Source organism: Symphodus melops, assembly GCF_947650265.1.
Source record: "Symphodus melops genome assembly, chromosome: 19".
Taxonomy (NCBI): Eukaryota; Metazoa; Chordata; class Actinopteri; order Labriformes; family Labridae; genus Symphodus; species Symphodus melops.
In genome coordinates this window covers 14,083,290-14,151,874 of record NC_136709.1, presented here as the reverse complement: position 1 = coordinate 14,151,874, position 68,585 = coordinate 14,083,290, and the positions used below count along the sequence as shown (strand labels likewise).

At 40.1% G+C, this 68,585-nt stretch overlaps 8 protein-coding genes and 1 long non-coding RNA gene across 16 annotated transcripts in view; 3 read left to right on the top strand and 6 right to left on the bottom strand.

The window, feature by feature from the left end:
* The window catches only part of LOC306840178 (phospholipid phosphatase 2-like), a 15,167-nt gene extending 7,537 nt beyond the window's left edge, over positions 1-7,630 (bottom strand). Inside the window, exon 1 of the mRNA XM_079369274.1 lies at positions 7,339-7,630. Within this exon, the coding sequence (XP_079225400.1) occupies positions 7,339-7,399 (61 nt within the window). The 5' untranslated portion in view covers positions 7,400-7,630. The remainder of the gene's footprint in view (positions 1-7,338) is intronic.
* Positions 7,631-9,028: 1,398 nt separating this feature from the next.
* LOC306840177 (interleukin-6 receptor subunit beta-like) lies at positions 9,029-20,640 on the bottom strand. The gene is made up of 14 exons (XM_079369273.1): positions 20,592-20,640; positions 19,247-19,350; positions 18,285-18,444; positions 15,713-15,900; positions 15,475-15,638; positions 15,062-15,227; positions 14,275-14,357; positions 13,693-13,924; positions 12,311-12,472; positions 11,040-11,210; positions 10,791-10,922; positions 10,552-10,648; positions 10,318-10,399; positions 9,029-9,925 (listed from the first exon to the last, which is right to left on the bottom strand). The coding sequence occupies exons 2-14, from the start codon at positions 19,311-19,313 to the stop codon at positions 9,308-9,310; spliced, it is 2,322 nt and encodes a 773-aa protein (XP_079225399.1). The 5' UTR covers positions 19,314-19,350; positions 20,592-20,640; the 3' UTR covers positions 9,029-9,307.
* A 5,127-nt stretch (positions 20,641-25,767) lies between these two features.
* Positions 25,768-32,253, bottom strand: LOC306840620 (SH2 domain-containing adapter protein F-like). Of its 4 annotated transcripts, none has more exons than XM_079370035.1 (8): positions 32,001-32,253; positions 31,066-31,315; positions 30,751-30,852; positions 30,464-30,626; positions 29,364-29,621; positions 29,093-29,267; positions 27,670-27,789; positions 25,768-26,915 (listed from the first exon to the last, which is right to left on the bottom strand). In XM_079370035.1, exons 2-8 carry the CDS (start codon positions 31,309-31,311, stop codon positions 26,729-26,731), a joined length of 1,251 nt encoding a protein of 416 aa, XP_079226161.1. In that variant the 5' UTR covers positions 31,312-31,315; positions 32,001-32,253; the 3' UTR covers positions 25,768-26,728. The 4 variants fall into 4 exon arrangements, with proteins under 4 accessions (XP_079226161.1, XP_079226162.1, XP_079226160.1 ...); XM_079370036.1 differs by having other exon boundaries at positions 32,007-32,253; XM_079370034.1 differs by lacking the exon at positions 32,001-32,253 and adding an exon at positions 31,839-31,978.
* On the bottom strand, positions 27,956-29,086 carry LOC306840621. The gene is made up of 2 exons (XR_013781354.1): positions 28,795-29,086; positions 27,956-28,474 (listed from the first exon to the last, which is right to left on the bottom strand). It is a non-coding gene; the product is annotated as an uncharacterized lncRNA (long non-coding RNA).
* A 747-nt stretch (positions 32,254-33,000) lies between the features above and the next one.
* On the bottom strand, positions 33,001-35,856 carry yju2 (YJU2 splicing factor homolog). The gene is made up of 8 exons (XM_079370605.1): positions 35,685-35,856; positions 35,307-35,407; positions 34,680-34,824; positions 34,388-34,522; positions 34,116-34,297; positions 33,749-33,896; positions 33,483-33,654; positions 33,001-33,363 (listed from the first exon to the last, which is right to left on the bottom strand). Exons 1-8 carry the CDS (start codon positions 35,706-35,708, stop codon positions 33,242-33,244), a joined length of 1,029 nt encoding a protein of 342 aa, XP_079226731.1. The 5' UTR covers positions 35,709-35,856; the 3' UTR covers positions 33,001-33,241.
* Positions 35,116-37,992, top strand: LOC306840569 (cocaine- and amphetamine-regulated transcript protein-like). Of its 2 annotated transcripts, XM_079369942.1 has the most exons (4): positions 35,116-35,256; positions 36,955-37,093; positions 37,198-37,278; positions 37,499-37,992. In XM_079369942.1, exons 2-4 carry the CDS (start codon positions 36,959-36,961, stop codon positions 37,604-37,606), a joined length of 324 nt encoding a protein of 107 aa, XP_079226068.1. In that variant the 5' UTR covers positions 35,116-35,256; positions 36,955-36,958; the 3' UTR covers positions 37,607-37,992. The 2 variants fall into 2 exon arrangements, with proteins under 2 accessions (XP_079226068.1, XP_079226067.1); XM_079369941.1 differs by lacking the exon at positions 35,116-35,256 and having other exon boundaries at positions 36,900-37,093.
* Positions 37,993-38,438: 446 nt separating this feature from the next.
* Positions 38,439-51,277, top strand: LOC306840335 (microtubule-associated protein 1S-like). Its single transcript, XM_079369555.1, has 10 exons — positions 38,439-38,617; positions 39,529-39,624; positions 42,150-42,232; positions 42,787-42,924; positions 43,309-43,810; positions 44,186-44,272; positions 44,761-47,219; positions 48,220-48,355; positions 48,489-48,706; positions 48,868-51,277. The coding sequence occupies exons 1-10, from the start codon at positions 38,455-38,457 to the stop codon at positions 49,021-49,023; spliced, it is 4,038 nt and encodes a 1,345-aa protein (XP_079225681.1). The 5' UTR covers positions 38,439-38,454; the 3' UTR covers positions 49,024-51,277.
* A 1,134-nt stretch (positions 51,278-52,411) lies between these two features.
* On the top strand, positions 52,412-54,833 carry gadd45bb (growth arrest and DNA-damage-inducible, beta b). Its single transcript, XM_079370080.1, has 4 exons — positions 52,412-52,591; positions 53,178-53,279; positions 53,403-53,619; positions 53,840-54,833. Exons 1-4 carry the CDS (start codon positions 52,560-52,562, stop codon positions 53,942-53,944), a joined length of 456 nt encoding a protein of 151 aa, XP_079226206.1. The 5' UTR covers positions 52,412-52,559; the 3' UTR covers positions 53,945-54,833.
* A 4,699-nt stretch (positions 54,834-59,532) lies between these two features.
* Positions 59,533-66,382, bottom strand: gng7 (guanine nucleotide binding protein (G protein), gamma 7). Of its 4 annotated transcripts, none has more exons than XM_079369730.1 (5): positions 65,943-66,371; positions 64,935-65,138; positions 61,992-62,164; positions 61,280-61,395; positions 59,533-61,146 (listed from the first exon to the last, which is right to left on the bottom strand). In XM_079369730.1, the coding sequence occupies exons 4-5, from the start codon at positions 61,358-61,360 to the stop codon at positions 61,021-61,023; spliced, it is 207 nt and encodes a 68-aa protein (XP_079225856.1). In that variant the 5' UTR covers positions 61,361-61,395; positions 61,992-62,164; positions 64,935-65,138; positions 65,943-66,371; the 3' UTR covers positions 59,533-61,020. The 4 variants fall into 4 exon arrangements, with proteins under 4 accessions (XP_079225856.1, XP_079225858.1, XP_079225857.1 ...); XM_079369732.1 differs by lacking the exons at positions 64,935-65,138; positions 65,943-66,371 and adding exons at positions 62,671-62,798; positions 64,915-64,930; XM_079369731.1 differs by lacking the exons at positions 64,935-65,138; positions 65,943-66,371 and adding exons at positions 62,671-62,798; positions 64,159-64,925.
* Between the last annotated feature and the right edge of the window lie 2,203 nt (positions 66,383-68,585).

Here is a 68,585-nt window from a genome sequence, read left to right as displayed (position 1 = left end):
GTAGAAGATTACTTTTTGTGTTTTTATTTTTTTTTTCATAAACATTCGTGTGCATTACGACTACATAAAGCATTATTATCTATTTATCACTTGTTCATACACTTTGTTGAAATATTTTCCAATTACAGGACTATTAAGAAGAAAACTACTGAATTAACTTGTTAGAAAGTCCTTGAAGTCTTATTATAATATATGTATGGGAAGACTTTCATTATTAAAACAAGACAAAGTTGATTGTCTAACTTTGTTTGCTGGGTCATTTCCCCTATACTATATAGCCGAAAAGCTAAAGGACTCAGAGCTCTTAGCTTAGCATAAATTAAAAAGACTGGTAGCAGAGGAAGCAGTTTGCCTGTTTTCCCTATCTGCAAACAAAACCTCTATAACCCACCAATTTACATGTAATGTCTTGTGTGTTTTATGTTGTTTTTAATGAACAACAGACAAAATTACTAAGTCATGTTGTCACAGTGATGTTGACAGAAAACGAGCACAGACACTAATCTTAAAACAGTAAATGTAGCATAGCTTCGTTTGAAACGTCAATTGAATGTTTAAACTCTCTGGATTTGTAGACAGGAAACAAACAAGGCAGGTAGGTTAAAGAGAACTGAAGCTGGTTCCCATGAGTTTTTAATACAATACTCAAGCTAAGTTTGGCTACAAACCTTCCAGCACTAGCTAACTTCAAGTTAGTTACCTAGCTACAGGTTGCTTTAAAGGTTAGAATTTTTCATTTAAGATATTTAAAAGTTAAAATGCTGGAACTTTAAAATGCTTATTTCTCAGAAATAAAATGTAGGATGTCTGTACAAAATTCTTGCAGTAGCCTAGCTATGAAAATATGTATTATAAAGTTTTACAATTTAAAAAAAATATTTTTAGCTTGTGCAGATTTTTTTTGTCCACATTTATTATTCGTAGGCTACATTCCTCTTCAGATCCTTAATTTTTTTCTTGCAAATACGTGAAGATAAAACCTCCATCTTGATCATCCTCCATACTTTCACTTAAATTTAATTTCAATAACAGATATAGGCTGAAGATGAAACTTTCACTTTTATTTGAGGTAAAAAAATTAATTTAAAAAAAGAAACTTAAGTTTTCTGTTCGTGCTTCTTTTGAGTAGCAAGATGTACCATCCTACTCCCACATTTTACATGTTGCTGTTGAGTCATTTCCCTTTTATCACTTTCTTTACAAAAAACCTTTACTGCTTTGAGAAGCTAAAACTAGTTTCTACATTGTTTATTCAAAAGAGATGCACACAAAGGTTTTTGCTGAGATTTTGTTTCATTAATGTCCACAGGAGAGATTAAAAAAAAAAAAAAAGTGAAGAAGTGAAAGTATTGTTTTACGCTTTCACAATCTCTTCTGGCAAGCGCAAACCCCTGAATCCTCTTTGAGAAAATAAACATGATGGAATTTGGGATCAGACAACTTCCCCTTGACCTGTGACCCAGCTGGAAGTGGGAAGTGTTCCTGTTATTCAGCCCCTGAAGATGAGTGGTCAAGGCCCTGAATAACCAAGAGTCAGTTAGGAAAAAGAAACAGGTAACCATGTTTTATGTTAACATTTGTTTGAGTTCTGTATGTCAAATCTTAACAGGGGACTGTGAGAATTGCGGTTTCACTTTGCAGCTGTGCCGTTTGTAGGTTAACAGGTATTTGTAGCTGGTGTTTCTTCATCACACTAAGGTGCTCAGAAGACCAATATTTATTTTCTAAAGATGATAACGTTTGGTTATTTTGGCTCTATCTAGGGTGCTCCACCCTTATAGCTGTGGGATTTCAACCCAGGCTCAACTGTTTTTTTTGTAAAACCTTGATGTCTACTGTATATTCATGCTCATTGTTCATCGTGATTTTCTTCTGAATTCAGGAAAACTGTTGTTGAAGAGAGATCCTTTCCTGTGAGTCTGGGGATTTTTCCTGGGGAAGCCCGAGTGGTCCGGATGTTGAAAAAATAAAAAAAATAGAGCTTCTTTAGAGTAGCAAAAAAATGTGTTGCATTAAATTGGTGACCGTCACTACTTAACCCCTTCAGACCTAAACTATTACCAGTTGTTCCCATAAAAACTACCATGTGGCATTATCATTCTCGATATCCAAGGTTACGTAACACAATTAAACTATAAGAAATTCCCCATAACCGCCTATATAGACTGACTAATATGCAATACATTCTGGAAAGTTTTACCAGGTATCAAAGGCACTGTTTTCTACATGCACTTTGCCATTCTTAGGATCCAGACATCTTGTGACCCAAACTAATGTCAAAAAATAACAAGCAGCCAAAAAAGCACAGTAGGCTTTATCTGGTGAAGCTGTTTGGACGGAAGAGGAATGTGACCATCATTTCGGGTAAAACTCGGGCTTTCGATCAAAGAGGTTTCATATTCTAAAGCTAATATTTGCTAGCTGGCTAATGCATACTATTTGCTAGATAGCTAAATGTGATGAAAAGACAGCCTCCTTTTTGAGGTTGTGTTAAAATTAGCATGTTCCAGAAGTACTTACAATATTTTAAACAATGTTAAAGCTCTTTGGAAAGACTACCATTGGCTATCTTAAAATCAAATGAATTACTTCAAATCTGAGTTGATTTTTTTGTTTCTCAAAAACTAGAATTGACTTGAATAATAAATATGGCACATGACGTTCAAGCAGGCTACCATTAAAAAAAATGAATTCTGTGTCTGAGGCGCATCTCATTCTGCTTTCACATGAAACTATGATTAGTAGGCACGTTCTGAAACCAATGGTAACGATACATAAACTGAAAACAGAGTCTGCACACAGGAACACTTCCTACAATTCGGTGTTTACAAGAAGCAAGACCACTAAAACACAGACAGACACACCACACACTGTTTCTCTTCAGCTTCTTTCTTTCACTTTCACACAGGAATGTCAGGGAGCAGAAGTCAATACTTCCCACTTGACTTTGACACTTATTTGGCAGAATGAGACTATGTGTGTGTGTGTGTGTGTGTGTGTGTGTCAATTAAATATTTGTTGGAGGATCTGAAACATGTCAGCAAAATGTTAAAATGGCACAATATTCTGCAGAGACCAACAACAACAGCTGTTGTCTGTCTCCTCCGCACCACACAATCTTTATTTCAAAACTCTTTTCTAAAACACCTCAGTTAACTCCTACAGCTTGTGTTGACCTGAGAAACGTCAGCTTTGTTTAGAATGACACAGACAAACGTATTTCCTCATTGCTGGTCTTCACCTAAATATCAAATTAATATTGAGTCCTCACTAACCCTGGACATGTCAGTTTCTACTTACAGAGGTAGGTACATATGGCCTAGGTCGCATGTACACAGCTTGGGTTCAAGCCCAGTATGTAGCTCTTTTCCAGCATGTCATTCCCAGCTCTCTCTCCCTGGTTCCTTACTCTATACACTGTCCCATAAAATATACAAAAACATGTATTCCACAGTCATAAAAAGTAATGAAACGTTAATCGTGAACTATACTATCCCAGTGACCTCTTTAGTTCAACATACTAACAGCTGAGCTCTATCATACTAATAGGCACTCGGAAGACGTCAGCTCTTCTGTGTCTTATTATATACAAACAGCTTCAACATAGAGACAGACAGCGTTTAAACATTGTCAAGGCTCAGAGAAATTGGAGCGTTTATTCAATAAAATTGTTTAGCTCTTTAAGGTAAACACAGAGGAAGAGAGGGTCTTACTGTACCTATATTGTTCAGCCTAAATGTGCTTATATTTGCTTTCTTTCCTGTAGAATTTGAATCCCTGTCACATAAATGAAACTCAGGAAAGGTTTGCTAAGTTTAGCTCTGAGAGCTTAAGGGAAACAATAAGCCTGGCTTTGTCAAAAGGGAGCAAAATCTTCTTATCAGCGTCATTAAAGCTCACTAAGCAACATCTAATATCTACATTCTGTGGGGTTTCATTGTGCGTTTCTTATTGGCTGCAAACTCTGCTTTGGTTGAGAAATAGTCTAGCTTATAACCCTGTAAAAATATGAATATGTAGTTCTTGTACTTTGATTCTTTGCTCAGTATTTAATAAAATAAAATGTAGCTTAACTACAGCTTCAGGGTCTTTAACTTAAAAATTGCTGACAGTGACATTTACCCATATACATGATGGACTAAAAGCATGGCACACATGCCTAAAAAGGAGCTTCATTTTTAGTTAGGAGAGACTTTTAATCAGAGTGGAGTAATTAACAGGGGCCCCAAAACAGACAGAACAGGTGCTTAAGAAGTGTACGAGACCTGAATAAAGTAGTTTCATGTAAAACATCAGTTGAGCTGCTGCAAGCTTCTGGTTGAATGATGGTGATGATGAATTATTTTCCTGTGATGGCCTTAACTTATGGAAGACAAATTATCTGCATTTGACAGACAAAATCTATGACTCATGTGGGTTAATCTTAAATGACAAGATAAGTGTCACAAAACTTGATTTCAACCACTCAAGCAGGTTGATGTTGCCTTTGAAAGAGTCTGATATGAACACATGCTGCAGAGAGTTTGAACCAAGTAAAGAAGAACAACGGGGAAAAAAAGATCAAGAAAGCACAGTGTTCTCATTTAAGTACATTTTTAATATCTTGATAAATCCACTGAGATGCTCAATATAACCTCAATCTAAATGTCAGGACAGTGTAACAACAGGGGCGCTGTTCTGGGTGGCATCTGACTGTCAAAGCAAGATAAGGATGTGCAGCTTGTGCCTGTGTGTGCGTTTGTGTGTGCACGTGTGTACAGTGGCAAGTTGTGTTGTATCTGATATGTGCACATGTAGCAAAGGATGGCAGGATGGAGGTTTGACTGCAGAGGGGAAAAGAGAAATAAAACACTGAGCAGAATCACAGATCAGTTACAATTTGGGCAGTCAGCACATTCCGGCCAATTCACACATACACACAAGCGCGAGCGCGTCTGTCTGCCTGCCCACACACACACACACACACACAGCATTTTCAAATGAGGGAGATCAAACTTGATCGTAGTTTACCCTCCACACACAGATTACAGTTATCGAGATAAAAACAAACAATATGCAACCAGAGAGAAGAAAAATAGAGACGCAGTGATAAAAGTGGGAAATTAAAAACCAGAAATGGAGCAGACTTTTGTTAACAGATAGGAGCGATAGGACTGTTGTCATAAACTGGTAATGTGAACTTGACACAGATGCAGAGAAAGCAGCTCTTATAATTTTTCAGTTTCAGATTTGGGCTGGAAATGACACTGGAGCTGGGGAAATACAAACATAGCGTAATATAACCTTCTTAGACTTTTTAAACAAAATTGATTAGCCTAATATTAGTTAATCATTTTAATCATTCCTCAAGTAAACTACAGGATGAGCTCAATATCACCAATAAACTTAAAAGTCCTCACATTGAGGATTGTGACGGTTTGAGTTTTCAAATGTCTCTCTCTATCTTACTCATATTTGGATATTTTCGTTATGCCAACATTCAGTCCGCATTCCTAAACAGCCACCTTACGCTCTGGTTTCAGTCGTTTCGTAATATTTTTTGTTGGGTTTTTTTTTTTTTTCTAATTCAGAGCACTAATCTTTGACCCACTGTTTTCACTTTTTAAACGCTGATGACTAACCCACAGATTACACATGTCCTGTGAACGTTCACACCAGATGATAAATACATTCACTTCTTCTTAGTCAGCTGAAGATATGATCTAATAAGCCTTTAATCATCTCATCCTTGATGTCATAACTATGTTTTTTTATGTTAGACAGACTTGATATGAGGCGTTCTCTGAGTTACTCTCACCTTCTGGAGAAGCCTCAAGACATTGCAAGGAACTATGCTGTTCAACGAGGAAGAAATGTCTTGTTTTTATTTACTAAATCCGATGATTTTAAGCAGATAAGTGCAGAAAGCCTTAATAAAGTTATTTTACTGAAAAGACAGACAGGAAACTTGAACTAAGGTACAGTCAGCGTTTGATATACATGGAGAAAACATGTATGAAAACGGTTCTACAAATCCTTTCCATTCTTTCATAGCAAGATTTTCATCAAGATTTCCCTCTACCAAGTTCATCCCTGAAGCTTTTTCCCCTTAACTGGACTTACTTGGACAGTGGACTCCTCATAAGGAATGCGCACACATGAACATACATTTGGAGGATAGTGGGGGTTGAAGCGCAGAACGGTCATTATCATACCTGCTTGTCACTCACCAGATGGATACATGAGTGGATACACACACACACACACACACACACACGCACAAAGACAGACACACACACGCACGCAGTTCTACTTTAACCAAGCTGTTTTCAATCCCTAAAAAACTTCTAAAGTTAACAAATGCAGTGACAGATGAGCATCCTGGACACCCTCGCTTCGTTTATCATCTCAACTACAGCCTGTTGGCCTTGTGGTGAGAGAATGTGACACAAACAGCTGGAAGATGTCAATTCTCTTAATGGCTTTGTGTCTTCTCTGGAGTCCAAAGCAAGTCTGGGCAAGACAATTTGTTCCCTTTACAGTGCACACAAGAGAGCCCACTTACAACACACACATACAAACACATGCAGACACACACACATGGGTCTGTAGTTTCCAAAACAGGATTCTAACTGACACAGAGAGATTCATTAACAATGGTCTTCGCTCATACTTCCCCCCTAACCCTACGTTTAAAAAAAGAAAAGGCCAGGGGGTGCAAAAAGGAAAAGAGTAGAAAGCATGCTGTGGTCGCAGAGCATGGAAATTACTCATTTAAGACACAAAGGACACACACACACTCACTCACACACAATATGACCTACAGACTCCTGGAAGCATTGATGGATTCATACTTTTTGCCCCAGATCACCTGTGTGAAATCCAGACAGTGAGATAAGATAGGAGTAAGGTGGTAAGATGTGTCTTGCATCAACCCAAATGATTTCACCCTTCTTACTAACTATTGGGAAAGACTTTTTGGCCTGTTTGAACAAGATAGAGAGTATGTCTTGTGATGTTTCATTGCGCCTGGATGAGGTAAACGCTTCTCTAGCAGAACAATCTGTAATTAAAATGTTTTATGCAGACATCGAACATTTCAACAGGTGTCAGTAACTTATTATCATCTCTGCATGAAGAGGCGAAAGTGGATTAAAAGGCAAAGCTTTGGACCATGCGTATTAAGTATCACCATACAATTTTTTTCCTCAAAGTTGCTTGGTTTTAAAACAATCTGGAGTCATAAATCTTTTTTTTAAATCACATATTTGCGCACAACAAAGCAGCCATACGGCCTTAAACTAACATTTTTTTTAAACCACTGCAGTAGAGAAGAAGATAACAGGAGTTAGCACTCACCAACAAAAACACAGAGAACATCCACCGCGATCAGGATCAGTTTCTTCCCTTGCTCCGTCATGTTTCCTCTGCTGCCGCTTCACTTTCAAACAATTATCGCGTACAGCAAACTGGGCAGGTTTGAAAGCGCCAGGAGTAACTATGGAAAAGTAGGCTACAATATGCAGAGGTCGATCTGCTCGTTCTTCCGGCTCTGTTCCTCTGAGCACTCTACCTGTCTGTCTGACTGACTGTACTATGCGCTGTTCCAGGTGAGCAGCAGAGGACGCGTTACGCCTTCCATATGCGTGCTCTTTGTCCCGCCTTTTACGCACAGGGTGGGGGAAGCGTCTGTCCGCTCACGCATGGTACAGACACAAACACTGAAAGGATCAGGTTTTCCTGAAAAATGTCCTCCTCTTTGCGAAGGAGGAAACAATTTCGATCTTGGCCTACTTTCTATTTAATTTAATTTTGGTAAATTGACCTTTAAGCTACATTGAAGCAGCAATAAAACAAAACGTGTTTGTGGTATGATTTACAATATGCAACCAGAGAGAAGAAAAATAGAGACGCAGTGATAAAAGTGGGAAATTAAAAACCAGAAATGAAGCAGACTTTTGTTAACAGATAGGAGCGATAGGATTGTTGTCATAAACTGGTAATGTGAACTTGACACAGATGCAGAGAAAGCAGCTCTTATAATTTTTCAGTTTCAGATTTGGGCTGGAAATGACACTGGAGCTGGGGAAATAGAACCATAGCAAAGATAGTGCAAGGTAGGGTCTGGTAGGCAAATATCACCAGATAAAGAAGTCTGCAAACATGTCTGCCTGTCAACTGGACAATAAAGTCAACTGTTATGAAGCCAAAGTCATAATTTAGGCGTATATGGGCACACATTTTTGATTTATTGGTAATAAGACATAAAAAGTCAATAGAATTAATGTGAGGTTTGAAATTAGCCATACACAGCTTAAAAACTCAGAGGCAAAACCCAGGCGAAAAAAATAACACACTATAATGTACCAAAATTTTACTTAAATCTCCGAAAGTACATTTCAAGCACATGATGACTTTGTGTGTTAAAATTAAGTCAACCCCAAAAAAGTCAATTAAGTTGATCTTAATGGTGTCTCAAAATACTACACTTAAGTACACTAAGTTGTATTTTAGTCTTAAGTACAACTAATGATATATCATTAGTATACTAAAAAAATAACATACTTGAGTACACTAATAATATGTGCATGTGAAGTATACTAAGTGTACTTAAATTTAGTATGCTAGACTATACTTTTTTCGCCTAGGCTTTGAGTTGTCAGAAGACAAGAAAAGTGATATACAAGCTCAAGTCCATTAACAATACCATCACAAAACACTTCCCTTTTCTTACTTATCATATCAAATGTACGTATGTACACATTACAACATTAAACAACCCCAAAGTACAGCTTTCAGATGCACAATAAATCATGTTTAGCTCATGATTACACATTTGTGAATTAGGGTGCCAGGGAATATACACAAAGAAAACATGCTTATACAAATACCAACACTGAGTCACTATTGCAGGTCAAATGTTGAGTTATTTACATTTCTAACTTTCAAGTCAAGGCGGACACACTGTACAGCAACAATGTTTAAATATAGCACAATATAAACATCACAATAAATCTTTTTAATGGATAAAACATTGATAAAAAAAAAAAACAATATTGGTTATTATGTATAAATCTGAAACTGTAGACAAATTAGCTTAGCTTAGAGTGGAAGCAGTGGGAAAGAGCTTGTTATGTCCTGTAGAACCAGAGGTCATGTTTTTATTCTTCACTTTTCCTATTAGTTAAACAAACAAAAGAAAACAAGCTCTTTAAAGCAGGGTTTTTCACACCTTTTCATGTAAGTCTCACACTCTACAGGATACAAGGAGAAATCCACAAAAACAGACGGAGGAAATGGCAAAAATGATACAGTGTCACAAAGAGCATCAGGGTGGATGTAAGAGATCTGGCTGGAGTAATGGGAAAGAGACACAGAGGCTCTTGGACCACTTTTTTTGAGGTGACTCGACCTCAGCTGGGTAAAAAGGAAAAACAGAGGAAAGGGAGACGCTGCTGCAGTCGGAGCTTAGATTATGTCTCTGAAGGTGACAGAACTTTTTCAGTTCATCTGTTTGGGAAAGCAATGTATCAGATTGTGAGGCACTCTTGCTCTTCACACACACATTCAGACCACCATCTCCCCCTAGCTGTAGCTTAATGTCACTGATGTTGACGTTACTAAGGTGCTGTTCATTATATTCAAGATGGGAGCATGACAGAAGGTGTTCCGGGAGACTTTTGAGGTGCTGAGAGAAGATGAAGTCAGAGTAGATAGAGGGACAGAGGGACAGATCAGTATTGGAGGTTTCCTTGACTAAGCTTAAGCTATATTCTGACAGTGGGAGCTGGGAGTAAAAGTGAGAGGGATATGTTTGGAGATTACACAAGTTTTTATCGGTGAAGTCCATATCTGAGTTGGAGTTCAGGATGTCTCTTTCACCAAGCAAATAAATTGCAGAGTATTTGACTTCAGGCTCATCAGTGATTGCCCACTGCCTCGTACCCTGCAGGGGGAAAAATGAACCACATTTTTAAAATTAATTAACAGTAAATTGCCCCCCCCCAACAAAAAAGAGAGATATCATGAATCGGAATAACTACAATGTTATATTTTAATTATTTGTAACTATAAGAGTGGTTCAGATGTTTGCCTGCAGACGGGCAGCAGTCTGCTGGTGATTAAGCTTTTGCTGCCATCTAGGGGTTGTATTATAACATTGCTGACATTAAAGATAAATGGATTTTTTTCCCCCATTTGATAAAAAAAAAAAAAAGATAATCCTTATTTTTAAAATACCTCGTTGAAGTTTTATAAAACATATTTTATAGTGCCAAGTGTTTGAGGAGACAGTTGACGGCAGAGGGCCCAGTGATTTTTACCTCCAAAGAGAGTTACCTCCAAAGCAGTTTTTGGAACCCAGTGAGCCAAGCTGCTGTGAGAAGGATTTGGGACATCTTGGAAGAGCTTCTGTTTCACCCTATTAATTAAATAAATTAAATAAATAGTTTTCAGTCATGCTATTTTGCACACAGTTTTTTGAGTGTGTGTGTGTGTGTGTGTGTGTGTGTGGGGGGGGGGGGGGGGGGGGGGGGGGGGGGGGTTGTCTTGGTTGCATGAAACACATCTTACATCGTTGTCTGTACCAAAAAGACCAGCAGCACCAGCAGCAGTGAAGTCAGTATGAGGGGAAGGACGGCCCGAATCGCTGTGGAGACTTCCTCAAAGCCTTTTCAGACACACGCAAAAATACACATGTTACACATTCAAAGATTTAGGTTTAAGTTACAGCATTTAGGATTGAAAGGTTTTGTACTTTTAGAGTATCATGATACTGTGTGTGTGTGTTTGTGTCGTAGTGTCAACTCCACCTATGTGCACATTTGCGAGGGGTCCAGCTGCTCCAGATCCAGCATCAGTGTTGGCCACAATGAAGATCTCAAAGTTACCAGGTGACAAATTTCTCAGGGAATAACTTTGAGCTTGACCAGGTACACACACACCTGAATAAACAGGGACAGGAGTATTTTTGATAAATTCAAAATACAAGAAGTAAAGGATTACTATTACGATTACTACTAAAACTATTATATTTTGGTGAAAATGTAAGTCTCACTCACTTCTGTTTGGTTGGTTTGCTGTTGTGAAGTAAAGTGTGTAGTTGCGGAGGAAACCGTGTAGCTGCTCCACAGGTACAGAACTCCAGGTGAGCTCCACAGTGCTGCCTGAGATCTGCTTCACCTTCACAGCAGGACCTTCTGAAGGCACTTCACAGGTGGAGAGATAGGATGCTCAACCACAGGGCAGGATGTGAGAAGCACCTAGATCACTATCGGTATTGCGTGACTTGTGGTCATGACATACAGAGCCCGTGTGCTCTTACAGATGAGGACTGAGATTACTTTAGACAGCATTCATTGTGTTTTCTGAAAAATAACCAAGCTGCCATTTATCAGTACACCAGGGGATGTGTATTTAATTAAAAAAACAAGAGCAAATGAGCATCTATAGCAGGATTTCAGCATTTTGCTGCTCGCCTGTGTTTTCTTCATTTGTCTAATGCTTGCAGTATTATTTTAAAGAAGTCACTCATATTTTATATGTGGCAGAACATTTTTTGTAGAAACATATATTGTCATCCGGGCCGATTGTTAAAAGTCCCACCGGCGCTGAAAAACATCAAGAAAATCCAAGAAATCCACCAGGATGTATGTGACAGGATGTATTTGGGTTTACAGTCTTAATCTATTAACATGGTTTTAGACAATTGCTGAACAATAAGAAGTATATAGAGTAATTGTGTTCCTTTTAGCTTAAGCGTAACATGCAACAATCAGCCTCTGGCTAATGCCCTACTCCCTACTCACTAATATCTAGTGCACTTTATAGTGTAATTTAGCTAAATTAAAATCCATTTCAGACACTACTCGCTTTTTGCTCACAGACTCTGGGATCATGTATGTCATCATTATTGGGACAAACTGTCGTTATTTCTCTGAAAATCGTTGACTCTTTATGAAAACAGATCGTAGATTTCAGTAAAAAATGCTTCAAATATGAACTTGTTGTGTTTCTGTGTTCATGCTGGTCCCTCCTCTCGCTCGTCTGGGAGTAGTTGAGTTAAACGGCATTCTCTGCTCGCAAAAATCTTTGAACCGCAATACATGATATATATTACTAGATTAGTGTTCATGGGTTGTACACTACTTTTCACAATGCGTTGTGCGACACAATAAGTGAACTCTATAGCGTATGATCATGCTCACTCAGAATTCAAACACTACTATGGCTACATAATAGGGAGTGGTTTTCGACACGGCATTTTTGTTCGAAATAGTTTTTTGTCCTCTCTGTGGCTACTTTCACTCTTTGTAAAGGACAACAATAAGACCATGTAGTTCAGCATACTGTAGGCGGCTGCTGTTTTTCTCTCTCACAGCGAACCACTCCACTACGTAGCCACTAGCTGGCCAACCGTCAGGAGCCATCCAACGAACATCCAGCCGGCTGTCGTCCAGTGAACATGCAGTAAGATTGCTCGGGCGTGGCAGCTCTGAAGGTATATAAATGTACGTTTTTGTTAGAAATCTCTATTCACCAGTTTCTGATTGATTCTTGGTAAAAGACTGTTACAGAAGTCCCGTCATATGGAGATCAACCTTCAATAATAGTATGTGTGTTATTTAAAGTTAGAACTAATCATACTTTGGCTGTATTTCGTGGATGGTGGTATGACGGCTGGATGACTTGGTTTGTTTCTCAAAAGTTTCTGTTAAAGGTAACTGCCACGTCTCTGACATTTTGATTTACTTTAAGTGCTTGAGGACCAAGTTAGGACTGAACCACAGGGTGGGATCAATAATCTCCTTTTTCTTCAGAGTTTCATTCAATTGCTTTGCTGAGCAGCGTAATGGTATTATTTTAGCATACGTCCGTCTGATTGCCATGGCCCTTTGAGTCAGTCACAATGGAAGTGATTCAAAACATGCAACAGCTGCTGCGTCAAATTCTCCCCGTGTGAAAGCAACTGTTATTTATTTTTCTCCTTGAAGACTTTTTTTTAATTAGTTTTTTTTATTCGGAACACAATAAAGTGACAGATTGATGAAACATGTGCGTCCACACAGCTGGCACCGGAAAAGAGAATCTTAAATTTTCAGAAGTTACAAAAATACTACACTTCCCTCAGTCCAACATCCAAACAGATAGCATGAGATGATAAAATAAGCAGTTTATCTGCACTCTTACGCACTCTGATATTCTCTTCTGAAATCCCCTGGGGATTAAAGGAGAAAATACTTTTACATATAGCTCATGAGAAATATTGGAAAACTTAACCTGTTCTGGAAAAACCAGAGGAAAAGCTCAGAAAAAGACTGAAAAATCTCTGTTGATTGAGAAGGTCCCTGTCAGACTAAAGTTTCAGGTTTAAAATCTAAAGCTGATGCTGTTTGGTATCCCCCTTTCTCTCTCTCTCTCTCTCTCTCTCTCTCTCTCTCTCTCTCTCTCTCTCTCTCTCTCTCTCTCTCTCTCTCTCTCTCTCTCTCTGTCTCTCTCTCTCTCTATCTCTCTCTCTCTCTGCGTTTCCTTTGTCTCTTAAATTGTACAATCAAATAAAGGACAAAAACAACCCTGATAGAACTTTGACTTCTATCCTAGAAAACCGACTTAACAAAGTAACTAATTCTGAGAGTTTCAAGTGATGGTGCAGCATAGCATACCCAACTTCCCCTTATTGTCATCTCACATGGACAAATATAAACAAGATTGTACCTCTTTCAGAAGCTCTGGGGAGCCATATTCGGGCTTCTGGCGAGGTCCCTGCAGAGGTGGAGGCTGTCAGAGAGCATGAGCACCGTCCAGCAGGAAGGAGCAGGTTACAGGAAGTACTTGTAAAGGGCAAATCTCCACAGTTCCCATGATCATATAGAACATGAGTGCTTTCTGCGCGACAAGTTACGTTGTAGAAGAGAACTCTGCCATTGGCCAGAAAGCCAGGCAGAGGCTACAAAAAAAAAAAAAAAAAAAAAAGTCAGAGAGAAAACAAGATGCAGTGAGTCACAGTGAGCTGCTGTGAGATAATTGATGTGTAAATCAGAGCTCATAAAAACAGATTATGTCAAATTGATACTCTCTCTCTCTCCTTCTCAACGTCTAGTTGGCCTATAAGGTAATGAATAAATATTTTCATGGATTTATAAAAGACAATTACGGACAGAGGGTGATTGAAAACTAATCAGATCCTAACGTTATTACACTATAGAGCTCAGAGTGATGTAAGCACTCATGACTCAAATCCACACACATTTCAACACACACACACACACACACACACACACACACACACACACTCACCTGCCACAGCAGCGAGATGTGTCTCCATCCGTTCTTCTGCCTTCGCTTCACTTGCCTCCAGAATGCTGGTGCTGCAGAGGGGGCTGGTGGATAAACGAAGAGGAAAAAATAATCGGCAATGAAAATCAGAAACACAATCACATACTCCTTTTGAGTGTTAACGGTAAAAGTATAGTGAGTAAGCCTTAAAAAAAAAGTAACCCACAAAGACGTTTCCTTGTGTTTAACCTTACCTTTCAATCAAAAAAAAATGAAAAGGGCAAATTAAGTTTTGGACCCTTTTGTGAGGGTTCCATCAGTCAAGGGAGTATGACTACTTTGTTTACTTGTTGTTTCACTTTTCTTTGGAGGGGCTCTATGACTGTGTTCCTCAAGATGTCTTGTGCTGGTTACTGTGAGCACATTGAATAATAATCCAGATGCTGTGCTCCTCACAGTTGTTGGAATAAGTTTCCAGGCGTCTGGGATGAGAGGTATTTTATACCTACAACATCCTGAAGGAATTAAACTGTATATCCTTTCTGATCTAAGAATGCCTCAGGGTCCTGTTGGAAAGAGATATGTGGTGTAGGATCCAAACCTACTATTCAGCGTCTGAGTTGAAAACGTGATAAACAAAAAAAAAAGGCAGAGAAAAGTCAGAGTGATATTCTAAACAATCCTGTGTCTTGCTTAAGTGCATTTGGTCTGCAATGTGTATCTTGAGAATAATGGGTTTCATTGTGTTCATCACTGACATGGACTTTACATATCAAGCAGAAAACATTACACACAGGTGTTCTCTCACCATCCTCTGCTGTCCTTCCAGAGGCTGCATTGCTCCATGGGCTCCAGGGACTCTTTGCGCTCAGGTATCGGTGGCGAAGTCTGATGCTGTATGAGGTGTGTGGTCTGAAGAGACAAACCAGGAAGCTGTAGTCTCTCACTGTCTCATTATGGTCCTGAGCACCGAACTGAAAAGTAATAGGACATTGGATGGTAATCATTAGGACAAAGGAGAAAGAGAATTATAAAGACTATGGACGTTGTTTATACAGTATAAAGTGCAACTTGCTTACATTTAGAGATTTTTTGTAAGTTTTTCCATGATAACACATTCAAGGTCTTTGTTTTAACCTTGAGAAACAGCATTACTTATATAAATGAATGTGCATGCTCAATCAGATGTGTGTGTGTTTAGGCTTGAGGGTAAGTGTATACCTGTCCCTGTTCTGCAAACTGTATTTGGGATATCAGGTGTCCAGCTTTGATTTCAGGATGAGACACTGGAAATTCAGACAAGGTGCTGCTCCAGGTTACATTCAGACATTGAGGTCTCCCTTTGACTGGTTTTACACTGCTCAAATTCACTGGAGGCAACATCACTGAGGCAGACAGAGAAAAGTTAGGAAGCAGTTCGGCGAGAACAATCAGGGTGCAAGAGGGTCAACAGCCTTACCTTCAGTTCTACCCGACTGACAGCGACTTGGTGACGATATGTCTCCGCTGTGACCATGAGCTGTGATGGTTGTGCAAAAAGTGAATCTTACAGCTGAGCCATTAAGCTCTGCTGTGCAGCTGGTGCCAGAGGTGGTGCAGCTAAACGTTTTTAGAGGGCTGTTTCTTGATACGTTTGCTCTGCGACTCCTGAAATACACGAAATCATCGAAGCAATACCAGTAAACAGAAACGGACACAAAGAACGGCAAGCAAACGCAAAAAAAAAAAAACAAGCCCAAGTAGATGCATGCCCTGTCACGCAAGAGGATCCACATTTTAATGTTTCAGATACATAGACAAGATCAAGCACACTTTGCTCACGCACATAAAAAATCAGCTCTATATTTCTGTGCAAAGATCTGCAATCACATTTCCTTTCTTGCGAATGATGTTTTTGGTCGGAAAAAAAAAACACACACACAAAAAATATAACCCAATAAACCGAAGATTTCGCTGTAAAAACGTGAGACTTTATCAGTGAATCAAACCCACCATCAAAGCCTCACACGAATGTGAGATTAAAAGTGAGTCACAAAAACCAAGTACTCACACATGTCATACTTTCAATAAACAATGTTGACACACAATTTGAAACGTGTTAACATGCACAAACATGAAGCCTTTTTTTTTTTTTTTTTACTGCACAGGGACGCAGATGATCCAGTTTGACTACCGTAAATTCCGGACTATTGAGCGCACCTGGATATAAGCCGCACCGGCTAAAAATAAGTAAATAAATGTATTTGTACATATATAAGCCGCACTTGATTATAAGCCGCAGGTGTCCACGCTATAACAAGAGCTATTTACACAGACGTAGGCTACCGGTAACATCCGCAAATACTGTAGCGTCCGTACGGACGTTAAAGGACGACGAGAGCGTTCAAATAATAACTTTTAATAACCCGATCACTGTCGGCCGTGACCACGCCGTTTACAGCAGAGAGCAACACATAACTTGCCGTAACAATCCAACTCTCTCCCCCAGCGTTCTCTCATACAGCCACTCAACACGTTCTCGCTGGTGCATTCACTGACTCTCCACATAATCGGAATTATGAATACATTATCAACTACTGACTTTACAACATGAACTGTTACAATACGAAGCCTAGCCGACGGTGTCTGTAACACGGCTGATGAAAAAGATGACCGTAATATATTTCACAAGAAAAAGTCCATCCATTCACTGCCTCAGAATGACTTCATTACTCACTTCCTCAGTCTCTGTTGTCGCTGTCAGTGTCATCTTAACGTGCAGCAGCTCTGTTAGCTTCTTTGACAGCCAGGTCGGTCGCCTTTAACTTGAAAGCTGCATCATATGTATTTCTCCGTGTGTTTTCCATGATGAGGGTGCGTGCATGAAGCGCAAAATGACTGATATTAAGATCCGACGTGACGAAGTCAAATGTTTTTGCGGCAGAAGCTCATTGTCCCCCATAAAAAATCCATGCATTAGCCGCACCGGAGTAGAAGCCGCAGTGCTCGAAGTGTGAGAAAAAAGTAGCGGCTTATAGTCCGGAATTTACGGTAGATCATTCCTAAAAAATGATCAACAACACAAACAAACCGCAAACAGGGAAGTACATGTTTCACCAGCATGGAGCAGCATGTTTGAAGGAAACATTGTCAATTTGACTCACATCATCTCGATTATTCTTGAATTCGAAGACACTTTTTGTCCCACTGTATTCTAAAGGTAACAATCATTATTTCAAAGGAGAGTGATGGTAGATTTTAAAGGTCCAATCTTACAAGTGAGATAGAATGTCCATTATAGCATGAGAAGGGTAGATCTTAGAACAGATCTACTTCCTGTGTGCCAGCACAAAGTGGTGAAATGCAACTCTGCCAAGTCTGAACTTCTCTACATGTAAATTTGTCATGCAGGCTGCATAGAAACAGTTTCTGAAGTTGAATTTGAATGTTATTACAAAAGCAAACAACATGGTTTGTCTTCCTCACGTTAATAAATGTATCCTCTGTGCCATTGTATTATTTATATTTGTCTGATAAGAGACAAACTCTAACAAAATGATTGTTTGAATGAATTGTAAAGAAATGAAGAAGAAAACAGAATAATAAAAAGTTCACGGCTTATCTATCTATGAGAAATGTCACTGTTTTCCAAAAGGAAGATGGTACGGAGAGATGCAACTTTAAACGAAAAGACAAGCTGCATGGCATTTAATCTGAACATGTAGTTTCCCTCTGTGCCGTCAAGCTTTGTGACATACAACTGTGTCATCCCCACAACCAACGCTGTCCTCGTCCGCGCGCGGCGTGCTCCGAGCTCCACCTGAGGGGCGCGAAAGTGTGAACAACAGGAACGAGAGGAACACAAAGGAAAAATCTTTCCTAAATATTATCCTATATGCTCTTCAGTAAAGCATTTTGAGATTACACTTACTATGAATTGGCACTACACAAATAAAGATTGATTGATTGATTGACATACCTTTAAAGATTAACAACTTAAGTTAACACAGATGGGCCCTTGGATTTGCACATTAAAAGCATGGTATACTCACCAAGGGATCCTTTCAACTTTCAAGGTGTAGCCTTTCCACAGTGTGTCCCCAGGCTCCCAGTGGCAGGTGACATTCGCTCGATTTAGGAACACACAGCCAATCAGCCGTGGAGGTCTGGGGGCCGTCTTGGCGGTTGTAAGGGAGATGGCTGGAAGTGGGACTGAAGATAGAGAGATGCTTAAGTTACATATAATAGCATAGAGCTCTTTTTTTTTTTTTTAAATCTCTCTTAAGGCTAAAGAAAAAGAGAACGTGGTAATAGATGTAAATGGCGTTGAATTTAATCCAGAACATAGGTGATGCAATACTTTGAGAGAAAAAGTCTTTAAAAAAAAAAAGAAGATAGGAAGTGGAGGTGCCAGTGGCCTCGCGGTTAGTTTGCACATCCCTTGTGCAGAGGATGTTGTCGTTGAGACAGCAGCCTGGTTTCAAGCCCTACATGTGGCTCCGTTCCCACATATCATCCTCCATCTCTCTATCCACGGTCTGTCCTGTCTCAATAAAGGCAAAAAAGCCTAAAAATAAATCTTGATAAAAACCCAACAAGAAATATGCTGGGATGTAGATTCATATAACAAGAAAGACGAACATGGGAGAAATAAGTAATGAGGAAATAAGTGAATCTATTCTGTGGGTTGACTGTTTCCAAATGAGAGCACTTACATAATTCTTGAAGAACTTATTAAAACAGACCTTAGGAGAATGATATCTTAAACCAATCTCACCCAGTAGACAGCAAATGATCCGTCTTGTTTAACGTGTATGAAAGGCTGCAAAGGATTGTTCAGCCTCAGCGTTCAGACAGCAGCTTCGACAAAACTCAGGCAAATGCCAGACATTTTTGGGATGATGTATATACATTATATACACATATTTATATAATCATATAAGGTGTTTTATGAGTCAAAACTACCAATTAGTCTAATTCATCAAGTCTTAGTTAAAAAAGGGGGGAATCGTACCAAGGGCAAGTGCAGCCCCCAGCAGGCAGGTCCACACCAAAGACGAGCAGCTGTGCTCCATGAACATCAACAGGTCTCACTTCTCCATCACTCAGCTCGGGTACCTTCACAATTAACACAAACACTCTTACAGTTTACTGGGTACATCATTTCCTCATCTTCTCAACATGCAATATCATAGAATTACCATATTGCTTCACATTGTCTCGAACAATACAAAACAAGACAGTTTGTGCAATATGACTTCCTGAGTTGGGGGGGTGAATTGTGATGGATTCAAACATCTATCTATTTAGCATGGCGCTTCAATATGTAAATTAGATATCTTAACATTGACTTTGACCCTGCGGGCTACAACTGGAAGAATCAATTAGGTGACAAAAAGGTTTGGTGAACTTTCAATAATGTCTGAAACAGTGGAACTTACTGCAATACATCGTATTTGACATATAACATAAAAAAAACATAAATTAAGAAAATAATAACCATTTAATTGAAAATTGTGCCTTTATATATCAGATATTTTCTTGAAGAGAAAATGATACAAGAATGTATCCTAAAATCATTAAAGGTCAAAAAAATCTGTAGACAAAGCACTAAATAGACTTAATGAGCCATGAGTCATTATCACCAAAACATCGACATGTTACTGTTAAATGTTTCAGCTGGTGGAGAAGAATTTGAATATGTTATCAATATATCATGCTCTTTTTTTCCCCCTCCATGATCATATCATCAATCAGAGATTAGGTTTAGCCTATATATAAAGAAGCAAATATACTTGATATGTGATTAGAAATGTCAAGAAATTGTTTGATTGTTTTTCTCGACAAAAAGTAAAAAATAAATAAATAAATAAAAAAGTAATAGCAAAGTAAAACAGCTTTACAAATCTCAGTGATTTAGACGACAAAGCCAAAAAAAAACATTTACAGGTATTTGGTTTAAAATGATATTTATGATCAATAGTTTTTCGAAACTTGTCAGCCTATAACTTAAAAAAAAAAATAAACCACAGATAACTTTAGAAAACTCTTTGTTTCCATTACGATAAATCGATCCTTACCACCAGGATGTTTTCCCTCATGGCTTAAGGGCTTATTTATTACATGACCTATCAAAAAAAGACAAGAATTCAGTCTCATGCTGGGACGTGTCCGGACTCACATATTCCACCTTTATATATTTCTTGCCATTAATCGATGCACTTTGAAACTACACAGCCTCTTAAAAGTCAAGACTCGGCTGAATTCTCCTGCTGAAGTTCAAAAACAAGTGCACGCAATGAAACCATAAAGGCTACAGTCTATGAATTAAACGGACATGTTTGAAAGGCTTTACTTACTGAGATCTGGCAACATCAGCGATTCTCTCTGCTGTGAGTAGCCTACGAGCCCCTCAGCCTGGAGTTAACACATCTGTACCGCCCAGCTGTTTTTCAATACTCCAATGACGAACGGATCTCAATCTGTAGTCCATGACGCACAATTAGCTTTTAAGTATTCAACGTCATCGGGCTTTACTTTTGTCTCTGTAAAGAAGCGTCACAATTTGTATGTTCCGAGGACATCTACTGCTCACATGTCAGCGTTCCTCTGCAAAGCTGACTCAGGTGATTTTTGAATGAGGTGTACTGAGTCCAAATGTTGTTTTTTTTTTTTTAATGCAGGCGCACAAATTCAAAGTCCACATGAAATAAATTAAGCATTCCTGTGTTAAGTGTTCTTTATCTCTCCCCTTCTTTGGGGGAGAGAAGTATTAAGCCTAATCATATTCATTATACTATCAATAATAAATAAAAAATACTATTAATATTGCCCTAATATTTAACATTAAAATATATATTGTAAAACATTTCAAAGTCTGATGACTCATCCAGGTCATTTTTGACTTATTCAAAAGCATTGTCTAACCTTTATGCCATGTTTTATACTCAATTTCAACAATCCAATCAAATCCATTTCACAATGTAAAGGCTTCTGGAAAATGTGGTTTTACGCTCTGTTTAATGAACATACACACACACACAAAGGCCAAAATACACACTCATGCACAAACAGGATCCTATGGGCATGCATTAATGGAGAGGTCTCAGAGTAAGGCCGCTGCCCACAGCCATGGTGCATGTTTTCTTGATCCCCAACATCTGACAGAGACCCTGAATCTCGTCCGCCAGCCTTGATCTGTGTGCCGAACCTCAGGGACAACATGTACCAAAACATAACCCTCAAAAAGACAGCAAGCAATTGTGTGAGCTGTCTGATTCTGTGTGTTCTGAAGAATCACAGAATGACCGGTACTCAAGGACGGCCTGGCGACTGGCATCCGCCACACAGTCATCACCAGTTTATTTTTCCCTGCTAATCTACTGTGTCACTCTCCAGTCCTGTAGGTTGAAACAATGCGTCTTTAAATTGGTTGCCAGCCGGCAGCCGCCCATGTCCACCAGCTAATTGAAAAGAAGAAAGAGAAGAAGAAGAAGAAGTAGCAGCAAGGATGATAATTGAGTGTCTTTGGTAGTAGTAGTGAAGCACTTAAGGATGGTAGAGCCACCTGAGATCATGAGGGAGAGAGAGATGAGCTGGTGGAAGTTCCACCAGGCATATTTATCCCCTACCAAATTTGGGAGGAAGAACATTTCTTGGTAGTGGATGTTAGCAAATGTTATTCGGGTTTTCCAACGATGTCATCTGTCAAAAAAAATTCAAGAAAAAGATGTGTCAAAAATGTTCATGAAAAAAACTTTTATGAAAAAATCTTTCCAGGGACCTGACCTCATTCCTCCTGCCTTGAGCTACATTTGCGAGGCAGAGGCAGACAGAGCTGTTGTATTCGAGGTGAGGGTCTGGCAGAGCAAGCTGCCCGACTAACTCTGTACGGGTCATATCCCTCAAATAAAGCTTTCCTCTCTTTAGGACTGGAGAGCTCGAGAAGTCTTTGACTGGCGACGTGGCTTCTGGCTGCTCTGGAGACAAGCCAGCACACTGAGCGCTCACCTCTGAACTTGGGGTGGTCATGTTTCGGAGCTGCAAAGACAAAAGTAATCCTGTGAGACAAAAAATAAAACTTATTATCAGAAACATTGTTTGATGGAAAAGCGGACTAACTAGCAAGGAGCTCTATGTGTGCTGATGCTCTGTAGGGCACATGAGAGATGGGTTCAGGTTGAGAGTTGTGGCCAGAGTCCTCCAGAGCAAGCCTTCTTCTTGGTTGGGCGAGCTGGCAAATCCTTGAAGTGGCAACTGCTGTCTGTGTTGTTCTGTTCAACTGCAAACACATTTCAAGTCACGGACAAGCTTATTAAACACAAACAATCCTGCATCTTCAGGATCACAACATTTCCGATGTTCCAGCTTTGTTGCTCCAGGGATGGCAATGGTGGTAATACTTCAGTTAAACATAGTGGATGTACGTCACTATGTAGGACTCGAGAAGTAAAAAATAAGAAGCTGCCATCTTGGTAGTTTGCTAAAGGGCTCCAAAGACGAACAAATTGGTGTCCCTGTGAGGGAGTTCAAATTGTGTTACAGCGGTTCGGAAGCGTGAGGGCTAAGATGTGTAAACATACAGGTGAGAATCACATACACACATACAGACACACACTGTGCTGGTTCGCCCTGTTGACTCTGCTGTTACAAAATGACAAATGATGACATTAACCCACCATTTTGCCTCTGTGGGTTACACTTTGCAGGTGGAGCACACATAAAATTGATAATTTTGCAACGACTGAGTCCAAATGCCAAAGATATTGAATTGGTAATGTGTAAGCGACATATGATAACCTATTTATCAAACCTGAAAACATTTCATTATCTGCAAATTTGGCTAAGTTAAAAGAAGGCATGCCATGGTGTAGGCTGCTAGCTACCGCGTGATCTTCTACCTACACTTAAACACCGCAGTTTCTAACGAAGTGGTGTGAGTTACTTACAGGGGCCAACAGTGGGCGGTCCAGCTGCCAGCCAGCTGCAGGTGCCCGAGGCTGAGCCAGACCGCACAACCGATCAGACGCCACAGCCTGGAGAGCCCATTGACTCACCTCCCATGTAGGAGAAAGTCTTTGGAGGAGAAAAATAAAACATAATGGTAGGGAAGAAGGCAGGAAGGGGGCATGTGAGAGGATGAATGAGAAAAGAGATAAAAGAGAGAAAGGGGTGATTGAGACAGAGGGGAGACGAAAAGGTAAATAAACACCAGAAGAAATAGAAGAAATAAAACATGACAATAAAAGAAGGAATAGGGCAGGAAATTAGATAAACGCTAGAGACGTAGAAGGATAATTTAAAAAAAAGAGCCAGGAGATGATTTTAGAAGGATGTGAAAGGTTCCCTTTGGAGCTATTCCATCACAACCTGAGAGCCAAAAAACAAGCTAACATATTCCATTTGTGATGAAACTTTTGCAGAGGTGATTTGAGTAAACTATTCTTGCTAACTTGCAGGGGGTGTCTTTCCTGGTTACCTTTGTTCATTCTGTGTTTCTTTGCACTTTAATTCCACCTGTAGATTAGTGATAGCTTGAAACCGCATCACTTGTGTGGACACAAACAACTCTTTAATTGATGGTTGATTAAAACAATATATTCATTTGAAATTAATATTTATTAACATAAAAAATGTACTGAACATATTTAACGAACTTAAAACTATTTAAAACAGGAACAATTAACCAGACAAGTTCAGCACAAAGCATGATGGGAGATGAGGAGCTTTTTATTTTCCGAGTAACTGGAAATCCTCCAATATAAGGGCTTGCCTCTACTACTGCCCAGTCCCAAACAAAGGCCTGGAGCTCTCTGTAACTAATAAAGTAATTTATCATTTAAGGATTATGTAAATTAAACAAGTAATTTAAGAAAAAAAAAAAACAGATTCAGAGAGCTGACAAAGAAACAGACACCCAAAACAAAATCACATCTGCCACATTGCATCAGTGACAGAAGATCTTGTCATATTTACGTGACTGGAGTGTGCAACGCTTTACTCCTACACAGATCCGACCAGCGAGGGGTTAATTCTGCAGAAACACAATTATTAATTTCATGACAAAAAAAGTAAGGACCAATAAAAGACCGGTTTGTAAACGGAAGGAACAAGTCAAAGGTACCGGTTTTAGTGATGGTGCCAGTCTTGTCTGGTGGCAGATGATCCAGCCAGTAAACAGAACAACTGTAAACAAAGAAGGGGGCCTTAGAGTAAAAAAGAAAAAAACATTCAGAGAGATGGAGAGTGAGAAGGATGTTCAGAAGGACTTACCGGTCTGGATATCTCAGCTGGCTGGGTTTGGGTTGAGCAAGCTTCTTCATCCCTGTGGCCATGAAATCAGTGGAAGCTGATAGAGAGAATGCAACATAAAAAAATCCCATTATCCAACCAAAGTGACAATGCCAGAGGCCTTCAACATAATGACAGTAAATCACTTCTGAAGGCACCTCCTGTGGGACATATGAATAACAAAGACTTTATCTTGAACCTGCTGGTGAATCTCTGACATTGAAATTTAGAAGTTGCCATTTTAACAATTGGAGGACAAACATTTTTGTAAAATACATCAACTGACTTTTTTTATATGACTGATAAGAGTTTGCAAGCCCGAGTGAGTACAAGTACGGGAACTAAAGTGTTGTGTGGACAGTAAAACACAGAGAACATACTTAAAGAAAGTGGTAAGAGAAGGAAAAGTTGTGTTACTGAAAGTGTTTAACTGGATTGATATTATTGTGTGGGAAAAAGTTCATTTATGACATTGTTGATCACAGTAGGGTGTATTCATGTATTGTACAGACATTATGTTTGTTGTTTAAAGGTTTTTGTTGTCAGAATACAGTCATTGGGAGTAAAATATCTTTGCCATTTGGACTCTGTCGTTAATTATTAAAACTAAAAAAATGCTGTAAAAACCAACGCAATGTAAAACTAATATTCACACAATGATTATTTACAGACTCAATTCATTTCATGCATTTTGAAAAAAAAAACACCTTTTATTTATTGTGACTATATTTCAGCCTTGATTTGCAACAATAATGTTCTGCTTCAGTCTTAAAACACTCAACAGATCAAACTATGATCTTCACCCCTGGAGGATGTTTAATGTCTTCTACAATCTAGTTACACACTCATGCTCCCATATAATGCACATCATCCCGTGGGAGTTATATACCTATAATCTTCAAATGATTAAATACATAACTTAACTTAGAGCAGTAATGTTACTGACCTGTAACGTAGCTGTAGTTGCTGCAGCTCTCATGCTGTGACACCTATACCTGCTGGTTGTTAGGGGATCAGATAACAGTGGGGAGGGGGGTATACTACATTATACAGAATATTGTCTATTCAGGGTGAGTCAAGAGGGCACCATTTTTCTATCAGGTACAGTCCGTTTTGTACCGTGTTCTGGAAACAAAGCGATGCACCTGTTGAATTAACAGCTTGGTTTCAGCAAATGACAAGAGTGAACACATTTTTATTTGTCTTCTCATAGAGGAGAGGAAGCAGATAAAACACACAGACGACTTAAAAACAGACAACACCTTTATTTTCAACACACACTTAAAATCTTATAAAACAGCAAATAACAGTAAATCATCTACCAAACCTTTCTTTAAAACTCATGATCACAAAGTCGCACGCTTTCAAGAGAATACTTCAGTTATTAGTCTCTACACTAGTATTGCAGGAGCCTGTGTGAAACCATGTGTGTCTGATATACTGTCACTCTGTGCCGTTCAAACATGTCGTGAACTGACAAGAGAACAACGCAGGGCACGTAGCCGCCGCAGCATCGTGGAACATTCACAGGCGTCTGAAGCACACACAGGGGATAAATATGTAGTGTTTGGTTGACAGTGGAACTAACACTTACAAGGGCAGTAAACGTTTTGTTTGCAAAAACACTTGTTTTCTTTCTTCTTTTTTTTTTAACTGCATTGCCTACTTTCTGTCTAATTCAAATCCCAACGGCAAATAAACATGTTTTATTTTTTTGGGGTCACTTAAAAACAGTTCCTAGGTTTATTGGCACAAACCAAAGAAATAAATCCCTAAGCCCTAAAAGTGACCCGGCAGTACAGTTTCTCTTTTTACTGTAAAAGAGACAAATCTCCCATGCAAATTTCTTAAAAGAGTCCACCGTCCCACAACACATCGAGTTTGTCGTTGGACATTTCACCTACTCAGCTACAAATCTTTATCAATCATTGCTGACTTCCAGGAGTAATACGGGGAAGTTTCAGTGACAGTACTGGTTCACAGGTGAATGTTTATGAGGCACTGAGCTCCACTGTTTAAGCTGCCAGGGTAGTCGCTGGGGTGTTTTCTAAACGGAAAAAGACGGCACTTAAAAAGTCCAATCTCTATGAGCTGTGCAGGTAGAATTGCAGAGAAAAGGCATGAAGGAAAGGAAAGGGACAGAAAAAGGTAAATATTGAGTGTATACTGTATTCAGTAGCACCAGGAGTATGCTAGTGTCTTAGTGTCAGAGGGTCTGCACTATGACAGGGTACAGCAGGGACATGTGCTCAGCCCCTCTGATTGGTAGCTTGTGTGTGGTGTAGTAATGGATGACTTCAGGGATGGTGGAGAAGGGCGGACTGTTCTCTCCGAGCACGTAGCGCCCGTCTGCAGACCGAGTAAACTTCATATGCATGAAGCCCTTGCAGCTCCTGTCAGAGAGATAAAAGAACACTTTCAACAGTCAGTCTGACGCTGATCATCAACCACCACGCAGCAGAAAAAAACATGTTGGATATTTCGTCTGCTATTGTTGTCTTTCCGCCGTGACCGTGAAAACACTGAACCTCCAATCAAAAACACGCAACGCTTTTAGAAGGGCAGAGACCTCTCCATGTTTTAACATCGTGTTTGTTGCTTCAGAAGAGTACAGATGTGAGGTTGGGAGCATTTCTCTGCATGCAGGAGACCAGCTGCTTTCAAGATGATTATTGATACTGGCTGAAAAACACACTTGCAGAGATGCACATGAGCAGGGTGACAAAAGAGACAATGGGGACAGTGTAACATCTCGAAAAGACAACCAACAAACTATCAAATATCCAACTGGGCTCAAAAACAACAGTCAGTGCAATTCTGTCTTAAGACAGTGAAAGATGTAACATGTTGAGAGTCTGGGAGGACTTAATGCATTTCCAAACAATGCTGTTTAAAAGCAGCAACACAAGGTGCCAAATAGCTTATCGGTGAAGTCACAAATCTTAAGTACAGAGGAAATAGTCCTTGTTGAAATGGCCATGGATCAAAACTCAGAACTTCGCTGTGTGTCGTCCCCCAATCCCTCCCTCCTGTCTCTCCTTAGCTGTCCCATCCAATAAAAGGCAAAAATGTCCAAAAAATTAGCTGCCACCGTATCTGGATTAGCCCATAATGATAATGATCAGAGGGTAAAGCAGGCGTGTATACCTGAGCGACAGCGAGTAGTCCGTCTTGCTGTTCTGGCTGTTTCTCACCAAGTAAGAGTTCTCTTTGCACAGAGTGAGCAGAGCCTCGGCGTCCGAGCGGCTCAGGGTGCCATGGTACCACCTGCAGGAAACATGACCATCAAAACAGTTTGATATAAAAATCCATGCTGCTGGCAAAGACAACGGTTCATCCTGTCATCACCCTCTCTTGAACCGAAGCTAGACAGTCACTGAAGACTCCAATCCATCACCTTTTTCACTCAACCTCTGGATTTTTAAAAAAAAAGTTTTTAAAGATGACTGCTCAACAGTTTTCTGTCAGCATATTTGTATTGTTGTTTTCAGTGTTCATGCTAAAAATGACAGTTAAATGTTGTCATACCAGGAAGTGAATTAAAAAAATAACTTCTGAGTGCGCTCAGAGTAAATGAAAGTGATGAATGTTATTCGCCAGTTTATTCAGCTCAGATTTTGAAGTTAAATCTTTTTGGAGCAACAAGTAACTGGGCTCAGGAGACACATAGAACAAGAGACAAATAGAGGAAACACAACAACATGAAGCACTGAGCTCATTTTGGCTTTCCCAAAAGATACATTCAAGCTGACGTTGTGTTTTGAGGAACATATGACAGTAATATCCTTTTCGAGATCAACTGTGAAACAACATTTCGAAGTCCAAATGGGGAGGGCAGAAATGTTTTTTTACTCAGTAAAGAAAAAACAAGAAACGATCGAGAGTGTTCATTCCAACATAGTTAGATGCTTAAGTGTTTCAAGCAGAGACACTCTCCTCTACTTGCGTCTGCCTGACAAGTGACCTCAAAGATTTAGCAGAAATAAGGGAATGCAGTATAGTTCAAAGTGTCACAAAAAAAACAACAACATTCAAAACATGCTGACAATAGGGCTGGGAATGTTTGGGTGTCGCACGATATGGATTCAAAATGATTCTAGATTCATGATGCAAATATTCTATTTTTTTAAAAGAGTACATACTTCAGGATCTGCTCCCGTCGTCTGTGAGACTGACTGAATTTCTTTCAGCTCCATCTCAATCTATTTAAAATCTCTATTTTTTTCCCTCCACCTCTCGCTGAAAACTGTCTTCCTTTAATCGAAAGGCAACTGGACGGCTGAATAGTTGCCAGATTTTTTTGGATCAAGCTTGGATGACGGAGAACCCACACAGACGTATCTTCCTTTGTGTTATGACAACCAATAAGTAATGTTTTAAACTCATGAATGGAATCATTTTGGGGGGTTTACGCATGAAGAAAATCTGCATTTCAGGGAGCAAAAAAAAGATCAATTTGGAAATATAAGAGTCAGGAGTCAGGAAAGTGAAAGTTTACGTTTTCCTGCAGATGATCGCAGCAATTCAAATCACAAGCCAGCCATCCAAAACAGTTTCAGTGCCTACTTACACTTGTCTCTCCAGTGGCATACATGGATCCACCCGCTCTCCGAGGAGAGGAGGCGTGTCCCCGACCAGACGCAGTGTCGTCGTGTCAGTTAAAGAAGACGTAGTGCCCGTCTTGGTGAGCTTGGCCTGTTCTGTCTGAGCTCTCGAACGCTCCCTTTCGGCCCCTTCAAACTGAACTACAGCCGCACGGAAAGATAATACAGGTTAGCTTACAAATCACGTGAGAGACACCTTTTTAAAGTGCACATACTGTACAGGGATTTCACGTTCACCCGCTAAAGCTTTCGAGATGTTGTCCTTCTTCCACTCCCACGGCTGGTCGTATTCGTCAGCCGGCCTCTCGTCATCCTGAGGCAGCCTGCTTTCCCTGCCGTCCATCAGGGAGAGTCCACCCTCGACCCTCTGAGTGTGTTGTTGTCCTGCAGGAGCAGATCGGTGATGGTGACGAATCCTCTCCTCGTACGGGTTATCGTATAACTGACCGCCATCCCCACTGCCGTTTCTGTTAATCATCACGCTGTGCTGCAGTTCTGAAAGGTCAACGCAGAAAGTAACAACTTAGGGCGGGACTTAAAAGTCACAACCAGGTAAAACTGTGAGACAATGCTGATCAGCATCTGTTCATGAGACTACATCTAATTCAAAGAACTGATTCATTAACCCGTGAAATTTTAATCTGTTGAACAGACTGACTGACTTGACGATAAAATATTTTGTTCCATCCTGTCTGTTCTCCGCCTTCAAATCCCACCAAGGGAAGCTGTGCTTTGGCCGAGGACTGGCTGCTTGACTCACATCCTTCCAGGTTTTATTCGAGATGAAAGTGAAAGTGAACATTTCCGGTTCCTTTCCAAAAAGAATTCTGCTAGACGACATTGTGACATTCAACTACTCTTGTACATAAAAACTAAAAAGGCCAATCACAGTAAAATCACACTTACATGATTAGATTGTTGGCCACCTTTAAAAATGTGAAGGCTGCATTTACACTAAAGACTGAAGGGTCCTGGATCTCATTTCTTTTGCTCCTGTGACTCGGATCTGATCATTTTTATAGTGTGAACAGTACAAGTCATCTTTTCAAATCAGATTTGAGCCACTTTCATATGTTGACTATTTTTACTAATTTATTTAATTGATTTAACCAGAAGAACCTCAGTAAGATTAAGAATCTAATTTACAATAATGTCCAGAGTCTGATACAGGCCACATTTAAAAGGCTATGTGAAAAGATCAGAGCTGGATATTAGAGAATGCAGTGTGAACACAGCCAATGTTGCTGAGGATTTCAGAAGCCAAAAAAGATGGCAACAAGTAAGTTTACCAAATGTTAGTGTCGACCTTTTATGAAGAGAGTGATCTCATAACAAACCGGAGATGATCCGCTGGGCCTCGAATGGTTCCATATAGCTGCAGCAGTCTGTTGGCGCAGATTTGTTGTCCCAGTTTGATCGGCCTCTAGGGTCTGGACGGACATCAAACGGATCCGAGTAGTCGGTGTCGGCGTCCAAAGCTGCAGGGGCAGATGGGACCACCTAAAGTATTGAGAGATGAACAAAGAGCATTTCACAATTGAGAGACTTGAACATATACGATCGAATGTGTGAGAAAGCAAAACGAAGGCAAACGGAGCAGGGCAGAAGTTAAATCAGTTCTTACAGGTTCCTCTTGAACAGTCACAGGACTCAGCGGGACTTTACAACGACCAAACTCCTGAGAGTCCACTTTGATTAGTCTGTGCTTGGGTGACACCACTTTAACCTGGAAAATATCACATATAGATCAACTGTCAATGTTGATTTTTAAAGTAACAGCAATGCTTGATGACAAAGGTGTGTGTGTGTGTGTGTGTGTGGGGGGGGGGGGTCTTTATTATCAAAGGCTACACCATTTGTACAGTGAGGAACTCGTAACTGGTAAATACTACAAAAACACTTAATGTCCGTACATGAAGCTAAAACATGTAAATCATACCTCCACACCATTAGACAGTGCTGAACTGAATGCCGGGAAAGAGGGAAGGCTCACTGTGGCACTACAGGGGCTGAAACCACCATTCTGATGCTCCTTATCAGAGTGGTGGTATGGGTCTTCAAAATCTAGCTCCTTCTGAGCTCTGTAGGCCCTCAAAATCTCACTCTCGCTGTAGTCTGGCCTCGGGGGCTGAGGAGGGTCGCGCCTGCTGCCTAAGTTCAGGTAATCCTTCAGCCACTTTGCCATGGATCTGAGAACAAAATGGAAAACAGATAGGTAGCATACACAAAGGAATCAATACAATACTATCATAAAACATCTGCTTCACATCTGTAAGGAGGAGTTTTTTTAGTTTATTTGACTTGATTAAGTTTGTCTTCAGTCTTTACACATCAGAAACAAAAACAAGCAATGATAGAGCTATGAAGAAGAAGGAACGGTCACAGTTTTGCATCAGGACTGTAAGACACACAGTTAGAGATTAAAATTCTAATTGGTGAGGTGTAATGTTTTTCTAATTTTCCTATATCACAGACAAAACACAGTACAATGTTACACTTAATAAGTTGTCAACAGGTTTAGCACTAAGGCATTGCGAAGTAAAAACGTGGAGCTAAACATAGGGATTTTATGTAAATGTATAAGTAAAAATTATCCAACACTCGACGTCAGAAATCAATGTGACAATAGTTGATGTTAGCATCAGGAGGTAGATCATGGCTTTCAATCAATCAGTTATTTTAAACAATACATCAAGGCTAACATGTTAATACTTTTTAGGGCTATCGGCACCCAGTTCACTCATTAAAACACATCCGTTAAGCTTTTAAAGATGTCTTAATGTGAGCTGTATAAATCACGGTAACCGCTATGTCAACATTGGCAGAGCTAAGTTAGCTACGTTAGCTCGCCATTAATAAACGTTAAGCACTAACGTTTACTTCTCTTTCTTTCTCTCTCGCGCGCTGACGGCTTCCCGGTGGCCCAGTTAACGTCTTAACGGCGACCATCCAGCAAATCGTTTCAACGTTGTTTTTTATAGGCCTAAAAATAAACCATTGTTATCCGTGAAATCAGTCCAGCAGCCACTGAGCCAAGCAGGTCAGGAAGCTAATGCTAGTTGGACTGGTCCAGACTCCAGACCGTCTCCGACACAACACGGCGCGCGCGCAGCCTTAAAGGGCAGTAGTGAGCTATTTTTAGTCTGTGGACAGAAAAGCTTCAGACGTGTTCACAGATACAATCCTTTGTTTCAAGAATTCAATTTCAGTAATGTAATTTCATTTTACTAATGGCATTGTTTATATACTGTCAAAATAGTCCAAATAATATTATTTTCTTGTACCTGTGTCTTAAGGAAAAAGTTCATATTTATTTGTAACCTTAAGTGTAAGATTTACTGCATTACCAGTTTGGATATATATGTTTTTTAGTTTAAATTAAAAACTAAACCAGTGTAAATGTCTAAAAAGTATATGTTAAACAGAGTTTTTATTTTATCATGAATAATTTCATTACAATTAAAAGAAACTAAGCCTTATTCAACAAGGGAGTCAATCAGAGCAGGACAAAAAACATTTTTGTTTTACGCAAATAAATATTCATTATTTTATCTAAAATAAATCTGATTAGGAGTAGAACAGTGCAAATGATTAAAGCTCAAGAAATAAACTAAGTGGATCTTAAGTTGTGATTTTTTTTTGTCATCTGCTGGTCACAAGGTCAATGATGAACAAAGGCCAATATTAGAGTTAAAATAATAAAAGGTGACTAATTTATCAGATGTTAATACCAACATTTTTACAAAAACCAGAACATCTTGCAACTATTTATATATACATATTGTGTATCACAAGGAATGATTGACCCCAATATGTATTAAGTCACAACAAGAATTCATTGAAATACCCGTCTAAAAGATAAGAGATATGGGAGTTGGGGAAAAATATTTTTAATGAGCAAGTCATGAAGTTAAAATGATTTTAATAAACAAAATAACACATTGTATTTTATCAGGGATAGTTATATTTACTGACTTCCAAGGATAGACAACAAAACCTACTAATGACAGTCCATTATCATTAAGCTGTAAAGAAATGTCTTTATAGGAAATACACACACTGTTTTTCTCCTTTTTTCATTTCTGTGCAGAATTACAAAAAGGTCCATCTTCTTCTCATTCGCTCTCATTGCTGTCACTGTCTGAATACGCCCCCAGCAGGCTGAGAGATGAAGAGCCATTTTGAGTGTTAACAGGCTTGGGGCCATTGTTGGACTCAATTGAAGATATCTTTGAATCTGTAAAACAAAACATACAATAATTATGAGCAAACGTTTTATAAAGGATGTGAACATGGAGAAATGGAACCATCCACGTTTATCTCTCAGAAGGCTTTCATACGAGTTGTAGGCATTACTTGTTTGTGATGAAGAAGCAGAGATGGTCACCCCTGCACTGGCTTTACTGACGGCTGCTGCTGGTTTCTTTCGCACTACAAGTGAGCCTAGTGCCCCTCCTTTGCCCAGCGTCCCAACACTCCTCTCCCAGCTCTCCACCTTAGCCCTCTTCACTCCTCCAGATGAAGATCCCTGTTGAAGACACAACATGAGATTGAGTTTGAATAACTTTCATCATTTCTAGGGGTACCAGATATCTAAACAACCACACTGTGTTCACATGTACCTGTGCCTCTCTGTGGCTGTCAGTGGTGAGCACGTCTGTTGGTTTGTCTGTGATGGCTTTCTTTGGTTGCGAGCTGCTGCTCTCCTCCTTCTCTGAGTCAGAGTCAGAGTCTCTGAGTCTTTTCACAAGGGCACGATCCAACATCTCTCTGTGAAACAATTAGCACATTAGGATTTGATTGGGATTTTAATGACTGCTGCTCAGAGATCAAAACAACAATCACAAGAACAAACAGGCGGAAATTACGTTTTGTATTGAGCTTTACCATTAGTCATCGAGACTTTACCGGTAATTGGTTTTAGCAAATTATCTTTACCTCTCCCTTTATTTTAACTAATGATCTTCTGTGTAAACATCCCCCACTTACTTTGTCTCTCGTTCGTCCTCTTCTTTCTCCTTTTCCCTCTCTCTCTTCTCCAGCTCTCTGTACCGTCCAATCATTCCCTCAAAGTCAACCTGCGCCTGCCTCTGGTTCAGTTCCTTCAGCTCCTGCAGGTTCTCTAAAACTTCCATCTCCATTTTGGAATCTTTTGTGCGGTTCTCCAACACCTGGTATAGAAATGCATAGAAATTGACAATGTATTAGTCTTAGATATGAAAATATTAACATAAAATTCCATTAAAAAAAACAACACCAACCTTCATTGGGTTGTTGAGTTCCTCTTCTTCCCTCTCCTGTACGATTTTCTTCTCCTCCTCCTCGAGGAGTTTCTCTGCCTGGAAGTTTCTTGTTGCACCATGCTCCATAGCGTAGTCTGTGTTCTCTGGGTCAGTCTGTGGTCACAGCAGGAGAAATGAGCGCAAAATAAAAAGCTGTGGATAAACTTTATTTTTTTTATTTAGCTGTCATATTAAGCTGTTGTAAAAGAGTTGTTATTTAATCATTCAAACATTTGTACCTGTGATAAAACAGAGCAATAAATCGTCTCACCTTGAATGTGATTTCAGCCAGACACCGAGTACATTTGATGTAGAAACGGAAGATGGGGAGTCCCATGTACAGCTCATTCTGAACAGTCTCTTTGCGGGCGTTGAACTTCTTCCCCTTGTAGATGTACTCGCCACATGTTTTACATCTGCAAACAATCAGAGAGTAAAAACTGTGGACTCCATAGCGACAGACCCAGTGAATAAAAGCCATTCAGACACGTAAAAGTAGCCTTAGTCTAGTAGTCATTCCATAAATCTGAAGAACACTTCTTTTTACTTCTTATCAAAGTATAAAAGAACAGAACAGTTTTAAACTGACACAATACATTATAAAGTTATTAAAAGACAGTTTTAACGTATTTGTTTAAAGAATGCCAAAATGTCTCATCTATGATGGTGCCTTACAGTCTGTGGTTTGAGCATATGTGTGTGTGTGTGTGTGTGTGTGTGTGTGTGTGTGTGTGTGTGTGTGTGTGTGTGTGTAGCATGTCTTAATCGCGTGATTAACAAAGTATATCGTGTAAACACGGTAATCGAAATTTGTTGAAAAGTAAACTGGATATAAAATGAAGTGGATGGTAAAAGATAAGTGATCAGGGTTTGAGACACAAGAAAGAGACAGACAAACCTCATATTGAACGGAGCCATCAATCGGACCACATACTGACGATCTTTGGGGAGTTTAAGTTTCGGGATCTTAGATGGATCGAAATCTGGAGGGTAGTATTTCTGTGGGCGACAAAAAAACAAACATCTGTTAATAAAAAACCTAATGAAGGTGTTATAAAGCATGATGTTTAAAAGCAAGAAACATAACTCTATCTGGCATATAATACACTTAGGATGCCTAAATGGTCACAGTTTACTTAAAAGTAAGTCTTAAATTAATGTATGATTAATAAAGACTTAGCTTTGAAGCTAATGATAACCTGCTTGCTTTCCCAGCTAACGCAGAAACATTTTTAACATTGCATACAAAGCTCGTAGTTGGCATAAAGATACTCACATTCAACACTTTTCTTTCAGACATGTTTGCTTTCGCTAGTCACTTCACGTAGGGAGGAAAACGTCGGAATCAATCGATTTAGAGCTAGCAATACACTTTTAGCTAGCTGTTTGTAGGCCGTATTACACTTCCGGGTCTGTCAGAATCACTTCCCATACGTCATAGTGTTTGAAAGAGTACTGCTGCCCCCTGCGGTGAGAGGAAGTATCGAAGGGCAAATAAAATAAAGAGATAATAGTTAGTAATAGGCGAGATGAATGACGACAACAAAAGAAGATACTTTAAACGATATATCCTATTTAGTACTGGCTTGTCTGTGAAACTTTTTAGGTATTATTGCTTTACAGTAATCAAGTCATTCATCTTTAAACCAAGAGCAAAATATTGTTTAATCACATCAAAATACAGATAGAGAAACCCTTGAAAATAAAAACTATACTATTTAACATAACATAATTCTTGGCTTCACAATAACGCCTATATAACTTATAACAATGGTGTCTGGATGATCATTTTATACAACTTTTATCGAATTAAACGTATTACTTTATTTTACCATTACCATTCTTTAGCACACACGCACGCATGCACATAAGAGACAGGGGCCAGTTTAGGTTAAGTTAGTTAAGATTAGGTCCTACTAAAGGAAATTGGGTCCTGATTACAGATTGGTGTCAATGTAGGTCTACCCGAGGTCATATTTCACTTTTATTGAATATTGATGACAGAAGGGGACAATAAGAATAGATTCGTGGCAACAGGAATAAGAGAACAATGTTTGTTTTCACAAAATATCTCTTAACAACAGTTATTATAGATAATAATATTCGTTAAGACAAATCATAACCGTAAATACCATGTCTGTTATATTTCTTCTGTGATGAGCTATACTGTGGGGAGCCAGAATCATATCAAAGTGACTCATCAATAAGTCAGACATCCATTATGATGAAGGCTATCATTGACGAAAATGACTTTTCAACCCCATCAGCCACCGGTTTACTTAATGAAATGTGTTTTATGGAAGGTAAATCCACCTTTAACCCCACCGTGATTTCCCCCTGTCAGACCCCTTCCTGTGATTATCTAAAGATACAAAGGTGCTGGATAGTGTCACCAGTGTCACAATGTGCCATTAATATTTCAGAGATTTGCTGATGTCAGCAAAGCGTATAAATAGGAGGGCATCTTAGTACCAGAGACTTCCATACGTCCAGAGCGTTTTGACTGACTCCCCACTGAAGATAAGGACTCCTCCTTTGTGTTTAAGCACCATGGTCAGCGCACAAGCTCTCCTCCTCGCGGCCACCTGTTGCTGCGCCTTCCTGTGGCTCTCTCGAGCAGAGGACACCTCTCTGGAGACTCGATCGTTGGATTTCTCCCTAAAGACTCAGCAGGAGAGAGACCTGGTGAGAGAATTTGTGAAGGAAATGAATAACTATTGTATATGTTCAGGAAAGAAGCTTGCGAAATAATTTTATTGCTTGTTTAATTTCAACTCTTGTCAATATAGATTGATGCCTTGCAAGAAGTTTTGGAGAAGCTGAGGAGCAAAGAGATGCCGTTAGAGAAAAAGCTTGGCTGGCTTCCTTCGGTATGTACATCACATTTTGGGATTCTAGCTCACCAATTCAGGCATTTGTGATGGATATGCTATGTGTACATATGATAAGGTAACTTGGTTTGAATTTATTTGTCGTCTTCGAGCATTCACAACTTATTGAATTCAAAAGGTTCCATTTCGAGGCATAACTCGTTGTTTGGTAAGGCTCAGAGATTTTTGGCAAGAAAATAATTATTTTCAATCATTGCAGTGTGACGCTGGGGAGCCTTGTGCCGTTCGTAAAGGCGCGCGTATTGGCACGCTGTGCAGCTGTCCCCGGGGAACTGCTTGTAATTTTTATGTCCTCAAATGTTTGTGAAAGAAGAAGAAAAGGAAAACGAAGAGGAAGAAAGGGGTGCAAGAAAACACAGGAGAGGACTGATGGCATTGAAGGGACTGTTGTCAGTCCCGGAAGAAAATAAAAACGAATGAAATGTGATTTTCTTTTATAAATTTAGACTGGAAAATGTCACAATGTTAGTTTTGAATTTATGTCAAGGCGTGTGTCAACTTCGATTTGTAACGTGTGTAACATTTATTTTGTGACGAGTTATTCCATCTTGTTTGATTCTTTGAATGTAATTTTGGTCAGGACCTCATTTTCTTCGTATCTGCTGCACTTGTTCATGTTCTGTGGAAGACTGTGGACAATTGGGTTGTCAACACATTTGTATAACAATGGGTCAATAAATGTGCTCAACTTTATTTAAGTGTCTTTGTGTCGTTTAAAGGAGTGGTTTTATTCCTCAAAACCCCCCACCACCATTGTGATAAATTAAACATAAGGGCCATTGTCTCCTTTATTTATTTTTCTTTGATCAGCCTAATTTATTTAGGTCGACGTTTTGTTTATTACAGCCTACAATCTTGCATAGGCTTACTTTCACTTTGGAGTAACTAACATTTCAAGTGTAGAACTTGAAATCACAATGTGGTATTAGTACAGGCTGATTTTAAGGGTTTGATTACTTCTCCGATGGACACCAATAAAGAGAAGTGAATTGATTCTTTTTTGCCACGTGCCATCAATAATTCAGCATTCTCCTACACATCCACTAGTGTGCGGCTGCATTCCTGCACAGCAGCTGTCATCTCTGTGCAATAAAAGAGAGGCGCTGCTGTCAGCCTTTTTCAATGACATCACAGCCGAGTGCGAGTTTTTCCAACATGGCGTCCAGCCGGCTGCTGGAGAGGGAGGTCCGGGAGGAGGCGAGGCGCGCTGCCACCGCAAACATCGACTTCTGCCTCCACAAATACTCCCTGCTCATCATCGTAGGACAGACGGCTCCCCCTGGACACACGGGTCACATCAGTGAGGAAATAGAGCGAGGTACGTGTATTTCAACCCACCATTTACAGCTACTGAAAATCGCTTTGGTTTCTTTCACAATCCAATAATATACAGCTTCTAGACGTTCCCCTCGGTTTAACATTTACTGAGGGTGCTACATTGCGGTGTTGGTGCAATTATCCACCCTACAGGCTGAGGATGCGTCATCTGCCCATACTCCAGCATCAGCACCACCTCGTCCCTGAAGACGCATTACAATTAAAATCAGTCTGAGGCTGGTGGAGTGTCTTTGAATCAGTGAATCGTTACGTAAGGAGACGCTTTTGGGCAAATGTTGCAGGACGGATATTTAAGCCAACAGATAGACACTTGTAAACGATGTGCTATATACCTTTGTGTGTTGTTGGACAGCAATTACTGTGGATGCTGTATAGACATGCAAGTATAACCCTTTCCAAACTGTGCTCGACTCCAAGGTACATCATGGGTAAATAATTTGGGTAAAAAAAAAACATGACATTTTGAATGCACATGGATAAGATGGAGTGAGAGACAGTAATAAAGACTACCAGATATCAGGCTTCTTCTCTTACCATGCCACATTTTAACACTGTGCTCAAAATGTCTAAAACGTAATCTTTTCTTGAGCTGAAATAAATGTCACAATGTGTCACAACCAAACAGCTCTTTAATGAATTTTCTTTCTGCCTCCTAAAGTTAGAAGGGTAATCAGAAGTGCAACATGTCCTGTAATCGTGTACAAAAACGAACACATTTGTGCTTGTTTTTGCGTAAAAAACAAGCACACAAAAAAAAAAATTGTTACACTCATACATTTCATTTACACATTAAACTTCCTCTCTTAAATATCCTGACATTTGTATGAAAGTTATGTGTGGCAGAGTAAAACCATTCACTGCCTCATAAGACCTTATTTCTTTGACCTCTAGGTATCCGGTCCTGGGATGTCGACTTACAATCGTGTAATCTAAACCTCTTTCTCCAAGAGTTTCTCTCCCATCATACGGCGTCTTTCAAAGGTGCAGGTAAGTGTGAGTGTGACTCTCTGCTTAAACTATATATACGGTAGTAAGAACCGTACCTCTGGTTACAGCAGTTCAGTCGGTCAGGGGTCAATAAGGAAGGAAGGAAGGAAGGAAAGTGGCTGAGCTGTTGGGCAATTGTTGGACATGGGTGGGCCCAGTAGACAGAAAACAATGGAGACCTTTAACTAAGTGGTGCCACCTCCCTTTCAGTTCTCGTTGCTCCATTTTAGTATGCAGAGCTGAGGGCAACTGGGGAAAATGGAAAATGCTGACAGACATTAGTTAGACAGTTGTGTTACTGCTTAGCCCTAACGTGTGGTGATGAACAAATACAAGATCAGACAGGGTTTTTTTATTTTTTTACAAGTAGTAAATGGAAGCCAGGAAGCATCTATGTGGCAAGCACTTCTCCAGTGACGTCTCATTTAATAAGAGTTAGGGCTAACATGCTATTGTTGGGAATTGTAAAAGGATGGTATCTTGTTCCACAGCAAAATTGTATTGTAGGCAAAACATAATTACTTATTAGACAGAAAGTCTTGTGTGAAGATAGAAGCTAGTTCTAAAGCAGCCAGATGGCCAGATGGTGAGGTCAGCTGCCTCTGTATAGTCGTTGTGCAGCAGCCGTGGGTTCAAATCCGTCTTTGGTCTTGTGCTGCATGTCAACCCCCACTCTCTCTTCAACTGTCCTATACAATAACTGCAAATTAGTAAAACTAATTATAAAATAATAACAGGATGAAAGTCTTCTGCCTGCAAGATAACTCACTTGTACATTAGAAAAAGATCGAACATGTTTGTGAGCGATAATTGTCGTCATTATATTGTGCAATCAAGACAACAGTCTTATGGGAGAAGAATTGCACAAATTAGATCATAACAAACCTTATTCCTTTACAATAACTGAATTATTTTAACAAAATGGGTCACTATCTTGTGAGAACCATAGACTGTAAAAATAATAATAATATAATATAATAATAATGGTGAGAACACGATGAGTTGTCCAAGTGGTGTAGGCTACATAATTATCTTGTTCTCAAAAGATTCTCATCTTGTGGGTGAAAGGTTATTATCTGTTTGCGGTAATTAATAATTTCTTTTTATGTCAGTTTGCAACTTGTTTAAATGATCCTGTATGAAGATATAATACTGTAACTTGTTTGATTGAAGCCTTAGTGTGCATGGTAAAAAAATATCACCTGGTGGGACATTAGCTCCCTCTTTTGGTGAATATCTTTAGCAATAAAAAAAAGATAGACTTAGCCCTGTTTCCACCGAGCGGTCCGGCTCGGTTCGTCTCGGTACGGCGTGCATTTTGCGGTGTTTCCATAGACTAATCCCGGGAAAGATTCCCAAATAACTGATCCGTACCGTCCCACTTTATGGGACCCTTCCGTTGGGGTGCCAGGAATGTCGAGCCGACCCGAAAGGCAGAGCTAAACACTGCAGTCCGTTGATTGGTTGAATTAATCGCTCACATCGTCACTTCCCATGTTACGTCGGCAAACAAAACTCCGCCGTGTATAAACCATTGACTGTAATATACAGTGATTGTTTACGTCTGTATTTCTCACACAGCCTTCTCTGAAACAAAGCTTGATTGAGTTTTGTAATAAAGAGTCACATGTCAGTGACAGAGGAGATGAACTGCTGGATGTCTCCGGCGTTGGTTTTGTTTGTGTAGCGTTTTTCTCCTTTGTTGAATTTATTACTTAGCTGTTAGCGCTTAGCTGCTATCATGTGACGTTATTTACATAGCGGCTATCGTCATCCGGTTTACACGCCGCCTACCAAATAGGGCACGGGTGGCTGAGGAAACGCAAACGGGATGAGGCTTAATCGATCCAACCCGTACCAAACTGTATCGATCCGTACTGGACTGCTGTGTGGAAACGGGGCTAAAAAAAAAGGACTCAGTTAAAGAAACTCTTAAAGTTAAAGTTTCCTCAAACGGGCAAGGCAACGTGGCTAATAAAGAGCAAGCAGCGTCACATTTGGCAATCCTTTGTAGATTGTAGTTTTTTATTTGGCAACCCTTTTTTGTTGCATGCCATTACTTTAGCTTAGTTAGCCTCTGTGTCATCAAACGTTGATCTAGTTCCCCTTAGACTGGATTTGCGCTGCTGATTGAGTTAACATGGCGTCTCATCCTCAGACGGTCACTCTGACTCAGCTGTTACATTCTCCTTCCTTCCTCTGTTTCTCTGAGGGAGTCAATCACACGCCTGGTTGTCCCAGTTCATTCTGACTTCTTTGTGTTTACCTCCCATTATTCTTTGCTCAGCTCTGTCAGCTTGGTTCTCCCTCCCTCAGCTCTGACTTTACCAGAGTTCTTGTTTATCTTTCCTTGGCTAATATTCAATGTAAAAGGAAAAAAAAAAACATGGTCCCACTAATACGTTATTGATTGGACTTATTTCGTGTGCCTTATCTATTAGCAGCAATGAATAAACTGTGCATATATTTTTCTCACAGCATCCTCTGGACATCTGTACTCTTTGTTTTTCTCTTTGCACCCTTAGGGCAGAAGTGCCTCCGCCACAGTACCAGAGTGTTGGACACTCAGGTGCTGATCAGTCCAACTCAAGACCAGCTTCACTCAGAGGTGAGTGGAGACACTCAGTTTTATTCTCCAAATTCTTTCAAGATATTTGTCCAAGCCAATTGTTGCGATGGTACAGAGATTCAAGTTATCCAGTTCTGATTTGAAGGTTTAACCATTTTGACATTTGCTTTTCTTTGCTTTCTAATAAAGTTCTTACAATAAAACAGGAAACAATTATAGAAAGCCCTCACAATTTTTGTCTGAAGTCATATACTGTCTTAAGTCTTCATATGTTTTCTCTTGCTCAATTAACTTCCCAAATATCAAAGATATATTCAAGAAAATATGAAAGGAGAAATATTAGGTTTGGTATATGTGCATAAAAGTGACTCGAATGTGAGTTATGAATTATCATAATGGTTGTCGGTAAACATGTTTGCTGAATAAGCACAAAAGCCTCTTAAGTTCTGAATTATGCAATGTGGTGATCTTTTATTTTTTATTTTTGTCTCCTCTCTTCTTTCGCTTTAATGCTGTTCCTTCCCTTTGCATTAACGGAGAACAAAGTGACGTTTGCAAAATAAAATCTCTTTCTCTGTTTCTGACCTGGCCAGGTGTTGACTCTGCTGTCCAGGGACTCAGCGCACAAGCTGCTGATCCTGGCTGGCCAGAGTGTGGAGGAGAGTGGAGACCTGTTGTTTTATAGAGGGCTGTTTTCACCACACCTGCTGAAACAGATACTAATCGAGCAGGTACGACAATGTCTCTCTGTGATCTTTATTTGTTTGTTTTTAACAAATTAAGCTTGGTTGATTGCGCTTCCAACAAAATAAAAAGCAGGCCTCACACTTAAAAAGCTAAAACCAAGGAATGCTTTACAATTTTAAGGGAAAAAAACAATCAAATCATTATCAAAGTTAGGATCAATTTCTTTTGTGTCAGTGGACTAACTGCAGACATTTTTCTTACTTGATTTTCTGTGTAACTCTGAAAGTAAATTTCACCTTTCCCTTGGATGTAAATAAATGCATCATTAAGATGGTACCCCAAAGTTAAAGAAGTTTGCTTGGGATACATTTCTCACCTTCATGTTAACATCATTTCACAACGGCAGGTATTGAATTTTCCATCTTTAGTTTATAGATAAAGATTTCCCTGCCACCTCCGCCAAACTCCGTCTGACCCTCAGCTGTCCCAACATCGGATACTGGAGGAAGACTCTGTTGGAAAACCAGCTTCTGCAGGCTCCGTTCACACTGCACATCAATCCCCCAGAGGTGCTGCCTGCCATGGAGGCGCTGGGGGAATTCACCTCCCTCATCTCTGGCACCGTCTCTCCTCCATCTCCCTTCGACCTCCTGCCTCCTCCCACCACTGTGGGTTTTCTCAAGCTGTCTCGCCCTTGCTGCTATGTTTTCCCGGCCGGCCGCGGTGACTGCGCCTTCTTTGCTGTTAACGGATTCACGGTGTTGATGGATGGCGGCTCAGATTCTCAGGCCTGTTTCTGGAAGCTGGTCCGCCACCTCGACAGAGTTGATGCAGTCTTGTTGACGCACATCGGTACAGAGAACCTCCCGGGAATTAACACCTTCCTGGAGAGAAAGGTGGCTGAGCTGGAGATGAGCTCTGATGTCAAAGGTAAACGTAAAGTCCCTTATGATCATATAACCCTAATTTACAGATACTAAAAAAACCTGTCCAGCATTTATCAACTTCTACATTTAGACCCTTGTTTAGTTTGTTATTTTAGTGAAGATAGTGAAAATTCTTTTATAGTGGGAAAAAACTACAACAACCCATTTATATAACCTGTTCAGCAGTGTCAGGAAGAGCAACACAATGGGTATCTCTCCTTTGAAAAATAACTATAGTGATTGTGTTGATATTCATGCAAAAAAAAAAAAAATTGCAAATGTAAAGAGACATTCCTCCAGTCCTCTTACACTGTTTCACGTTCAAACATCCTTTTTAGTTGGTGCTCTGTGTCTCTTCACATTCTTTTTGTCTGAACAGATGACTCGTCAAAGAAGCTCATCTCCCCAGAGCTGGGAGTCGTGTTCTTTAATGTCCCCAGCAGTTTGCAGGTGGAGGAACAGCCTTGTGAGTCTATTGTTGTCTCTCCTGCTTATCAGATCTACGTCTGTTAGCATAGACATTTGCATTGCAAAACTTCAATGATACATGAATTAGTTATTCCAGTGTTGGCCTTTTGCTGATTAAAAGGCAGACTTTTATTTCTTTTAAACTGCAAGTTAGGTTTTGAACTGCATATATCCTAAAACCTTGACAAAATAGTTTTATGTTTAGTATTTGATTCTTTAAGTTTCCAAAATGTTCTGTACTTTTTGCAATAATTGAGTTTCCCTTCATTAAGTGAACTTACAGAAAACCTTACAGCTGTGTCCTTGTATCCTGCATGACATTTATTAGCAAGAAGGGAGAAGGCAAAATTAATTCATACAAATAAATTCTGAAGAAGAAAAAAGAAAGTGGGAATCTGGACTGCAACTTATTTATACTCTGGAGTTTGGTGGTCCGTGGACTGATTCCTATGAAGTAAAGTTATCTCTTTTTTTTTCTTGCACCAGGTGTTGACAATGTACTCCGGAGTACACACCAAGCAGCACTCACCCTACAGTTGCTGAAGAAGTTAGACATCAGACCACATCCACTGATCCGACCACAGGGGGTCCCCATTGAGCCACTAACACTGTTTCAAAAAATGGGAGTGGGGCAGTTGGACTTATATATCCTCAGCCCAGGCAAAAACTGTGAGGAGTACCAGACATTCATGCAAAACTGGCCTGCTGCAGTATCATCAGCATCCAAATCCCAAACACTCCCTCTCACCGCCCTGGCCTCAGTGTCTGCCCTGCTTGTGTGGCACCCAGCGTGTACACAGGAGAAGGTGGTCAGGGTGCTGTTCCCTGGTATAACCCCACAGGCGAAGCTCCTGCAGGGGCTCGAGAAGCTGAAGGGGCTGGCATTCCTCCAGAAACCCACTGTGACCTCCGGGGATCTGGAGAGGCTGGGAGAGGAAAGACAGACCAAGAGGACTGAGAGCCAGGACAGTGGGAGGTCACAAGGGAAGGAGTCGATACCCAAACAAGGAAAGGATCGGGGAGGGAAAGAAGAGGGAAGGGAGGTATTTGTACGGGAAAAAGGCAAAGTATTTAATGGACTTGCAACAAGAGATGCTGACAAAAGCAGAATCAAAGAGGCCGGGGCAAAACAAAAAGGAGCAGCAACTGAGAAGAATACTTCAAAAAAGGGTGGAAAAAAAGACGAGAAGGCTGGCAATAAAGATGAGAACAGTGTTGTTAAAAATGATCACGGGAAAAAGGATCTTGTCACTCCGAAATCAAAGAATGAAAATAAAACTAAACTTAAAAAGGAAGCAAAAAATGACTCTAAAACGGGGGCAAAGAAAACAAAAAGACCACCAGGAAAGGAGGCAAACAATGGCAAGAAGGCACATGCAGACACTGAACTGCCAAAAAACAACGTAAAAAAACCTGTGCCGGAAACCCCGGAACCAAATGCAGAGCAACAGCATCAAAAAAATGAGAAAGAGCCTGAAGACGATCCTTGTGGCTCCAAATTGTCTTCCCCGGAAGATATGACAGCTGATTTCCTCCAGCTCCGAGCTGAAACTGAAAGGGAAGACGCAGAGAAAGGAAATAAAAAAATCAGCGAGTCAGGTCATGGAAAGATCACTGGAGGTTTAAGGAACGAAGTAGGTAATGAAGCCGCTGACACACGAGGGGAAGAAGCAGCGGGTTGTAAGGGGCTAATTGGAGGGGAGAGTGTTCAAAATGGAGCACAAGAAAAGCCTTCCACTGGAGAGACAGCTGAGCAAAGAGCTTCTCAAGACCTGTCTGGAAACGTGTCTAAACCAGCAAAGGTTCTAGGATTTCCCTCTCCCTTGAACAAGGCACCGATGATGGAGCAAACAGTCCAGCAGGATGTAACCCCAACCGAATACACTCTCCTGGATGGGGCTTTGAGGAGCAGCCCTCCCTCCCGATCGTCTCCAGAGAACAAGGCAGCGAACAGCCCTGATGAGGGGACCGTAGAGCAAGCCTCCCCCGATTCACGGCCCAACAGTGCAGGCCACACTCCTTACTGTCTGTCCCCAGACGATGTGTGGTGCAACAGGGCCACTCTCAGCAGGTTACAGGCCCAGGGAGACTTAGACTCAGCTGATGTCAACCAGTCAAATAGATCATCCAAGCAATGCGAGGAGCAGCCTAAAACCATCACAGAGAGCCACTCGAACCCCAGAGAGAAGCACCTCAGCTTCCTTTCTTTAGGCTCATTAAAAGATGGATCCTCAGACCCCTCTCCCTCTTTCGCCACCACGACCACCACGCACTCCATGCCCGCAGAAGTGAGCTCACCTCAGTCCACAGAAGTAGACGAATCTTTTTCAATGTCCTTGGAGCAGGGACCGAGCTATGTGAGCCAGAGAGAGGGGGATGACAGTGTCCATCACTCTAACTCCAATAGCAGCCATTGTGCAGGGATGTCTCTTCCAGCTAAAAAGGCTCCAAGATCTTTAGCGCAGGGTTCAGATATGGGACGCCCTCCAGCTCCCAACACACTTCATTTTGACTCGTCAGCTCACGATGTGGATCTGTGTCTGGTTTCCCCCTGCGAGTTCAAGCATTTCAAAGCGCCTGACTCCAGCTCAGGCGTGAGTGAGCCGTTCAGAGGCGCCTTTCATCACAGCCACAATAACAACAACCCAAAGGAAGCATCCCCCAGCGAGTCAAACGCCCCTGTCTGCACTGAGGACTGTCCGTCCACCACAGCAGATGGAGCTCTGGACTCAGATGAGGACGAGTCTTGCAGTGAGCCGTCGAACTCCCCCCATGACCTCCGCACAAGTCGGGCTCTACCTCAGGACCCGCCTCCAGCCCCTCTCAGGGATAGTCCACCCCTACCCCCACTCCCTGACGCCTCCATGCCTGTTCCTCAGTCCGACTCTGATGCTCATGGGAAGAGGGTGAAAGGGGCCGGCATGCGAGAGAAAAAAACACCAGCGGTGAGCTCATCTTATCATTGAAGTTCGCTGTCTGTGAAATTTTGTGCATCTCTTCAAGAACTCTATGACAACTATTTTGGTGAAGTCTGTTTTTTAATGGCTGCAAATAAGCTTTTGTGCTTTTGTGCTGGTATTGTTTCAGGAGAATGACAAATGTTTGAAGTCACTGAGTGTATTGGGTCTCACCACATTAGCCATTAACCGTCATTCAGGGGACCAGTCAGGGTTGATCAGGCCATGGCTTGTGTCACAGCAGCATTGGCCCACAGCTCAGATCTCCTAAACAAAAAACACAGAGATCCCCTCTCTGCAGTCTCTCCTGTGGCAGATTCCTGAAGTGTCAAACAGGGTGTAAACCTTGCTCTATGAAATGTCAGCAAAGCCTCAGCCTGAGCCGTCCAGCCTCTCCTCCAGTTGTTGCTCCTCCATGTAGACCTTCCAAGGGGATTGTCAGCTCTATGTGGAGCTTGAAGGAGGCAGATGTTAGCACTTCATCTGCTCTCAACTTAGTTTGTGTGAAGTGGTCTGGGGGCTTGAATTGGCTGTCCAAGTATGCTTGTGCTGTCGTTCTCAGTCCGATGCCGATGCGAGCAGGCTGGCTGTCGCATGTTTATGAGGCCACAGCTTTTGAGCCTCTTTGAGCACGAGGTGGTGTCACCAGTGGTAGCCCCTTTTTTCCAAGGGCTGTTGGGCAGTCTGTTTAGATGTGCTCCATGGAAGTGTAATCACCATCAACTCATTAAAGTAACAGTGTGACAGTCAGATTCATTCTTAGAGTTCTTTCCTTGCTAAACTGTTTCTAATTTAATGAAATGAAAAGAAAAAAAAATGTCTCCAAAATTTCAAAAAGGATCACACTTACTTAACAATGAACATGAACTCATGGAAGATGTTTTTTGTAGGATCTACTCTTCTAAGGGGATTATTTTGAGAATATTATTTATTATCAAGGCAGAATGCATTCATCGACTTCTACTAAGTGAAGCTTTTCTGTTTCCAGGTTATTGAAGCTCCCCAAAGATCAGGCTCGGGTAAAAGCAGGACAGGGAGTCAAAGTGGAGTGTCAAAGGTTTCCTTGACTCGTACACCTTCCTCTAGTAACCGTTCAGCACCAGCAAAGTCCTCACCCAATCCAGGTAGGAGTTATAAATGATATGAAATGCCTGGTTTTAGTCTTACGTCCTTTTCCCATATTTTATATTTTATGGACAAAAGTGTGTCCACTCATTTGTTTTTCACACAGCACTTATCTCTCTCCCTCCGTCACAGGCTCCAAAACTACCTCTAATGGAGAAGTCAGTGTGTATGTGGACTTGGCCTACATTCCTTCTGGAGCCTCCTCTTCAACAGTCAGTGTGGACTTCTTCAGGTGTGTTCGCTCCTCCTGTTACATCATCAGCGGTGACAGTCCAGAGAGAGAGGAGCTACTGAGGAACACGCTGGACGCCCTACTGGATGGCAAAAAATCCTGGCCTGACACCACGCAGGTAGAAACATAAACAACACTAGATGACTTGCACATTTACACATGAATTATATGAGGTTATTGTTTGATTAATGCATTTAGCCTAATGAGAGCTCGTGAAAAAAATCAAGCTCTGCCTGATAAACCCTTTATATCAGCTCATCCTTCTCTCTGTGACTCCAGGTGACAGTGATCCCAACCTTCGAGTCTGTGCTGATGCAGGAGTGGTACCAGCAGACCCTGGATAGACAAAGGGAGCTGGGCATCACAGTTCTTGGATCCAATAGCACTGTCGCCATGCAGGACGAGACCTTCCCTGCCTGCAAGATAGAGTTTTGAAGAAGACTTGGGCATGCAGTAACAGGTGATGAATTTGAGCTCAAGCATGGGCATGTGTTTGTAAGATAGGAAAAGTAGTGAAGGCTAAATGAGTGATAGAAATGTAAAGTAAAAAACATGGGTTGTGGCTACATAAAGAGAATGAATTGCCCCCTCATGCACAAGTGAGTGGATGATGACACCCCAGCTTCTTCTGAATCGCTTCTTTTTTGGGCAGCTTTTGCACCCAAACCACTTATTTCTCTCCTGCCGTGGAGAACTGTTCCTGTGGGGAATGTTGCATGATTTTTTTCTTCCCATGACCCTGAGCAAAACAGGAGAGGAAAACACACTGGCTGCTGGAGATGCATGTCGGGCTGCAAACATGTGGATCCACAAATAAGCTGTAGATTAGTCAATGAAGTGAGCATACACAGGGTTAAAAGGTGCAATGTGTCAGCTTGTCCTCTGTGTACTAAATAGTCGTTCTTGCTTCGTTAAAAGCTCCATTCTGCTGCTTTTAGTGCATTGTTTTTTTATTTCTCTTAAATCGACCTACTCCAGACAGCATCTGTCGCATTTTATTTCTCTTGTGAACTATTCGTAAATGAATGCAGAATTAAAAGAAAGTCTTGCATTGTGCTTGAAAGGAAAACACAGCGTGTGGTCAGGTGTGTGTTTTCAGAGGCGAGGCAAACTGTGCTGTTTGTTGTGCCTGCTTAAAAAAAAAAAAAGCTTTGCGTCAGTGCCGCCTCACTTTTGACCACGAGATTTGAAGGACGAGGAGTTGTGAAAAATTCAATCCAGAGAGGATTGGACAAATCCGATGATAGTGTGTGATGATCGCCCACTTGATTTGAGATTATCTGAGTGTGCAAAGGCTTCAACAGGGATTAGAAGAGTCACAGATTAAATGTAATAGCATTACAGCAATCATCTTATTAAAAATGTTAATAAATTATAATCCATTACAGCTGCTTAAATCATCTGGAATGAAACAGCAAATGTTTTGGTAGGAAACAGACTTTTTATTTTGATTTTACTATAAATATGTGATATGTATTTGGATTTTGGATATGATCATACAGTTTGTTGTACATGAATATTTCGCCTTGCAGAAACATTTGGTGTAGTCACAGTCGGTGGTTACGACAGCTTCAGAGTTTTGATTTGTAAATACTAAAAACAGAGAATCTAAATATTAAATTCATTTTCTTATTGGAACTGTCAAAGCTGACACAAACACACAAACTAATGCTTTGTTTAATGGGTCCATATTTTTTTAGAAAGCTGCCTGAAATGAAAAGTATAATCTTGACGAGTTAAAGAGACAACTAATGCAATGTGCAACATAGAGTTCCCATCCCTTTTTTTTTTGCATAAAAGATAACAAGAAGACATATCGACATAAGAGTTATGTTTTAAATAAATGATCTTATTCATTTTAAAATGCCGCCACTTCTTCAAGGAGATTATTCTGGAAATATAACACTGCTAACAACACAACACAGTAAAATTCAATGATTAGGACATTACAGAAGCAGAAATGCAGAATCATGATGGATTACATTATTTTCTCTCCAGACATCCATAATTTTCCTTTAAATTATTGTATCCTGTTTGAATGTCTTTACAATCAAGAGGGATGTAAAGGAATCAGGAATAATTCTTGTTACTTTTCAACCATGTCATAAAAAGTTCTCACAGATGTGAATGTGACAAACACCATAGCATGACATACCAAACAAACCACTAAGCAATTACCTGTCCATATGAATGCTGCCTCCAAAGTTTATTTATGCAACTTTTACATTTTTTACTTGTGCAATCCTTTGTCTTTATTAATTCTTTTTCAGCTGTATATGTCATATGATGTTCAATTTCAACCCTTCAATAAACTCTCTCCTAAATTTGACACACTCTGCAAAAGGCTGCCAGGTTAAATGAAATAGTGAGATTTGAGGTAGAATGGGTAACAAGAACTTGAACTCCACTGTAGCGAAGTGAAATGTAACTATCTGTATGTGTCTGCATGTATTGAATATTGTATGTACTGTTTGATGTTTCATTCATGATATTCATGAAGACAGAGAGCAAAGCACTGTGGCAGAGTAGAATGGGGGTAAATGGGGTGAAAACAGTCACTGCAAGGTTGAACACGAACAACCTTTCACTTTCTAATTGTGTGTAATCAAACACAGTAACAATGTCTAAATATGTGGATTTTGTGGGCCATGAGAAATGTATGAATAAAGAATGTGCATCACCCTTCAAACATGTCTGTTTTTGAAGTGCAGATTCAAAGTGGGTCTACTGCAGGCTGCAGAAGAAATCTCTGCTCAGGGGGATTTTTATACATTATTGCCACAAAAGCATTATTACAAAAATAATGTTTATTTTCACTTTTTAAATTTAGGCTAGAGATTTAGATTGAAATTGTTCACCTTTTCACCAAGCTAAAAAAATTTAAATTTTAAAAGTCTATCATTTTCACAGGACCACATCAAGTGCATTTATGCGGGCGGGCCCGGCCCCCTATGGCGACGGGTGTGCTTCACCCTGTGGGTGGCCAGGCTCCAGTTCAAGCCTGGTCATGTTGTCATGTTCTTCTTTTCAATCAGCCATTTGTTTTGTGACCATTCAAAACAATGCAGACTGAAGGCACTTCAGCATTAACCTCTCTTTACAAAATACATACTTTTCTTTAAGAATTACAAGCATGTTTTGTTTTGATTTGTCTGAATGGACTCTTGTAATCATATCCTTTCGTGTTACGGATAAAAATGTTCTACATGAGGAGGATCAAAGGGGACGTGGCCACTGAATTTTAATACACTTTTATTTCCTTAATTGTGTTATCTTGGCACAAGTGTGAGTGCAATGTTCAAAGTGTGACTCTGTAATTGTATGGGCATCATTGCTATCACAAGGCTTTTCCTGAAGGTCTTGTGTAATCTTGTCACGTTTAATTTGATACTTAGGCCTATGACACTTTTTTTTATTTCAAGTTTTACAATGCAGGTAGTTTCTTAAGCTTGTCTTTCCCTAATTAAGCCACCAGATGTCGCTCTCGTTTTCATAACCGGACTTCAACTACAGATACGTTTATGAAATGTCTCACGATTGATCCAAATAGTTAACTAGTTTACTTGCGATCATTGTTTTTCACTGATGGTTTATCTCGCATTTGATAGGTTAGGCCTTCATCAATATATCAGAATAAAAAAAATCGACTCAACTTTAATGTAGTGTAAATGTATCAGTCAGAGTAACCCTTTATACGGTCTATGGTCCACATTAATAAACGAATAAACCCGCCGTCCAAACGGCAAATAGGAGACGTTGGCGTTGGAGCCAATTGCAGAGCGCCTAAAGTTTCGGTCCCGCCTCCTCTCAGTCTCGGTATAAACTGTGTGTCCCAACGTTGCCAACATCAAAAAGCGCAGCCAACACTGCTGCTCAACCCGTGTGTACACACTGAGTGAGGAAGTATTCAAATCAACGGATTACTGTCACGCTTTCTCTTTCTTTCTTGGATTCATTCGTGATAAGCAAAGATGATTCCAGAGACAAGCTTCGGAGACAACAGGTGAGTTTCTTGTTTTGTGTTTTTTTTGCACAGCAGGCTCATTGTGTGGCTTTCTGAGACATGTGGATGCATAACGTGCTGGACAACAACGTATCGTCCTTTGAACCACTCGTTGCGTGCATTTGTATGTCTTGGATATAGGACTTTATTCGGGTGCAGTGTCCATATTTGAAGTAAAGCACAGAGATTTGGTGCAAAAAGTAATGTATTTGTCGTAGCTGACCTGCTATCTTTATAAACTAACACTACTTTATACACCACACACCTGTGATGCACGAGTCATAGTGTATAAATTCAACCTGTGTTGAGGACTCAGTGTTTGTGCATGTTACAGCCTGCACGCTTTGATGACTATGCATAGGCCTATTAAATCCTACGATGAAATATCTTTGTATATCACAATCTTCCTGATGCATAATAAGTCTTAATAATTATTTGGTGGAGGAAATATATGAACTTCAGAGGGCTTTTGTACGACTTTTTTTTGACCAAGTACTCAGAGATTTTGCAAAAAGATTTGCAGCCTGTGTCAGATTTTAATACATATTATAAAACTTGAATTGTTCTGGGGGTTTTTTTCTTCTAGGATGCGATCTGCAGGTCTGGCTCTGGAGGAGTTGTTGGTCACGGCTCAGAAACAAGACTGTCTGACTGTTGGCATCTATGAATCAGCTAAACTTCTCAATTCGTGAGTTAAAACAATTCAGTTGGCTTCTTGTAGCTATAATTCAGCAAATAACTTAACCCAACCATCAGTCTCAGATATCAAAGTGCTGCTGTCAAAATGTGTACATTCATTTTCTCTCCTCAGGGATCCAGACAGTGTGGTTCTGTGCGTTCTGGCCACTGATGATTCAGATGATGTGGCACTTCAGATCCACTTCACCCTGCTGCAGTCTTTTTGCTGCGACAGTGGCCTCAACATCCTGCGAGTATCGGGGGTTCAGCGGCTCCAGCAGCTGCTTTGTGCTGTGGATGCCAACAGAAACCAGGAGGAGCACAGAGACCTCCACTGCATGCTGGTTACGGTATGTTGACACAACATAACAGCCCCCTGTTACTTAACTGAAAGGCCATAGCAGGAATATTTTGTTACAGGAGATTTTCCTGCAGCAGCTGACATGTTTACTTTTAGCAATAACCAAGCGAGTGTTATTTAACATTCTGTAACTTTGCTCTTGTTTTTATAATGAATTATGCGTAACTTGTATGTGAACATGAATTTGATGTATTTGTTTTCCTGTGCAGAACCTCCAAGCCGACCACTGCAGGCTACAAGAGGTGGGGACTTACTGCCAGGAGAGTCGACGCCTTGACCAGTGGGTGCCTGAACTGGTCCTACAGGAACGCTGAGGGACCTGGCACCCACATACCGTGTATGAACAAAAACAGGAGCCTTTTGGGTTCAAATACCGGATTGGTTTCTGCTCGTACAGGGACAGCCTGGGAAAGGCTTTCCTGAATGATGACTAGCAGGAACAGGGGACTCCCTCTCAGGAGACTTGTGACACAGTCAGAGTGGAAATTGGTTTTGAAAATCAATGATAAAGACCAGCATGAAAAAGCAGATTTCCTCAAAGACCCTGTCTTTTCACATCACCAGAAAAATAGATCTATGCTTCTATTTTGTGCCTCTGTTGTGTTTATAGGGTGTGACTGTCAATCCGTAGTAGCTTTGACTGAAAAATGTCCACACCTCGACATTTACCTGGAAGATCAGTGCGTTTCTTTGGACTGGACAGGAATGCTGTAATGAAACTATACCCAACATTCTTGTGTGTTAACATGGGAGAGTCCTCAAAGAGAATGTGTGCAAGTGTGACTGCGTGGTATTTGTGTACAATCCTCAGGTCTTTCTTTAGAAAAGAATGGGCGTGCAGCGTGTGTGTTCATAAAAAAGAATGCGAAGCCAAACCTGTGGAGGAATTGTCACCATGGAAACTATAATGTAATGAATTTCATTATCCAAGAGCAGGACTTATTGGATGAAATCGATAAGAGTTGCAAAATGTGTTTGTTTGGTAATAAGGGAATACAGAATGAAGTGAAGTCTTATTTGTAAATTCTCAGTGTCCCAGTGCCTTGAAGATTGCTGCTTTTTTTTTTTTGATCGAATGCTGTTAACTAAATATGAACAGTGCTGCATCATTAACTTATTGATTGTATTGTTTGTTTTAATATTTATGTGTATTTTTGCTGTAATTAAACCAATAAATGAATGATTCATAATTTATGAACTGAAGGTTTATTCTTAGATTTCACAAATGTAATCTATGTGTGTATCATGAAACTACAGCTGAGTCATGAAACAAGGGTTCACATTTGGCACACAAGTGGAAAAGTCTTTTGTCAGTACAGTAGAAAAGAAATTGGGGTGAGGACAACAATTATGTTGGAAAATAACAGGCAAATCAAGGTGTTGCAGACATTCTGTCTCAGCATGACAAGAAGGAGGGGGAAAGCTGCTTAGCAAGGTGCATGCTGAAACTTCCTTCTCAACAATTTGCATCCTTTGTACTTGTTTAATGTCACATTATGCAGGCAAGCGTGCCAATTTATTTTCAAGAAGACTTAACTGAGTGCAACTTAGGCCCTGTGCTACCCCACCCATGCTTTAGTGTCTGCACATGATCAGGTCGCAAGATGTTCATGTAACTCTGTACAAGTGTTTTATCCTCCACTCTGTCCTTGTTTCACTCTGTTTTTACTCCACCCTGTCCTCTCACATGTCTGTGCACAGCTTGGACTGTGGAGCTGCAGAAAGGGAACACTCATGCACATGGACCTCCCATTTGTTTACAACTTAGTGGACAGGGGTGGGGCTAGTTAGGGGCTATCTTCTGATTGGCTGTGCTTCTTCCACCCTAAATATGATTGGCTTTGGGAGAGGCTATGTTTTTAAACTTTGAAGACAGTCGTGATTGTTGAAGCTGTTCTTATAAAGGAACAGACAGCCAAGTCAGAGTACTCATGACATTCCTAACAAATGATCCATTTGGGAGGCCTTACCTACCAGTTTTCCTTTGTTTCTCTGCTTGGTGCAGCAGCTTTTCATCTTTGCACGCCATGTACTTATTTGGCCAGAAGGAATGTGTCCATGTGCAATTTGTACTTTTACAATCAATGTAAGAAAAGTAAGGTCCTCCAAATTAGACAGTACAGGAAAAAAAAGAAAAACTGAAATATCTGCAGCTAATCATTAACAAGAGTCAAGGTTTACAGCTATCCGTGTGCAAGACTGAAATAAGATGTTAATGTCGCAGTTATTGAGTTTTACTTCCAGACTCATTAAAAGCACTTGCTTTAGTCCTAAATACAACTTAGTAACCATTTTCAGAACTCTGATATTGCTGACTTGACACTTAACAAAACAGAAGTACATATAGGTGTCTTACATCAGCCACTAGTTATCTTTTTATGGGACTTGAACCTTATTGAATGGTTTGTTATTTCATTAATGCAAAAAGTTTTAATCATAACATAACAAGTTCATTGGTAGCATATCTCCTATAAATTAGTTGCAAAAGTGAAATTACAGCTGAAACTGCATGTAATATCATAGTCATTAAGAGATTTGGTCATCAATCAAAATGCAGAACAACTGGTTCAACAGCTGTGACAATTCAACTCAGGAATTAGCTCAACCTAATCAATTGCTCTATGAGGAGTCTTAATGATTCTTCATCTAGGAATTTTAAAATGTCAGTAAAAAAAAAAAAAAAAAAAAAAAGGTGTTTGAGTCGATGAGCTGGTTCACTTTAAAGAAGACATATTTACTTGATGTCGTAAAAATCACATAAGATAATGTATTATTATATCATCTTTTTATTAATGTTATCTACTTCTCAATATTATCTTTTTAACAGCAATATCCACAAAATATTAACAATGTGCAAGAAAACATGAGTTATGGCACATCAGAGAACAGTTACAAAAAATAGATATATTTTCTTCATAATCAATCAAGGCAAAAAGATACATATACTGTATGCATACACAGGAGATCAGAACACAAAAGATGAGTCTGGGGAAAGGCTCTGAGGCGATGCAGAGATGCTGGATTTCCACTAATGAGGAGCCTCAAATCTCCTCACCTGAGTGGAATCTTTTTCACTGGGCTCGCTTTGTTTGCACCAATGGATTTTCATCTCGAACCATGTATTCTTCTAACACTGTTAGTTCTGTTGATCTGATAACCCCAAAGACCAGCATTAACACAATATATGTCACTAAGGCAAACTAACAACCAATCAGATAAACTTCTCAGCCAACCACAGATTTTAGGGTGGCTGTCTCTGATTGTAGCCCAACCAAACATGGAATGATTGAAATAAATAATAATGATAAAAAAGCATCTCCAAGAAAATGTCACTGTGTGTGTGTGTGTGTGTGTGTGTGTGTTTATTTTATATTGAATTGTTTGCAGTCGTGATTTCACTATTTTGACTATCCCTTTAACATTTCAAATTACAGGGAACACCCTCTCCTTTTTTTAAAAACAAAAAATGAATCAGCGTTTTCCTCAATCTTCCACAGTGTCATCATTGAGGGGAAGGCAAATATCAAATTATGATAATTTATTCTGAGTTACTTGTTCGCTGATACTGTTTGGACTGAAGGTTTCTGTTTGAGCAGGCTAGTTATGGTATTTCCTAAGCTAGTTCCATATTTTTGTTTTTATTTCTAAGAATATCAGGATTTAAATTTAGCTGTAAAGCTTCACATTGAGGGAAATATTAATGGGTTAACTGCTGGAAGTTCACCAGGAAGTTCAATAAGTCTGTTTGTTGAATAACAGCTACTGGTTAGCTTAGCTTGGCAACTACTAAGCTAGTACTTCAGGAAGTAGAAAAGACTTTAGTGATATTTAACATGTATGCCAATGTGCTGAAAGGATCATACTGTAAGACTTAGGGTCACATAGGGCTATAGATTATAACCGCTCTCACCAACCTCCAGAAGAAGCTGTATTGGCTTCTAATTTGTTGAAAATAGTGAAAGTCCCACTTTGGTGCCAATGTTTTTCCATTTCAAATGATCCTCTGTACTAATAGTCTGCAAAAAGCAAAAGGCCAAAGTTTGTTCCCAAAACGCAAAACTATTCAGGCTGCAGTCTAAAGCTTTAAAAATGGTGAAAATAAGCTGCAGCTAATAAATGCAACTGGCTCAGGCACAGATGGGGCTAAACAACAATGACAAATACAAAATATATTTGAAAAGGGAATTAGTCAGCTTAGTGATCAATATTGTTTAGGTTATCATATTTAAAAAAAAAAAGCTGCTCACACTACAACGGAACAATTCAAAGTCTTGACAGAATCCTCTTTTGCTCTTCTCCAGACTGATAAAAGAGTGAAGGCCATACATGCTAGTCTGACTGTGTCCCATGACCTCTCCTCCGGTCACTCTCACCCTGACCTGGAATTGCATGGCTGAATTACTGTTACATTACTGTGATGCTCTGAAACCACCCTGGAGGCACTGTGTGTTCTTACTCACGGTGTCTCCACTACTCACACACAGGCGTATTTGCACACTCTTGCGTGCACCTCTGACTATCTCTTTTCTGCCTCCTGCTCTGCCAAATCATTCTTCTCAGCTACCAAAGACCCACACACACATGCGCACACACACGCACGCACACCCTCAGTGTTCTCTGTGGCCTCTCTCGCTTGCTGTATTTTGGGAACGGCCTACACTGTCTGTGTGGAACAACGGCTAATTAGAGTTAGAGGAGGGCTTTGTGTCAGAACTATTCAGCCTACAAGAACCAACTTCATTTTGAAATTAAGCTAGTCCTTTTATTTTGTAAGTAATCTTGTTTACGAACATGCTAAGAATTTAATAAGTAGTACCACTCTCCTGTATGTGCATTAAATGTGATGGAACAGATAGCTTAGCTTAGCATACATTTTTTTCAAAACATAAAAGCTATAGGCATAGTGTAACTAATTACTTGTGTCTCAAGAAATTGTGCAACCTTTGGACAGAGCCACGCCAATTTTGTTTTCCGTCTGCAAAATATCTGCAAATATAAAGCTTTAATCTCTCCCCAGCAAACAGTCTGCCTTTTAAAAAAACAACCTCACCAACCCCTCCATGCATTCAACTTCCAGGGGAGAGAGAAGAGGGAGCAAGATCATGTCTCCTATGTCCATCAACAAGCACAAATCCTGTCCTAATGACTCCACCCTCCTCTTTCACTGTACTTTAGTCCTGTCAGAAGCCTTTGCTAAATTCTCCAATGTAAATATGATAATACAACTCTTTTCTCTTCCATCAATAAACCAACTAAAAGCAGATATATGTCCCCAGCCTTGATATTCCTTTAACTGCTTACGAACCTAAACAGGAACTGCTCGACGAGAGAGTGTGTTATGTGAAAATGTGTGTTGTCCTCGTTGCCTTTCACGCATCAAACGCAACACATGAGAAATGCTTGTGGGCTGCTCTAGAGTTAAAGGATAAATCAGGAGGTTGGTTTTTGCCACTGGAATGAGGTCTGATGTTGATTTATCCTCTAACAGGATAAGATCCTAAACCTGACAGGTTTCAATTGTCTATCTTACTCTATTTTGATATATCCTCATCAGGTGTTTGTATCTGTAGTTAAAACCATCCTCCACTATCATAAGCTTCTAAAACCTGAATGACCAAAAATTAACTACAACAAAAAGGACAAACATGATCTTGACTGATAGAACAGAGTAAGTAGTACAAAAAGAAAACTCTAACATCCACAGAGAGGGATTCTGTGTTTAGATTTGTTATCTTACAAACACTGTACAAGGCAATACTCAACTGACCAGGTTCCATGGACTCCATAGAAAAAAGAAACTCAAAAAGTTAAACCCAAAACAGCTATTTGTCAACTTATCACTTCTGCACATGTCTGAAAGAAAGTTTTTACACTTAGTTAGTTTCTCTTGACTTCATGTGTGTTCTATTTTTCACTTTTTTTTTTTTTTTTACAATCAAGTTTGGGTTGTCCGAAAAGGAGCATTGTAGAGAAGAGGAGGGGAAAAAACAAAACAAAAAAACAACAGAATCTTTACTGATCCGGTAATTTAAATGTATACTTCTCCTGGGGGGACTGAAACTTCAAGACTATGAATCCAGAATAATTATGCATCAAAACACTGCTTGAATACAACGCAGTACAACACAACTTTTCCTTTGTAAAACTGCCAATTAATAGAATGAAACCCGAAAAGAAAAGTGGGACAGGAAAGTCTTTTGCATTTTAGATATGGGTTATATCCTGCAGCCTTGTTCTCCTTATGGACTTATTCCAGAGTGTGACCCGCCCTCTCTCAGGGTAAAGCACAGGGAGGCTTGAAGTACAGTAAAAACCTTTGTTTAAGAGATACTAGCTGGTATCTGTTTAGGTGTTCCCCATGGCTTACAACCAGATCCTTTGTCTTTTGAGGAGGAGAAACCTGATCAGCCAGGGGAAACACCTACCTCAGAGAAAAATAATATTAAAAAAGGTACAGTATTATCTTATCTGTTAGGTAATGCTTTAACAAAATATCAAAATGTACATTGAATTCACAAACAAGTATTTCTTAAGAAAGAATGTAGTAAACATCCAGGGTTAATAGCTTGAGTTCTGTGTAGAGCAGTTCATTATGCTCTCCTCATAGTTGCAGATCTGAGGTCTGTTTAGACGTCGATTTAGCCCATCAGCATTCATAAAGAACTGCAGTGGAATCGGGGACAGCAGATCAGCATCTAGAGATAATTTTCTGTCGAAGTTGGCACAGCTGGAGGTTTGGCCAAAGGCTGCGGACGGCCATGATGAGGCCACAGGCAGAGACGGTTTGTCGATACAGGTTTGGATAGGAACATGCTAGCCTGATAAAAGGCAAAGGCTGAACTGCTTGCTTCAAGATAAACCCACCATAATAAAAGCAGGTTTGAAGGAGAGCTCTTAGATTTCTTTTAACTGCCTCACAAAAAAAAAACATTTATTGGGACATCAGGTCGTGTTTGGCATGGTTGGCAGAAGCGCCTACCATCTTTTCTGTTGCCCACATGCAGCTTCCCACTCCTATACCCAACACCTTAATAAAAAAAGAAGAAGAAAATATCCAGCTCCAACTGATTATTAACGTCCGACTCCCTTTTCAGAAAAACTGTCACTTTTAGTTAATTTTCAGCAGATATGACTTTTACTAAAGCACCTTTCTCAGTGATTTACTGACTTCAGCCACTGGGAGCACAATAAGAGGGAACTCCTAACTGTGGCTACAGAGTATGGCGCTTTTCCAGAGAGGCTATTCTGGGAGTGTGTGTATATTTTATATGAGAGTGTGTATGCTAAGCGGATTGTGTTTGCATGTGTGTGGGATATCTGGGGATAACTGTACTTAGTGTGTATGTGTAAATATATGTTTGTGTTTGAGGGCAGAAGGAGTGTAGCTCAGCTATAGGATGATGCAGGGTTTCTTGTCCTTGAAAGGGTTTTCGGAGGTGGGAACACCAACCAGCAGAGGGTCGCTACGCGCGTGCTGCTCACAGTAACTCATCAGGTCTGCAGCTGCTTTAGACACCTGACAGGAGAGTGGGGACAGGTGAGAGAGGACAAGCCAGGGTAAAAAAATAACAGGCTGGTTCAATATGAAGGACAAGAGAAAAGGATGGAGATAGAGGAGGAGATGAATCCCACACAAACTATCTTCTCACCTTGATGCGTTCAATTCCTGCCTCAATCCTCAGCTGTTCCACCAGTTTCCTGGCCTGGGCGATATTATTAGTGGTAGACATACTGATCCATCAGAATACACCAACACAGGAGAAAACTGTAGGGAGGAGTGAAGAAGAAAAAAAATAAGCAGGTTAAAACAAAGGTAGACGGACAGTAAAAATTGTGATTCTTTATCAACTCTTTTTTAAGCTGCATATAAAAGATAGCAAGCATCAAAAAATTACTGAATCAAAAGATTTTCTTTGAAGATTTTTATATTTTCTTTAAAAGGTAACAAATGTGCACTGGTTAAAACTAGGAAAACTAAATTACAACAAAACAACATTTTATACAGTACATATCATCATTTTCCCCTCCTTTTAATTTCTGGAGCAGTTTGCACTATACAGCTTTAATCTGTATGATGCTCTGTTTCTAGTTCACTGATTTACCAGCTAAATTACCCTGTAAATCAACATTTATGTTATTAAAGGGACTGTAGAACTTCAGTTGTGGATATAGAGCACCGCTGTGTGGTGACTATGTGTAAGTGCAACACTATCTTGGCTAAAGTATGACAGCTTTTGGTTTTAAATAGTTGTACAGTTTTATTTTTTAAAAGCAACCTTTGTAATGCATGTTACATGATCTTTAAGCTCCTAGCACATTGGGACACATTTAAATAAACGCACAAAGATAATTGAATATTACCTGGTTGGTGGTAGAAAGACAGGTATCTTTCTTTTTCTCACTCTCTCTCTCTCTCTCTCTTTCTCTCTCTCACTCTCTGAACAATGACTGGCTGGAGAGGACGATTTAAGTGATAAAGCTTCCAAGTCAAGACGACAGAGCAGGACAGCAGCTAAGCTCACATTGGCTCCTCTCTGTGAGAAAAAGAGAGCAGGTTAGATTGCTGCTCACAAAGCTATGTTACACATTCTACTCATTGCACAATTTTTTTATTCAGATGCGTATACCTGGGGTTCAGATTTAGATCCATACCGGTGATTTAGGGGATTTTATGTGTGACTTCAATCAAAAACAACTTGAAAGAAATCTCAAACTACCCTTCAATGTGCTTCATATGAGGGCTAAAACTTAATTGCAGTTCAATTGTTCACATTACAATAAATGTTTGTTGAGATTTTCAAAAAGGGAAGGGATGTTTGTCACTTTGCATGAAAGTGTCTGCTTAATGACGCAAAACTTTTTGTTAATACCTCATCATCTTCTCCTCACAACTTTTAGATCCCAGGAGCACGAGCAACATCATAACTTCATTGACATATATATATCTTTAAGTTATCACACAACCTGTGTTTATGCCTTTTTCACTTCTTTAAGCAATGCAGAGATGTTTTCCATCATCAGTACTTCCCTCCTCACTCACCTCAACGTCTCAGCGTGAGCGTGTTACAACTGTCTCTCACCCCGTGTATGTCTGTCGCCCTCTGTCTCTCTCGGGTGGAGAGTCCCACTTTAATTACTTCTACTGTGGAGTAGCTCAGAGATTCATGGCTGTAATTAGGGGTGTGTGTGTGTGTGTGTGTGTGTGTGTGTGTGTGTGTGTGTGAGAGAGAGAGAGAGAGAGAGAAAGAGCGAGAGATAGAGTGAGAGAGAGAGAGAGGAAAAACGTTAAAACGTTTTCACTCAATCTGTCTCTGTTCACATTTTTGAATTATACTTTGGAAATTCCTAATCTTTCTCCAACCTAACCCTTAATTTAAATCCTAATCACAACACTTTCAGGGCCTCACGTCCAGGGATTATGTGTGTTTTTGTGAAATATTTAATCTCAGACTTAAGTTTCCTGGACATCAGAATTTGTCATATATTTATTTATTTCCGATACATATGTAAGTCTCAATTTCAGTTTTGATGCCAATATTGTTATAATTGTTTATTCTAACAAGCATAGGAGCCAAACGTATGTCAGATTAGTGGCACTAAAAATATATTCAGAATGAGCCCATTATGGCGTAATTTCTCTTAGAAATAATGGCAAACAGTTCTCAAAAGGCTTATATTTTTGTTAAGTTCCCAAACTCTCATTGAAATGTAAGATGGCGGCATTCTATTGTTTTTTGTTTTGAGGTTCAATACAATTTTTGAGTGTTGCTTATTTTTCTATGTTGACTTATTAAAATTAAACCTCTACCTGCCAAAGTTCAACTCCTTTAAATCCCAAATATGAAGCTGATCACAATGCGACTGTGTGAGAGGCCTGTACGTGAACACACACACAATCCATCACATATATGCCATGTCCCTGAATCACTCTGCATACAGCATCACTGACATTCAACAGAAGATGAATAACAGATATAAACTACAACTCCTTACAATTATAATGGGATTAACACCAAGCACTACCACCTGTAGAAACACCACAGAATCAACTCCTGTCATAACAAAGGCTTATTAACCTGAACCTCTAAACATACAAGTATCACATTTCCTTGTCAACTGAGCAAATGTTGAAACAAAGTGACAGCACTTTTATCCCCTCTGTTAGCAAGCTGTTTCATCCATTACACTGCACATTGTTTCTACAAAAAGAGGAACAGTGGCAACAGGCAGAGACAGTAGAATAGAATATACAGGCCAGAACAAGAAAACTTGTCCCTCTCCAGTAGCAGCCTATTAGAAATCTGCTGTGTTAAATTCTTCAGCCTGTTGATTTGTTAAACTTTCTGTTTTGGGCTGAGGGAAAGAAGCCTTACTGTTACAAATATGAGTTTCTGCCCTTCATCAGTCAGATCTCTCTCCTCCTAGACGTCTTAAGATTGAAAGCATTTGCTTAAGGCGACGCACAGATACAAAACCCATACTGTATGATGGTCATCTGATTTGGCCTGGACCAAAAAAAAAACATTACCAGAGCTGCAAGGCCCCGACCGACCAACCAACCAAACAGCCGGGGAGCTAAAAGAGCCCGCAGCCGCCCTCAAGACGCGCATAAATGCATCAATCCATATTGATCCTCGCAGCTCCTGAGCGCTGATCAGGCCTGCATATCCTCCGCGATAGGCCCCTACTCACTGCTCTACCGTGAGAAAACACAATGCGGGCATTTTGATGGATAGAACAGCATGTCCTCTCTCTCCCATGGCTATCCACATACACACACAAACGCACGGGCGCGCAGGCACAGGCAGACCTTGTGCACATATCAAAGCCATAGATATTTTCCCAAGTGACAACCAGACTATAGCCTACGGACACAGGCCCTGATTGTTAGCCGTGGGAGCAGGGTGGTGACATGTTTTTAAGGCTCCAATAGCCAATATGAACCCATCCAGTGACAATGGGCACGAGACTGGAGCGCATGCCTTTATGTTCCGCTATTATGCAAATTGATCGGCCTACTTCAGCACATTAAATCCAGAGGTTTTTTTTAATATATATTTATATACAAGTGCCGCGTGTGTCCTTAGAGTCAAGCTTGTGGAAATCTCCCAATGACCCTGTCCCCAGTCCTCCCCACCCTCTCTGCCGGCAAAGGGCTGGGGAAAACCGGATTCGTGACACCGATGAAGCCCCTCTCCGCTGCAGCCACCCTCGGTGATGGGAAGCCGGGGTTGCAGAAGCGCACAGACGCGTTACAATTATAGCACACAGTGGGGAAAAATACCCGAATATCTCCAAACTCACCTCCGAATGCGCCGTATTGGTGATTTAAAGGGCCAGATCCGCTGGTTTCTCACCCTCTCTGCTCGTTCACTCCCCGACTTCGCCGAGCCAAACGCCTCCCCCTTCGCTGCCAGTTTGTGTCCACTCCTCTACCCCCTCCCCTTCCTCTCTTCTTCTTCTTCCCTTAGGTCGATACGGTGACAGCACCTTTAACACAGGGACTACCTAAAATGTTTAAGATATTCAAAAATGTTTAATAATTGAAAGCCTGTAATTATTCATTTAAAAAAAAAAAATACAGCTTTCGCTTCAATGTAGCATCTCAGGAACCACAAATCCTTATTTTTTAAAGAGCTCTGTCTGATTGGAAATTCTTGTGAATACTTAGAAGTCAGGAGTGAGTTACGCTTCCATGATTGAAAGCTTCATTCAATATTAATCCTTGTGTATTAAACTTAGTTTAACAATGAAGTCAATAATATCACCCTAAAAAATATTTTCTTTTTTTTTTCTTTTTTTTTTATTATAAAACTTTCCAAGCATCGAAAAATTAAATCTCAAATGTATATGACCCATAATCTATCGGCTCAGATTTCAGGACAGTTAAATGAATAATAATGGTCTATGTTTGTTTTTTGATTTAAGATGTCTGTAACATGTTTTCTCCATAAACGCACTGACGCGACTCTAAGAGGATAAACCTATCGTGATATTATTATAAATATTAACATATTTTCTGTGACCAGCAAATGACAAATCTACGTACTGCTTAAAGATCAGAGTATATAAATAATATTGTTTCACAAAATATATTAGGTATCTTTAAAAACATAAAAAGTAGATCTTAATTACATTTAAATGGAGAACGTGGGTCTGTGCTTTTTGTGCTTCAATATTGGATCAAACATCTACATTTAAAATGTTTAAAGCATTAGCTCCAACCATTTCGACGGTGTATTTTTCCGCTTTTCGTGAAACATCATCCCACATCTGGACCTGTTTAACAAAAATACTCATAAGACTTTTTACCTCATGAGTCAATTACGCTTTCCAGCCACACAGGGGCGCCATTGACCCAGCTTTAGCTCCGTCTCCTCCTGGGAGGTGTGGGCCGCTCCTTCTATTCCTGGCAGGCCCGGCGCATCCTGCGTTTGCACCGATATACGTAGCCTATCCTGCACTCCTCCACACAGAGCTGAAAGTGCTGCATTTGCTGCATGATTATTGGTGGGCTGTGGACGGTTTCCTCTGCGGTGAAGGGGACTAAAGGTCTGATGTGTAAGAAACTGTATCTTATTTTTCAGCAGCTCTTTGTTTTTGAGTGATGCTGGCATAGATGGAGATGCATCCAATCTGGATATACTACTTTGACGTACGTAGGCATTCGCAGTCGTGCAGCCATATCTTCTTCCTGGCTGTATGGAAACCTTTTAGTGGCTTATTATAACTATAGGAGGGCTATTTATAACCCCCCAATGAGAACCGCATTGGCCTCGTTTCCTTTAGAGTGTGACATTTGCTGATGCCTATACATTTTTTGTCCTGTCATTTTCTCACCTTTTAGCTTCATTTCTGTTTCTCACTGCTCCATATGGCGTTGCTTATTTCATTTCACTCCATGTGTCCTACCATCCCCTTAAAATGTTTTGCTGAAGAGGCAGTGTATTTGTGATGGATTACAGTAGAGCTCTTCAATTTAACGAGGGGTGGAAACCCACATGAGTCATGACTAAAAGTTTTTTTTCTCACAAAGGTGGCACCCCTCTCCCATCCACACAAATCTCTATTCTTTCACTTTCTCTGAGATTTAATGTGTGCTGGCAAGCTACATTTATACATAGTCTCTCCTACATGTCTAGAAGCACATGTGGTGTGTGTAAGTGTGTGTGTGTGTGTGTGTGTGTATTAGCTCATTAAGATCAAAGGGGTTGTCACACTGGCCTTTAGGGTTGGCAGTGGGTCTTTGTGCGTTGTTACACACTCCAGCAGCAGCAGCCTGAGAGACCTCTGCCTGTCGTAACGCATCTCTGTCCCCACCAGGGTCACACCACACTCTGATGCGACAACCATCGTCAACGTCAGCGCGCCTCCATGGCAACCGCGCTGGGTACAGCATCCCCAAGCAGATGTTAGAGGGTTAAGAGAGAAGTGAGAGTGAAAGGAGGAGTGGGAGGCTGTGTGAATGCATCATCTAGGCTAGTTTGTGTGAATGACTAATGTGTTGTTGTGTATGCGGTGTGAAATCGGCCACAAGAAAACAAGAATTAGTTTAGAAAAAGTCTATCTGCTAGTACGGCTGCTTTTATGCTTTATTTTAAGCTGACATGGATTCAATCGTTAGAACGCTATCATGCTCTCGATAGATAGATAGATAGATAGATAGATAGATAGATAGATAGATAGATAGATAGATAGATGTCAAACTAATGTTTTCTTACATGTTGGTATAAGAACATAGTGCAATACTGCTTTGGGTGATTTAGAAGTGATGTCATCACGTTTTGGTAAAGCAAAACACTCCTGCTTAATTAATTACACGACTTAACACACTGTCTGCAGTTACAGTTGTGCATACTTTATATGTGCATACAAATTTTGGACATTATTTTGCTATATAAAAGTTGCCACATATCGTCTCAGCTGTGATTCTCTGCTAAATGTGCTCAACACTAATATAAGTATTGTTGAGTCAACATGCACAGAACGACGAGACACACTTCTCAGTTCACAATTTTATTAGGAAAATCATTTTGCAGATTTGATTATTATTATCATCTATATATATATATATTTATATATATTTATATATATTATTTTCAGTTAGTCAGAGGATGCATCAGCACAGTATATCTTAATAGGAAGACTATTGCTAGAATAAATATCTATACATTATAATCAGTCAAATAAAATTAAAAAAAGTCCAAACAGAAAGAAAAGCAATTGAATAATTTACAAAAAACAACAAGTGCTTAAAAGAAATAAACTGTTTGTAAAACTGAAGCAGAAAACTTCTGATGCGGAATTTATTTAAAAAATACAAAGATGATTCACAGTTTGTGTCCTTGTTCTCATGCTGGCTGGAACACCAATAGGGACCATGCAGGAATGAAGAGCCAGAGCAACAGGATAGTACCAAACTACATAATCCACAAAGTCTATATGCCCCACTTTATGCTGTGTCTGCACAAAAAACAGCTTGTGAGGATATGAGGCGATTAGAGCAAATGTAAAGGGGTGTGCCAGTGAGGTCAGCGGGTCAATTTCCACTCATCCTTAAACACTGATTTCCTTTAGATTTTCTGCGTCTTTGCTCGACTCGGTTGGACTCAAACCTGCTCTCATTGGTACAGATGAGTTCATGGAACATAACATAGTTAGACAAGAACACAACAACCTTTGATGTGTATTCAGTTTTTACTGACTGCCTTTTTCTAGACTCTCAGGGCCGTGCTTCTCATCCTGCTTTGTAAAAACACGTGAAGCACAGCAACTCAGCTGTACAAATCTCTGTGTGAGTCAGGTGAAACTCCCTGGGTCCAAATCCACATTTTAAAATTTGCTGTAGCTATGGAGACCAATTGTATTCAATATTAAATAAATGTATTTGACACTTGGATTAAATAATCATCTGAAGACAAAATTTATACCTTTAAGCCATTAATTAATGAAAAA

Coding starts and splice junctions, on each gene's coding strand:
- LOC306840177 (XM_079369273.1), bottom strand. CDS start 19,313: ATGTTCATGGAGCACAGCTGCTCGTCTTTGGTGTGGACCTGCCTGCTG. Junction 15,228..15,474: donor AGTTTGCAGAACAGGGACAG/GTATACACTTAC, acceptor ATTACTTTTCAG/TTCGGTGCTCAGGACCATAA. Junction 12,473..13,692: donor CCCCAGAGCTTCTGAAAGAG/GTACAATCTTGT, acceptor ATATACCTTCAG/AGCTGCCACGCCCGAGCAAT.
- LOC306840620 (XM_079370034.1), bottom strand. CDS start 31,870: ATGAGTGAACTGGGTGCCGATAGCCCTAAAAA. Junction 29,622..30,463: donor GGCCCAGCGGATCATCTCCG/GTTTGTTATGAG, acceptor TTGACCTTTCAG/AACTGCAGCACAGCGTGATG. Junction 29,268..29,363: donor CATCTCGAAAGCTTTAGCGG/GTGAACGTGAAA, acceptor GTGCGGCTGTAG/TTCAGTTTGAAGGGGCCGAA.
- yju2 (XM_079370605.1), bottom strand. CDS start 35,708: ATGTCTGAAAGAAAAGTGTTGAAT. Junction 34,825..35,306: donor ATGGCTCCGTTCAATATGAG/GTTTGTCTGTCT, acceptor GATTGTTTGCAG/ATGTAAAACATGTGGCGAGT. Junction 34,298..34,387: donor AACTCAACAACCCAATGAAG/GTTGGTGTTGTT, acceptor TTTCTATACCAG/GTGTTGGAGAACCGCACAAA.
- LOC306840569 (XM_079369942.1), top strand. CDS start 36,959: ATGGTCAGCGCACAAGCTCTCCTCCTCGCGGCCACCTGTTGCTGCGCC. Junction 37,094..37,197: donor CTCAGCAGGAGAGAGACCTG/GTGAGAGAATTT, acceptor TTGTCAATATAG/ATTGATGCCTTGCAAGAAGT. Junction 37,279..37,498: donor AGCTTGGCTGGCTTCCTTCG/GTATGTACATCA, acceptor CAATCATTGCAG/TGTGACGCTGGGGAGCCTTG.
- LOC306840335 (XM_079369555.1), top strand. CDS start 38,455: ATGGCGTCCAGCCGGCTGCTGGAGAGGGAGGTCCGGGAGGAGGCGAGG. Junction 39,625..42,149: donor GGCGTCTTTCAAAGGTGCAG/GTAAGTGTGAGT, acceptor TTGCACCCTTAG/GGCAGAAGTGCCTCCGCCAC. Junction 43,811..44,185: donor GATGAGCTCTGATGTCAAAG/GTAAACGTAAAG, acceptor TTGTCTGAACAG/ATGACTCGTCAAAGAAGCTC.
- gadd45bb (XM_079370080.1), top strand. CDS start 52,560: ATGATTCCAGAGACAAGCTTCGGAGACAACAG. Junction 52,592..53,177: donor ACAAGCTTCGGAGACAACAG/GTGAGTTTCTTG, acceptor TTTTTCTTCTAG/GATGCGATCTGCAGGTCTGG. Junction 53,280..53,402: donor TCAGCTAAACTTCTCAATTC/GTGAGTTAAAAC, acceptor TTCTCTCCTCAG/GGATCCAGACAGTGTGGTTC.
- gng7 (XM_079369733.1), bottom strand. CDS start 61,360: ATGTCTACCACTAATAATATCGCCCAGGCCAGGAAACTGGTGGAACAG. Junction 61,147..61,279: donor CAGGAATTGAACGCATCAAG/GTGAGAAGATAG, acceptor CTCTCCTGTCAG/GTGTCTAAAGCAGCTGCAGA.